This window comes from Bidens hawaiensis, unplaced genomic scaffold (assembly GCF_021521415.1).
Source record: "Bidens hawaiensis isolate Kalapana, Puna unplaced genomic scaffold, B.hawaiensis_p1.1 tig00001236_1, whole genome shotgun sequence".
NCBI lineage: Eukaryota > Viridiplantae > Streptophyta > Magnoliopsida > Asterales > Asteraceae > Bidens > Bidens hawaiensis.
The window spans coordinates 2937700-3009788 of record NW_027491070.1 but is presented as its reverse complement, the minus strand read 5'-3'; the positions used below and the strand labels follow the sequence as shown (position 1 = coordinate 3009788).

General features: G+C 34.4%; 5 protein-coding genes and 4 pseudogenes across 12 annotated transcripts in view; 8 read left to right on the top strand and 1 right to left on the bottom strand.

The window, feature by feature from the left end:
- Positions 1-3694, top strand: part of LOC143569209 (VIN3-like protein 1) — a 6398-nt gene extending 2704 nt beyond the window's left edge. For 3 of the 5 annotated variants that reach the window (XM_077055181.1, XM_077055187.1, XM_077055195.1), the window contains exons 4-7: positions 560-1178; positions 1512-1822; positions 1926-2390; positions 2754-3694. In XM_077055181.1, the coding sequence (XP_076911296.1) occupies positions 724-1178; positions 1512-1822; positions 1926-2390; positions 2754-3343 (1821 nt within the window). In that variant the 5' untranslated portion in view covers positions 560-723 and the 3' untranslated portion in view covers positions 3344-3694. The remainder of the gene's footprint in view (positions 1-559; positions 1179-1511; positions 1823-1925; positions 2391-2753) is intronic. The other 2 variants (XM_077055202.1, XM_077055198.1) reach the window with 2 other exon arrangements.
- A 1228-nt stretch (positions 3695-4922) lies between these two features.
- On the top strand, positions 4923-9249 carry LOC143567750 (3-hydroxyisobutyryl-CoA hydrolase-like protein 3, mitochondrial; annotated as a pseudogene). Its single transcript, XR_013141465.1, has 10 exons — positions 4923-5054; positions 6091-6192; positions 6332-6396; positions 7187-7321; positions 7415-7511; positions 7624-7753; positions 7862-8040; positions 8119-8245; positions 8328-8429; positions 9059-9249. The product of XR_013141465.1 is annotated as a 3-hydroxyisobutyryl-CoA hydrolase-like protein 3, mitochondrial (transcript).
- A 6304-nt stretch (positions 9250-15553) lies between these two features.
- On the top strand, positions 15554-20955 carry LOC143567740 (tRNA (guanine(37)-N(1))-methyltransferase 2-like; annotated as a pseudogene). Its single transcript, XR_013141463.1, has 10 exons — positions 15554-15677; positions 16805-16902; positions 17035-17139; positions 17240-17300; positions 17445-17520; positions 17867-18380; positions 18958-19116; positions 19205-19311; positions 19942-20016; positions 20808-20955. The product of XR_013141463.1 is annotated as a tRNA (guanine(37)-N(1))-methyltransferase 2-like (transcript).
- A 1894-nt stretch (positions 20956-22849) lies between these two features.
- On the top strand, positions 22850-24399 carry LOC143566599 (glucan endo-1,3-beta-glucosidase 8 pseudogene; annotated as a pseudogene).
- Positions 24400-25109: 710 nt separating this feature from the next.
- On the top strand, positions 25110-26569 carry LOC143566590 (syntaxin-32-like; annotated as a pseudogene).
- A 2975-nt stretch (positions 26570-29544) lies between these two features.
- LOC143569198 (uncharacterized) lies at positions 29545-33553 on the top strand. Its single transcript, XM_077055170.1, has 4 exons — positions 29545-29640; positions 29906-30357; positions 31852-32092; positions 32859-33553. The coding sequence occupies exons 2-4, from the start codon at positions 30034-30036 to the stop codon at positions 33242-33244; spliced, it is 951 nt and encodes a 316-aa protein (XP_076911285.1). The 5' UTR covers positions 29545-29640; positions 29906-30033; the 3' UTR covers positions 33245-33553.
- A 1963-nt stretch (positions 33554-35516) lies between these two features.
- Positions 35517-49647, top strand: LOC143569187 (dnaJ homolog subfamily C GRV2-like). The gene is made up of 22 exons (XM_077055161.1): positions 35517-36410; positions 36996-37229; positions 37306-37393; positions 37481-37689; positions 37798-37899; positions 37974-38036; positions 38489-40615; positions 40739-41101; positions 41628-41768; positions 41850-42242; positions 42893-43387; positions 43881-44104; positions 44310-44654; positions 44965-45256; positions 45550-45987; positions 46065-46410; positions 47151-47494; positions 47568-48023; positions 48498-48622; positions 48727-48850; positions 48930-48998; positions 49092-49647. The coding sequence occupies exons 1-22, from the start codon at positions 35904-35906 to the stop codon at positions 49290-49292; spliced, it is 7686 nt and encodes a 2561-aa protein (XP_076911276.1). The 5' UTR covers positions 35517-35903; the 3' UTR covers positions 49293-49647.
- Positions 49648-50182: 535 nt separating this feature from the next.
- On the bottom strand, positions 50183-54186 carry LOC143569170 (E3 ubiquitin-protein ligase At1g63170-like). 2 transcript variants are annotated; one of them, XM_077055147.1, is made up of 5 exons: positions 54131-54186; positions 52465-53115; positions 52244-52369; positions 51365-51659; positions 50183-50629 (listed from the first exon to the last, which is right to left on the bottom strand). In XM_077055147.1, exons 2-5 carry the CDS (start codon positions 53112-53114, stop codon positions 50438-50440), a joined length of 1263 nt encoding a protein of 420 aa, XP_076911262.1. In that variant the 5' UTR covers position 53115; positions 54131-54186; the 3' UTR covers positions 50183-50437. The 2 variants fall into 2 exon arrangements, with proteins under 2 accessions (XP_076911262.1, XP_076911267.1); XM_077055152.1 differs by lacking the exon at positions 54131-54186 and having other exon boundaries at positions 52465-53153.
- Positions 54187-56288: 2102 nt separating this feature from the next.
- LOC143566579 (palmitoyl-acyl carrier protein thioesterase, chloroplastic-like) lies at positions 56289-60683 on the top strand. Its single transcript, XM_077053246.1, has 7 exons — positions 56289-56700; positions 57315-57476; positions 58315-58418; positions 58798-58914; positions 59006-59177; positions 59817-59885; positions 60441-60683. Exons 1-7 carry the CDS (start codon positions 56533-56535, stop codon positions 60681-60683), a joined length of 1035 nt encoding a protein of 344 aa, XP_076909361.1. The 5' UTR covers positions 56289-56532.
- Positions 60684-72089: the final 11406 nt, after the last annotated feature.

The window sequence follows — 72089 nt, the reverse complement described above, 5'->3', positions numbered from 1 at the left end:
TGGATACTTTTATCTTTACTCCTTTAGTTATAAAGGATCTTAAACATTTCTTTGGCAAAAGAACGTATAAGATGCTTATGGGTAATTGCTAAGCTCAAATTTCCTTTTGAGTATGTTTTGCAAAAGTCAAAAATCTTTTAGCACTTTTATTTGGTAATTTTTTCTTCTTTTTCATGGCAGGTCTGTTTAACTGTTACACCTTTATATGTGTGTTGCTATGTATGAAGCCTTTTTTTCTAATCATTGAGATAGTTTAATGACGCTTCTTTTGAATGTCCTATAGGTTATCATGATAGTTCTCTTATAAGTTATAATTCACTACATGTTCTTATTGGATCGGTTATTGACCAAAAACTGATACATAGTTCTTGTCATGTGCATCATCAGTTTCTTTCTTTAATGATTTTCAGTTTCATTTATCCATTAAAAAAGTGAAGTTCGATACACATGATTAGACCCCACTTTATTTCTTTTTGAATTACTGGGTAATAGACTATAACTGATTTGGCTTTTCACCTTTTCTTATGTATTTCACTTTTTTTATTATTTTTATTATCAGGTGTTCAAAGTATATGTTCCAGTGTTCACAGCACCCCCAAGAAAAACAGTCACTCAGATGATGCATCAAGAACTTTCTGCCCACTTCAAGAGTTTGTGAGGTTGGGCACACCAAAAGATTGTGGCAAAGAGAGAAAAAATCAATCCGTCTTTTCAAAACATAAAATGGCCGAAACATCCATCAAATCGAGTAAAAAAATGTTAAAAAATCAAGATCCCAAAAAAGCAACTGTAAGCCCCAAGTCTCAGCTGTCCAGGAAACAGAACCGAAAAGGCGAAAACCCTGTTCGGATTTCGCTTACAGAATCAAATGGTGACACTAAGTTTTCGGATACTTGGATTTGCAAGAATTCTGCATGTAGAGCGGTTTTGTCTGTTGCTGACACCTTTTGCAAGAGATGTTCTTGTTGTATTTGCCACTTGTTTGATGATAATAAGGATCCCAGTCTATGGTTGGAATGCACCTCAGATTCTTCCAGTGGGGAATCGTGTGGTTTATCTTGCCATATTGAGTGTGCCCTCCAGCATAAAAAAGTTGGGGTGGTTAATTTTGGCCAGTTGATGCAGTTAGATGGGAGTTACTGCTGTGTTTCTTGTGGTAAAGTTTCAGGGATTCTCGGGTGAGTTTTTTTTTCTTTTGTTTCTACATACAGTTTACTAAAGGCGGGAAATGAAAACATACAATCTTATAAGGTGGGTCAAGTGGGATGGGCTGACCAAAAATTCTTTTAACACAACCCATTTGACGATGTTAGGGATTAAAGTCAATTCATTTATAAGTAAATGGGAGCAAATATGTCATCTTTAATATTTTCATTTTTTTTCCTTTCTAATTGCAATATAAAAAGAACATTCACTGGTTACAGTTCTCCAAGTTTTGTTCATGTTTCTGATCTATTAGATTTCTGTTATTTCTGAGTTTCTTTTCTTGTTCGGACTTCTAATTCTTGTAGGTACTGGAAGAAGCAGTTGGTTATTGCTAAGGATGCACGGCGTGTTGATAGTCTCTGCTACAGGATATATCTGAGTTTTAGACTTTTGGATGGGACATCACGGTTTCAAGAACTCCACGAAATTGTTAAAGAGGCAAAAAATAAGTTGGAAACTGAGGTGGGCCCACTGAGTGGAGGCTCGTCCAAAATGGCCCGTGGCATTGTAAGCAGACTTGCTGTTGCAAGTGAAGTTCAAGCACTTTGTACTACCGTGATTCAAAAAGCAGATGAATTCTCTGCTGCAATTTCTAGCACAAGCATGAAAGGCAAAGGTATATTTAATGGATTTATGTTCTGTTTACAATTTATTGTGAATGTTATCGAGTAATTTCTGTTCAAACTTTATATAGACTTGCCCTATTTTCTTTCTTGCAGAAGGTTCACTTCCAGCAGCATGCAAATTCATATTTGAAGAAGTAACAGCTACTTCTGTAGTACTTGTTTTAATAGAATTATCCACGGCATTATCCACCGATATTATTGGATTTAAATTATGGTACTCGAAAACAATGGAACCAACGCACACGCAAGATCCTGTTAATACATTCCCAAGATCTCAAAGAAGAATTCTGATATCCAATTTGCAGCCTTGCACTGAATACATGTTTAGGGTCGTATCCTACACTGAAACAGGTGATCTAGGACACTCAGAAGCCAAATGCTTCACTGGAAGTGTGGAAATCATTCATAAGAACCCTAATTCTGTCACGGTTCCTCATAATGAAGGAACCTCGGGTGCAAAAGATGTTGAATCTGACTCGGGGTTTAAGGTTCGTGAACTTGGAAAAATCCTACGATTTACCTGGGCTCAAGAACAAGGCTACTTGGATAGTATTTCAGGTAATATATATATATATATATATATATATATATATATTCTGGTTAATATTAAGGGATGAGTTTGTCATTAATCTTATTTTTTGTACGAGTTTTCGTATAAACATAAGGCAAATCACAGAATAAAAACAAACCTTTACAGATTTTTTTAAAATTTTAGTAACCGATTCCAGCCATCAAGCTGTGTTTTATAATTGATTGTAGCAAAGTATGACCTGTTCAATCTATAGCATGCAGTTTTTTTTTCAAAAAAATGTGATGTCACATCGTATATGTCGTTCTAGACTTCTAGTATATATAAATATAGCACTCGTCAAAAGTTTATGGTTAACCACTTAACTGAACCACAAGCATCCTTAATTTCAGATGCAGATCTAAGCGAGCTCAGTAAAGTGATCAAGCCCGAAACACCTAAATCAGAGGAACTGAGCCCAGATCTAAAACGACTCGACTTGAATGTTGCTACTGTACCAGATTTAAACGAAGAAATAGTCGCTCCAATTGATTCTTACAGGGAAGGAGTAAACGGTGAACACGATAACGGAAGCGGTGAATCCGAAAACTGGGCCCGCCATGTATCTAACGGTGAAGTGTCACGAAAGAGGCCGGCTAGCACAAATGAAGAGACAGTTGACTGTGATAGCACTCTGATTAACGGGTCATCCCTTGGGGCCCGCAAACATGGGTCCGGAAGTTTGGATGAAAACTTTGAATATTGTGTGAAAATCATCCGGTGGTTGGAGTGCCAAGGGTATATTAAGCAAGAGTTTAGATTAAAGCTGTTAACCTGGTTTAGTTTAAGGTCAACCGAACAGGAACGTAGAGTGGTCAACACATTTATTCAAACCCTGATTGATGATCCATGCAGCTTAGCTGGACAGCTGGTTCACGCGTTTGGTGACATCGTTAATATCAAAAGGCCTAGAAACGGATTTTGCAGTAAACTGTGGCATTGAACCTGGAGAAATTTACCGAAAACAGTGAGAAACAGTTAATATATTAATTCACATTCACTTATTTGTGACCTGTTAACCGAAACATATGCTGATAACTTATGCTTGTTTTTTATAGGCATCTTGTTAGGGGATACGGTTGCCGAACTTGTTTAGTCAGAAATCAGTGGGAAGTTGAGATCTATTTTCATATTTTCCGAATTTATCATCATTTTTCAATCTAAGTTAGTGATATTAATATTGTCTAGTTATGTAGAGATGATCTTATTTATGTATCATTGCCTTCTGCTAGTGTCACAGAAGCATTTATCAATGTACATTTTCATTTCCACTTAATGGATTGTTCTCTTAAAACCCAATATGTCTTGATCAATGATCATAGTTGCTTAAACGAATTTTTTGCTAAACGGACGTCCGGTTCGTTGGTGCCAAGGTGCTAAGAAAACCGGGATTGGGAAATTAGGGATCGGTGTCGGTTGGTAATGGAGCTCATCTCTAGTCATGATTGTGTTTTATCTTCGGCATAGTATGCTACTATGCTGGGTAACTGGTTTATATAACTAACATACATGACACTTGGTTTGATATTATCGTTATAATAAATTTTTTATTGTTAGTTTGAAAAAAATAAAGCCAAATATGACAAAAGTACTAAACAAGTGTTATTCGAATGTTGTAAGATACATCCTTTGAGAACATTTTCATTCACTTAACATATAATTAGGTGTTCCAATCGAATGACAAAAGTAAACATAATAACAAAAATTGGTTATTTAGCTTAGGGGCTGTCTGGTAGAGATGCACAAATAAACCGGATAACCGATTTTTAATCGATTTTGTAACTGGTTAGTAACCGGTCCAACCCTAACCGATCCTAACCGCCGGTTAGTAACCGGTTTATATATTTGAATTCAAAACCGATTATAAACCGGTTAACCGAACCGGTTAACTGATTTTTTTAATTATTATTTTATAAAAAACCGGTTATTAGCTGGTTAACCGGTCCGGCCTAACCGGTCAAAACCGCTTCTCCAGCTGGTCAAAACCGGTTACTAACCTAACTGAAAAACCGGTATAACCGGTTAATGCCCGCCAAAAAAAAACGGTTAGCAAAAAAACCGGTTATAGGTTAACCGATTTGTGCACCTCTATTGTCTGGTAGCCTTTTAATGATTATTAAAAGACTACCTTTTAATGTTCATAACCTCTTAATGGTTAAGAGATAATCTTTTAACCATTCCCTTAATTCGGAACTGTTTTAATGATTCTTAATTTTTTGACTCTTAGTTAACTCAACCAATTCAATAAAAAGTAATGGGAAAAAACATTAAAAAAAGAAAAGAAGCTATCTGGTTGATACCAGAAACCGAACTAAATTCTTATTCAATTTAAAACCTTGCTGAATTTTTCCGGTTAGTTATTCGTTTTTATAAAAAATAAAATCCCAAAACAACTAACCGGTCTGATGCTACATCTGATTCTTGTTTTAATATTATGTCTGGAGTTTAGTTAAATACAGTGTGTTATATTCATTTTATATTATATATTTTAATAGTGAGATTCGTTAATTACTCTCGTAGTCTACTGAATCAGATCAACCGTCTTCTCCAAGTCCACTCGCAACCATGGCTTCCGTAGACGAGTAACGTATTGCCAAACGGTGTGGCTGTTATCACTCTCAATCGTCCCAAAGCTCTCAACGCCATGAATCTAGGTCACCTCACACATATCCTATTATTATTATTATTAATAACATAATAATTTAATTTTCAATCAATATTCGTAACTAATAAATACTTCCACGATTCAACAATCACATACCACTGGTTATTAAGCTAGGTATACCTGTACGCACTGCAAGCATATAACTCCTGTTACTTGATTTTGTATCTTAGGTTATTATTACTAACTTATAAGAGCAGTATCAGTTAGTTTACATTCCAAGGATTCCTTTACGCGAAATTAGATTCCGACTCGAGCTGTCGTTTGTCTATATGTGCTACCTTTGCTTATTTGTGTTGCGTAGTACTGTAAACGAACCGAACGTTTGGGGAACTGTTTGTTTATTAAATGAACGGACGTTAATAAGGTGTTTCACTCGATTAACTAAATGAATGAAACGAACAAAGGCTGCTGTGTTCGTTAAATTGTGCACGTGAACGTTTGTTAATCTTTGTTCAAGGTTTTTAATATTTTTTAATGACTTTTCTAATCTTATTATATAGATGTAAGCAAAATTATTAACTATAAAACAAATAATGTATATATATACGAGTATTATCTGTGATGTGATTCATTTATATGTAAATAAATTAACATATGAATATGAATGTTAAAGAAAACACTAGCACAAACTTGGTAGCCGGACTGAACTGTTGACATTGATCATTTTCGGTTAGCCAAATAAATCAAATAAAGCATTGTTTGTGTTTATTTGTGCTCGTGAACCGTTCACGAACAAGTTTATTCCCTTAATGAATGAACACGAACGAGAAATTTTGTTATATTAGCCAGTCGTGAACCGCTTGCTTGTTCGATAAATGCATAACGGAAGAACGCGAACAAGGCTTTGTTCGGTTTGGTTCGTTTACAGCCCTACTTTTGCAGCATGATGAGTCACTCCCCTAGGGTTGGTCATTATTCTAGTTCTATTTGAATGAGTTTAGTCTGTTCATCTTCAATGATGGATTTGAAGTACCAACTGAGAGTGAAAATTGATTTTCCTTCATTTTTTTTTGGTGAATATGCAGATATGGATTTAAGGTACAAAAGTTTTCTTGATGAATGGGAAACGGATCCAAACGTCAAATGTGTTCTAGTTGAGGGAAGTTCATCACGTGCATTTTCAGCAGGTAAAATAAACCAGAGTTTATTGTATATAATAAACTGTCATGTTCATTTCTGTAGTCTGCTTACGCCTCATTGGCGTGAACAAGCGATATTAATATTTGGTTATGGAAAGTTTCTAGTTTAATATTTGTGTTCATGCAGGAATGGATATAAAGGGACTCGTTGCTGAAATCCAAAAGGACAAAGACACGTCTCTTGTGCAAAAGGTTTTTTTAATAATCTTCACTCTGTTACAATTTTCAAATGTCCTGTTGTAATAGCATTGACCGTTGGCTGCAATAATGTAGTTTGCAATGTGATGTGTTAAACCCAAGCTGAGAAATCTTGACATTGTTATCGGTTTTTTAAGGGTTAATCTTGATAAAGTTTTTAGAGGTTAAGTTGGAGTTGGTTTAATTTATTAATTAGGAATGAGTATTGGTTATTTTAATTAGTTTATTTGGTTTCCTAGCTTGAATCGAATGAGGAGTGTTGGTGAGCAAGTTAGAGTTTTAGTATAAATGGACGGTTTAGGGTTATTGTATTTTGTGTGGTTGAATTGTTTTGTTCTTTATTAACAAACAAGAAAAGAGACGTGACTCGTGAGGACTTCTTACAAAATCATGTTGTTGCTGCGTTTTTTATTAAGTTGTTTCCAACAGTTTTCATTGATAATCCTGTTCCAGTTCATTTGTGTTCAAATATGAAGAACATGTAAACATGCAGTAGTAAGCTTCTGCTAAGTACAATGGCAGCATTTTACATAATTAGTTTGAATCAATACTTGTTAATGTTAACTACATTTCATAGTGTAGTCCTTTTTATGAATTTCTATTGAATAATTTTCTCTTATTATTTTTTTTTCTAATTTGGACGCACTTTGAACTACATCATATCAATTTTCTCATGAAAAACCATCAATTTTGCTTTATCGTGTATATATATGACAGTATTATTTGCTATAGCTATGCTTTATGTATGTATATGTCGGGTAAGGACTAAATTTTGTTTGTACAGGTGTATGCTGCTGAATACTCACTTATTTGTAAAATATCTGACTACAAAAAGCCATACATAAGCTTCATGGATGGTGTGACGATGGGATTTGGTATTGGTCTATCTGGACATGGTCGTTACAGAGTTATAACGGAGGTAACATGCCTCCTTTAGAGCTGATAACAATCTAGTTGTGGAACATAATTTATTATTAGAAACAAAATTACTTACATTAATGATTTGTTTCAGAAAACTCTTCTTGGTATGCCAGAGAACGGAATTGGTTTATTCCCGGATGTTGGATTTGCTTACATAGCAGCACAAAGTCCAGGAGAAGGATCAGTTGGTATGTATGTGATAGTTCATATATATCTTATACACATGTATTATTTTGTGATGCAAATCGATATAATATGTTATATGTCATTCTTGTCTCATTATGTTTGTTGTGCACACAGGTGCTTATCTTGGAATAACTGGAAACAGGATTTCTACTCCAGCTGATGCACTTTATGCAGGCCTCGGGACCCACTTTGTTCCATCGGGAGATCTGGGCTCACTTAAGGAAGCACTTTTATCAGTTACATTGTATATCTCTTACCATCCTTGTGTGTGTGTGTGTATTTATTTATTTAAATGGAATTTATATCAGGAAGTGGCTGTGTTTCATGTACACGCATTGTTATCTTTATACAGTTCAGAGGATCCACATAGTGATCTCGAAGCAATATTGGCAAAATACAGTAGCAAACCCGATTCAGAGCCGCGATTGAAGTTACTCTTGCCTCATATAATCTCAACATTTGGTGCAAATAAATCTGTTAAAGAAATAGTGGAAGAACTTGAACAACATCAGCAAAGTGCTGATGCAACAGGTTAACTTATATGCTTAATAGAGTTTGTAACTCTTTTTTTTACATTTGTAACAAATAATAACATCTTATTATGAGCAGTTTCACAGTGGGCAACAGAGGCTCTTTCAGGGATTAAAAAGGTGCTCCGTTTTCTCTTGTTCTTACACAAAAGTATTTCTCTAAAGTTGCGTCTGCAATTGGACATAATGAAAACGAGTTATCCAAGGTGAGTTTCTGTATTTTTTTCGTTCATATATTTGGTGACTTTTTTGTAATAATAACATCGTTTGTTCTATGCTTGTGGTTAGTTAAACGGCGTTATGAAATCCGAATACCGAGTTGCATTAAGGGCTTCGCTTCGAAGTGATTTTGCTGAAGGGGTTAGGGCAGTATTGGTGGATAAGGATCAGGTTTGTTATTTCTCTCAATAAAAATAGTTTTCAAATTTACACAAATAACATGATGAAATAAATAATTCAAAATATTTCTAACTAGTTTATGTTATATGCATTATTTGTAACATTTTTAGGGAGAAATGAATACCTTAGGGCTTCTATTTTCCTTATTTTGGTCACACACCAGAATGGTATTTTCTTTACATATATATAGTATTATTATTATTATTAGTATTTTATATTACTGTTGAACTTTGATTTCCTTTGTATTGCTTTATACATATGTACTTTAGAGCTGAGGGTCTCTCTGGAAGCCACCTCTTTATCCCTTTGGATAGAGGTACGGTGTGCCTACATCCTACCCTCCCCAGACCCTACTTATAGCTTTGCTGTTGGTGGGACTTCAGTGGGTATGATTGATTGATTTGATTGCATTATTTGTAACATTTTAGTTTCAAGTCGTTTTGATAAATCGGTCTTAAACGTCTTGTGTTGGCTTATTACCTCATTGAATGATTAGTGAAACTTCTTTATTCATGTAGGCTGAACTCGGTTACACACGTTTAACACTTTAACTTTGTGTCGTGTTGATAAATCGTGTCATAAATTGGCTTTTATTTCTAATAATGTTGTAAACTTACCAGAATCCCAAGTGGGACCCACCAAGCTTAGAGGAAATTAAAACAAGCGACGTGGAAGCTCTTTTTGAACCATTGGGCTCGGAGACCGAAGAACTCTGTGTTTGAATCATCTAGTGATATTTGCAGGTTTACACTATCATTGTAACTTGTAAGTTTTAAGATATTTGTATGTCTGATAGAGTTATGTTATGCATGAATTATACAAGGGTTGACGTGCCAAATTTGATTCGTGTCGAATGCTCATCCTGAAATTCATGCTAAAAATAAGTCTATACTCGTAGTATACACATTTTAAAACCACTCGTTACATAACTAGGTCGGGTCAGGTTGGCGGGACACAAAACACTTCTATCCGCTTTTTTATGAACTTTATAACGCGTAGGTTGTTACATGTTTAACGCGTAGGTTGTTACATGTTTACAAAGGCAATAATAATGACTTATTGAGTGGCGGCTCTCCATGCGTTTTCATCCAAGCTTTGCCAATGATTAAAATACTTTTTTTTTGAAGTTTTCTAAGCAGAAGATTCTTTTTAGTAGTAGTTGGAGACTTGGATGCATCAAAATATACAAATACAAGACAAGTTAATAGTTTCATTAACTTCTAGAACCTTTGACGCAAGGTCTACCTTGTTGATTTTATTCAAGAGTCTAATAGCAAAAAAGAATTTTGCAATTGTGCTAATTTAGATGTCTTTTGTAATTATGGAAAACAAATGTTTTGATTTTAGATGTATTTGTAAAAACTAAGGGTGTTCAAAAATTAAACCAGGCTAAATTTTTGTTTTGGCCGAAGTTCACGGTTTGGAACTGGTCTTCAAAACCGAACCGGTTGATTTGAAACCTACAATTGTTAGAGCTTTCAAAATCTAACGATGCAATTCCGTGTAAAATAAATAAATAAATAAATTCCAACCCTAACTGTCACCAAATGCCCGAAACTAAACCATTTTGGCGGCTTTGGTCTATTCGGCCAACCATCCATTTAGTTTTTTCTGAAAGCTGTACTTACCATATTAGCATAATATTGTGTCAAAACCGGGTGGATCTTATTGTGAACATTTATAGTAAAAGCTATTTTGATTAGATGGTTGTACTAGAAAAGAAATATATTTGCAAAGGGGGTAACACCTAAACGGTGTGGTTTTGACGTAATCAATGCGGAAGGTATGAGGGCGATTCAGTATGACTGATGTGCGTTGATAGTTGTTTGGATCAGATAACCAATAAAAGAAGGCTAATTCTTATGACTGATTGTGAACAACTAAATAACATTCGTAAAGTTTGGATGAGAGATTGATGTCTCGTCACCTTAGCCGTTTACTTCAGCTCAACTGTAGATATATCTTAATATCACTTACAAACACAAATGATATATATACTCGAATCAACCATCCAATACTGTTAAAGCTAACGTTATGTTCAAGTAAGATGTAATCTATAGAATAAATTGTTATTGGATCTATTTCTTATATGTTTTATATTGTTGGACACATGTTACTAACCTTTTAAACACTTCTAGCTTCACTTAATAAAAATTTATATAAAGAAAGTTATCAACCACAATCAAACTAATAAATAAATAAAAACTTTTCTGGAAAGAGCATATGTAATGTTTATTTATTAGTGCATCACTAGTAGTTAATAACTAACAACAAATATTTAATATTAAATTTAGAATAACTGAAAGGCGGCTTACCAAAACATGAATACGTGCATGAGTTGATGACTAATGTTTTTTGGCAAAGTTCTAGAAGAAATGTATTATTATTGGGTGATTCAAAAACCATTAAAATCATGAAACATATTGGTCAAGATTTGGTTAAGGTTTAAATTTAGTATTTAAATGTATTCATAACTTACTATTTTGAGAATATGTACATGTATATATTTCATGATTCATGAATCAATCCTCTAAAAATATTTACAATTTTTTGGTTTCGGACATACTAATGTTCCGGATCCATCATGTTTTACGGTTGCGCTTACAACTTAAGTAACATGATGAAATAGATAGAAGATAAGAGCTTACACCGATGACCAAAAAACATCATAATGCATAAACACCAAACCTAGGAATGCGACATGGTAATAATGAATGAAAGAGTATGTCTTTTTTAAATGAAGAAAAACGTGTATTTATATGCATCTTTTTAAAAATAAAAAATTTAGCTACACCATTTTGAAAATAAAATATAATAAAATAGATCTAAATTGTCAAACTGAAGATAGACGACAAGAACTTACACCGACGATCAAAAAACATCGGAATGCGTAAACACCAACATCAAGAATGTGACATGATAATAATGAATGAAAGAGTACGTGTTATTTTAAATGAAGAAAAAAATGTTTCTATATGCACTTTTTTAAATATATAATATCTAGCAAACAAACCATTTTGAAAATAAAATGGGTTTAAACTGTCAAACTAATGATAGAAGATAAGAACTTACAACGATGATTAAAAAACAACATCGTAATGCATAAACACCAAACCCAATAATGTGACATGATAATAATAAATGAAAGAGCATGTGTTATTTTAAATAAAGAAAAAAATGTATTTATATGTATCTTTAAATTTTAAAGATATAACATCTAGCAAACCATTATGAAAATAAAATATAATAAAATGGGTTTAAATTGTCAAACTAAAAATAGAAGACAATAACTTACATCCATTGACACAAGGCCAAAAAACAATATTAGAATGCATAAACATCAAACCCAGTAATGTAACATGATAATATAAATGAAAGAGTATGTGTCATTTTAAATGAAGAAAAACGTGTATTTATATGCACATTTTAGAAAGTAGAATCATATATCTACGCATCAGAAAAAACTTTGTAACGATTTTCGGATATAAATATATATGGATGCAATAACGTCATACACTAACACTATTGTATTAGGCAAACATCTAAAATATTATGAGATTTTCATATACTAGAATCATATATATGTGACAAGGGCTATACGTATACAATGTCTTTTTCAAGTCAAATTATAAAAAAATAATACGAAAGTCAAATAAAGTGGGAGGACCATTAACGACCTAATTATCATACCTTACATTATATAAATATGACATTGTGAACCACTTTCTTAACTCATATTCTTGTGGTGTTACAACTTACAAGTTACAACTACTCCAGTTCTTCCCCATCTCCGATCACCCAAAAAATACACGAAATGAATACGTATTCGTACCTGATTAGATCATCGTCAGAATACCGTCGACAACTTCGTCGAAAATCCACTCCCCAGCGACGTTGTTTGACTCTAGCCAAGCATCAGAAGACTAGGTTTTACATACTCAGGCGTTGCATCACTATGCTTATGTGTTGGAATGATAAGTACGATTAACGTTAGAGGTGTTATTTTCGTGTTTTGTTGCATGCTTTTAGATGAGAGTTTTGGTCGATTTTTGAAAGAGTATATGGTTGTATTCAATTCTTCATTGGTGTATATAAGTATGATATGAAGAAATTAGATGAATTAGACTATTTGAGAATGATGTATAATGTTTTTCTATGTGCAATTTAGTGTTGATTCTCAAGATTATATTTCATGTATAAATTGCGATTATTGAAGTATATCATAGTTTATGAACTAGCTATGCAACTTGTATGGTTAAGTCTATTTGAACGTCTGTATTTAATCGGTTGGTTGTAGGTTGGACTTGTTGAACACTTGAACTGGCTAGTTGATGGTCGGGTTGGTTTCTATACTTCAAAGTTTGTTATATTATAAGTGTAATATAATAAATATATAACATTTTCATCTTATATATGTGCAAATTTTAAAAACACTCGTTTAAACGCTTGTATAGAAACATGTATAGATTTAGGAGGATGATTAGAGGGCGTGTTAGTTAGTTTGAAAATTAAAAACACTCGAGCAATTGGCTATGCTTACTACTAGTTGTTACTGTAAAGCAGTGAGTCCAAAAAAACTAACCGGTGTATAACTATATATCTACGAATTAAAAAAAATAAGTCGTGACCCTTCAATTAAAAGTTTTTTGTTCCACTATTGTGTTTTATCGTAAAATCAAGATTCTATGTATATATATAAGGGCGTTGTACGTCATGTTTTCATCAAACAAAACCATAAAATCATAATCTTAAAATTGATGTATAACTATTAATTAGCCATCTCTTTTGAATTTTGTAACCGCGCGTTGCGGCGCGCGTTTGTGTGTTTACAGGTAGTCAATATACGAAATGCAGCTACCTTTAATGGTACATGTTTGATCAGCCATAAACCAAAAATGTGTTGCCCAGTTGCACAAAACACATGTCTGTTTAGTTTTATTGTTTAAAAAATACTAAAGAGTAAGGTGAGAGTGGTGTTATAGATATTTATGTAAACAAAAAAAAAATCAAATATTTCACAGTTGACACTCCATCTTAAGAATTAAATTCTATTTATATAGTTCGAACACATAATAGAAGTTTAACAAAAGGTTTGCTAAAATAACCGTCTTATCAATAACATAAAAATGGATTTTAACTTGGTATAAATGTTGTAATACAAATTTCGTTATTCTTGGATTTGCTTACAACTATAAGTTGGCATTCTACCTAAAAAAGAAAAGTCCTGCTACAAAAGATGGCATCTATATGTAGATGCTATAGTTTGAATCTTGTTACCCTACTCAAAAGTTTCCAGCTAACTCTGGCGACGGAGATTCTGCCATATCCAACCCATCTTCCGCAATTCCTTCAAAAATCGACCATATCAGCTGTGTTGATGTGTGCTCCGCCCTGGAAATGAGCGGTTTTTGACTTCATGCTTGGTTAATCTGTTTAAATAGTATATACCCTTGAAAAAATGCACGTTTAAACATAATTCGAAGTGTAGCACAATTAATTGTTATATTCCAAGCTGCAAGACCCTCTTGCATCATACAAATGTTTCAAATAGATATATTATATGTGGCATTGACACACTCTATATATTAAACCACACATTCATACGTACCAACTGATATTATGCTCTCTACTGTAAAAAAAAAAACTGATATTACTAAACTGAGACTATCAAAAACATATTTTTGATCAAACTAACCCTGAAATAAAAGCATTGTATATGATGACTATAGACTGAATACACATAGATGGTGTCACAACTTGAGTAAAGAATAAGCAATGCCATGTATATAGAAAAGCCTTCATATAACATATTATAAAAGAACTAAATTACCCCCATACATTACCAAGATCATCATCATCTGAATCCGATTCTTCAAGTTTGTTCACTACAACCAAGTGTTCATTATATCACTTCCATACTAACTTTGAAAAAAATGATTTTAACAGATAATCATAAAAAAGGTAAGTATAAAAAAAATAAGAAGGTAAGTAATCCTAAAATGTATTTGTGTTAAGTGGTGTGACTTCTTGTACCAATATATATAATTTTTGTATCAACTTGTAAATTCTCTTTGCCTATGTGTCACTTGCCACTGGTACTATTTTAGGCTTTTAGCCATTGTGAACCGTCCAAAAAGCTACACATAAAAATATGTATATATTACAAATATTTGTTTATTTGTTGGTTTAACTTTTTTTATTTATCATAATATTAGGGGATGTTACAAATTGAGTTTATATTAATTCCAACTATCGAATTTTGGTCACTGCCGGTCTTAACTAACGGATTGGTTCCTGATGGTCTTAACTTTTAACGTATTTGTTCATAACGGTCCGCGACTAACAGAATCTAAACGTCGTTAGTTGCAGGTCGTCGGAAAAACGTTTTTGGCCGAAAAACTAGCATTTTTTCCTAGAAAACACACCTGAATACCGCCACCACCACCAATTGACTCACCACCAACCAACCACCACCACTTGAGCACCACCACCTGATTCCGACGATGTTTCTAGGGTTCCGACGACCTCAATAATTGGGGTTTTTACTAGAAAAATATTCCTAAAGGTCTGATACAAAGTTACAAAGATGTTTGAGACGAAAATGTTGAGTTTTTCTAGAAAAAAATGTGAGTTTTCCAGAAAAAAAACGTTTTCCTGACGACCTGCAACTAACGGCGTTAGGATTCTGTTAGCCGCAGACCGTTGGGAACAAATACGTTAAAATTTGAGGCCGTCAGAAACTAATTCGTTAATTGGAATCGACAACGACCAAAATATAATAGTTGAGATCAATAATAATCAATATACCTTTTATTAATAATCTACCAAATGTTATTATCAGTTGACCATAAGGCCCAACTTCTCAGGCCCATTATGTAAAAACTAATTCTCGGCCCGTTTAAGCAACCCGTTACCCGCCCAAATGAATCAATGTATTTGATTTCACATCTGAAAACCCTAAACCTTCATAACCTGCAAATCCGGTAAATGTTTCGATTACTAATTTGATTACATTAATATTATATATTAATATTAATATATTATTAATTGAAGTCCAATTCACTTGTTTATGTAACGAATTGAAATTTTGTATAATAGGAGTAATTACAGAAGCTGTTATTGGTGGATACTGAAGGACTGTGCAATGTTGGATAAAAGCAAGTTTGACGTGCAATTGAAGCTATTAGCGCTTAGAATCCCAAGAGAGTTATGCAAGGCTGCAACTAAATTGCTTAATGGGTATGAATCAAATTTTAATAAAGTTTCGTGCTTTTGTTCAATGTTAAATTTACCATCATTTAAGTCATGAGTTTTAGTAGAGACATTAGTAGAGGTGTAATAAAAAGCTCGAATAGAGCCGAGATTAAACGAGCTCGAGGCTGTTTATTAAATGAGCTCGAGTTTTACTTATAGAGCTTGGTCCGGCTCTCGAGCCTAAAATTACCCTATTTATAATACAAGCTCGAGTTCAAGCTCAAGCTTTACTTATGAAGCTGGCATGCGAGCCTTATATAAGCTTGTTTAATAAACAAGCTTGAGCTTTACTTATTGAGCTTGAGCCGGCTCACGAGCCTAATGAGTATGAATAAAGTTTTGTGCTTTTGTTGAATGTTAACTTAGGCATTAGTAGGGGTGTAACCGAGCCAAGTCGCTCGCAAGCTACTCGAGATTGGCTTGTAAATAGCTCGGATTGAGCTGAGATTAAACGAGCTCGAGCTTGAGTGTCAAAATAAGTTTGTTTAATAAATGAGCTCAAGGTTTACTTATCGAGCTCGATCCGGCTTGTGAGCCTAAAATAAGCATGTTTATAAAACAAGCTCGATCTGACTTGTGACCCTTAAATAAGATTGGTTAATAAACAAGCTCGAGCTTTACTTATCGAGCTTGAGACGGCTTGTGAGCCTAAAATAAGCTTGTTTGTTAAACAAGCTCGAGATGGGTTGGGAGCCTATAAGCTTGTTTAATAAACGAGTTCGAGCTCTCTATAAGTTAAACAAGCCAAGCTTGAGCTAGTCGAGCGTGAACTTGAGTTGGCTCATATACACCCCTAGACATTAGGGAGTTTCTGTTTACCACATGAACTTTAGTTGTTCCATATAATTTTGCAGAACTCACAGGACCAAGTCTGTTACAATCTTTTTTAATTATATGTTTTCTTGTTATTGATTATGTATGAAAAAGTTAACGCCTTAAATTAATAAGTATATCACGCTGAGGAAGTTAAGTTATTTTTGGGTGGTGATGTGGTTTTATAGAAGTGTCAATCAGCTCTCATAAATCATAAACGCTATGCAATATTTGTGATTTTTGGTTTTTTTAGACTTTGACATCAAATGATCAAAGTTTTTTTTTTGTTATGGTTTTAGACACATGCTTGACAGACCGCGAATCAAGCCCATCACTGAAGACCCAACGAGCGAAAAAACTCGTTATGTGATATTATCTGAAAAGGTACAAAATCCTGGTAAGAATCATTTGTCATTCAACCTTCTTGTCTGAGTGTTTCCGTTGTTTAAAGTTTAAACATTTTATAACCTACTTAAATGTTTTCTTCTTATTTTAAAAATAACGTTATAATCATTACTTTGTGGAGCAGACCTCTCAGATATTCCTACTCAGAAACTCAATGAGTTAGAGAAGTTATGCAAGATCGAAACAGTTCCTTACACAGTGACACTTGGATATTCATATTGGAGTGCAGGTGAATTTGATTTTTAACCTGTTTTTTATTCGGTTTCTAGTTTCTTGCACAAAATATATATTTAATTGTATACTTTTAAGCGACTGTTATTTTTGTACAGACCAAGTGCTTAAGTAGGTTCTGTCTCCTGGACTCGAGGTGCCATCATCTTTTGAAACCATAGTTAAGTATTTTGTACGCATTAAATAATTTGGGAATTTGTATATAGTCTTATTATTAATGGAATTCAAGATCGCACAAAGTGGATTTTAATAAAATTGTTTTTTTTCCATTCTGTATTAAACTCTGACCTCAATTTATTTTTCAGGTCACATTGCTCATTTGAATATAACTGATGAACTTTTTCCGTACAAGGATGTAATTGCAAAAGTCATATATGATGTATGTGTCAAACTTCCACTTAAATCCATTAAACATGTTTTGTGTGTTAACAAACTGTTGAAAAGTACTTTTTATTAGTGTTCTAATGCATCACACGTGGAAATAAAGATATTCAGTTTATTGACAAAATGGGCAAGTTGGTCAAAACGGGCCAGGTTGACCAGAACTCTTTTTAGTCTTAAGTTTTTGTTGTGACAAAATACTATTACAATCTTTTAGCAAAATAGTATAGGAGGCTTTATGCATTAAAATTTAAAATACAGTTTTTGCGGATTTTGACTGTTGACCTGTTAGAGATAAAATCTAATTGTCATATTTTCTAATCATTTTGAACTTTTTTTATCAGAAAAATCATCCCAGAATCCAGACGGTTGTCAATAAAGTTGGTTCAATAGCATACGAGTTTCGTGTGCCGAAATTTGAAATATTGGCGGGAAAACCGGATATGGCTACTGAGGTGAAGCAATATGGTGCAACCTTTAAGCTGGATTACGGGTTGGTCTATTGGAATTCAAGACTGGAGCATGAACACATAAGGCTGGTCAACAAGTTTGACCAAGGAGATGTTATATGTGACATGTTTGCAGGGATTGGTCCTTTTGCTATTCCAGCTGCACAAAAAGGATGCTTAGTGTATGCTAATGATTTGAATCCCGACAGTGTTCGTTATCTGAAAATTAATGCAGATGTTAATAAAGTTAACAGTAATATCCGTACTTATAATATGGATGCAAGAGCTTTCATGTCTAAGTTAATGACGGTGTCCGATGGTGAGTCAGAAGTTGATTCGAGTTTAGCGTCTTCAGGGAATTGTAATATTCAAGAACATGTGAAAGTAAGCAATGAAGAAAAGAATTCTGGTATGTTTTTTTTGAACCTTTAATATTGTCTATATGGTTAATAATACCTTTGTGGAACATATTCTACCATTAGTTCTTAGTTTTCATTTTTAAATAAAGAATATTAACATTTTTAGTTTGTAACATATATTCTTAACACTATTAATTTGTAAGATATATTTTTAGCACAATAAAGTAAAAATTTTATAGATCTTTTAATATACAAGTATAAATATCAATAAAAGTTCTACTATGTTTTTATTTTTACGTTTTGGTGTATTTTTATATTTTAAATTAAACTAATAGTATAAAGCATTCATAAAAAAATGAATATGCAAGAAAAAAAGTTCTCATATGGATTTAAAACTAAAAATCTGAAAATAGTGAAATAAGTATATTTGAGGTGGAATATGAATATCACCATCTACTACTTCAAAATTAATAAACATATATAGATTATATATTTTAGCTTGTTATGAAATAATGTTATTGGACCTTTTGCTGAAAGAATCACATATTTTAAATTTCTTCCCAAGTTCAGTTATAACGGAAATATGAATTACATGTTAAATTTTTTACATTTTAATCTTTCTGACAGAAAATGGAAGTTTAAAATCTGTTGACGGTCATGTGGCTGTGAAGACAAAAGGAAGCAAAAATAAAAGAATAAAAACTTCTGTGCCGTTTACCAACAAATCTTGGGAACATGTTGATCACGTGGTTATGAATCTACCTGCTTCTGCTTTACAGTTTCTTGGTAAATTTTTGCCATGTTTTATAGTTTATATCGCGATTGATATGAATTATAAATAAAATTTGAAGTCATCTATTTATATTTATTGTAGATGTTTTTAGAGGCCTTATACAGTGGAATTATTGGAAAGGGTCTTTACCATGGATACATTGCTATTGCTTCATCCGATCAACCGAGACACAAGATTCAGTGGTTTCGGTAAGTGCTTTGTACTTCACCAAAACACACACACACACACACAAATAACAATGATAATTTTATAATACTAATAAGGGGTATTGGATTTTAATAATCCGAACTAAAGTCTATTGGCTGATAATAATCCTAATTGAGTTTATCGCCAGTGGTGGTCCCAAATTTAAAAAAATCGGCTCTCAGTTGATAAAACTTAACGGCGTTAACTTTTTTTTTGAAATTCAAACTGATATTTTAGAACTTTTGATCGGAAGGAGGATACGAGTTGATTGATGTAAAACTTAGCTCGAAACGATGCTCCAAACGGCTTAATTTTTGTTAATTGGAAGTTCAAGCATTTGATTTGAAGCACTAATCAAGCCGTTTGGAGCATCGTTTTGAGCTAAGTTTTACCTCAATCGACTCGTATCTTCCTTCCGACCAAAAGCCCTAAAAATCAGTTTAAAATTCGGTAAAAAGTTAACGCTGTTAACCTTTTTTTTTAACGGGGGACCAGTTTTATTAAATTTGGGATCTCCAATGGCGATAAACTCAGTTGGGATTATTATTGGCCAATCGCCTATAGTTAGGATTATTAAAATCCAATACCCCTATTAATAATAATATTGATAATAATAAGAATCTTCTCTGCAGGAGGCAGAATCACTCTTGAATGCTAAGATACACGAACCGGTATTTCATCGAGTTAGAGATGTTGCTCCAAACAAGGTAAAATTTTGATAGAAAGTATTTTAAACTGATTTATTATTCTTAATAAGATTCATACATCAGAAATTTAGGAGGGTCAAATAACCAATGTTGGATAATAAGTTATTATTTGTTGTCAAACTAATAAATGTTCAAATAAAATCATGTTATTGGGTATAAACGAGCCAAGCCCGAGCTCGTGCTAAGCTCGTTAACTTAAGTTCGGCTCATTTTGAGCTCTAAAGCTCGAGCTTGGCCTCGGCTTGTTTATTATTTAATTATTTATATATATTAACTATAGTTTTTAAATATACCATAATATATATTATTTAGTTATTTTATTATATTTATACATAATAATAATTGCTAGGTAAATATATATTTAATATATAAGTTAAAAGTTATATAAATAATACGCTCATGCTTGTTTATTAATCGAGCTTATTATCCTTTATTCTTAAACCTAATTCGAGACTTTTACTTCCACTTAGAGGACCTTTTTCGTAACGTATGACCTTTTCCACATAAACGTCTTTTTAGTCATTCTATTTACAAGTAATTATCCTTTTCAAAATCATAACTCTCCAAAAAAAACTTCAATCACTAATTACTAGTAAAAGACCAAACTACCCTCATATGCGGTGCACATGGCTGGAGTTAAAGTACAAATTAACGCCCGTTAGTCGAAAGGACGAAATCTGATACAAAATGTAAACATAAAAGGATGTATCTTTAGTTTAAACCATAACTGAAATTTGCTTTATACATAAATGACAAAATATGTAATTTACTCTTGTTAATTCGTCTTGCAGGCAATGTATTGCTTAAGCTTTCGGTTACCCGAAGAATCATGCATCAATGAAGTAGCATGAAAAAAAAAACATTAAATCAACAAAATTCATTGCTAGGTAGTATAATTGTATGTTTCTTGATCTTAATATTGTAACATGTTACATTATTATTATTTACATGTTACTTTAAAGTTTAAACTTTAAAGAAAAGTTTTTCCCTCTATTCGTCAAGTGGCTTAATGACATCTTCCTTAACTCGCTAACTAACGCGTATTTTAGGATATCCGTTTCGAATAAACAAAAACTATAATATAATATGATATAATATAAAGAAGTTGATTATGAAGATCAACATAAGTAAAGAGAAGATGCAATCATGATCTTTATAGACAAATCATATCTTCTTGACTGGAATTGCATCAGGAGTATATACATACATACATCTTTATGCTTTTGGTTTAAAATAAATATATTATTATTAAATTAATAAAAAAAAGTTGAAAGAAAGAAAGCAAATGTGAAAATGTAACACGTAGATTCTGGCTGGAAAGGATAATTAAAACATGTTTAAGGGTGTTGGTTAATCTTTTTTTTCTTTTTTTCCTGAAAAAAGTATGACTTAGCTTTTATGACTCTCAACCATCACTTCATAACTTTGTTAAGTTAACCCTTTTGGGTAGCACACAGGACCCATAGGTGTAGTAGTCTAGTGTACAATATTTTTTATATGAAAGATACTTATTTTCTAAATCTTTAAAGCTGCATGTTTGCTTTTATTTCAATTGGTGGTTTGAGAAAATCATTAGAATAATGTGTTTTTTACATCAAACTAACATTTCTATATGTGTATTGCGGTGGAGCGGGTTAAATGCATTATATGTTCGAAAACTACCGTACGTTGATGCGGGTACATGACATCTAAAAGGTTTATTGTGAAAGTATAAAACTTTTGTGATCCAAGTTGAAAGGCCAAAAATTTTGTGCAATATTTTAGTGGAATTACTCTACTTTTATTTTATATTTACGTATCATCTTAAATTCTTTGGAATTAACGAGTGTACTCAAATATCTTTTAACTTTTACTTTATACATGTTTTTTTTTCCTACAATCTTTTTTATATTTTTTAGAATGACTTTTAAAATCTCACACTTTTTGGTTAGTATCTTCTTATATATATAGTTTTATATAGATTTGTACAATTAAATCGTAGTTATTTTAAAAATTTTTACTTGTAATATTTAAGATTAAAATCAATATAAAGTTTAATCAAACGTCCCGTATTGTAAACAAGCCGAGCCTAAACCAAGCCCGCTTGTTTGCTTACCCATTGTTTCACCTGTCTTGTCGTTTAAAGTGAGCCATGTCCTGACTTGACTTGACTTGACTCGACTCGTTAACCCTCCCACAACTTGTCAACTAGATGACTCACTTTTGAAAAAAAATTCAAGTCATTAAAAGATCAAATGAAAAGGTTAAATAGTTTTGCGATAGATAGACTCTTGTAACCATGACACCTTTTCTATTTGCTTACTTGAACAGAATTTCTTTCTAAAAAAAAGGAACTTTAAAAAGCGTTCTGAGTGAGTTATTTCAACTCCACACTTTCTTTCCTTTGAATCAAAATTAAAACATTCAGTTCAATTATTTTGAGCAAACAAGTAATTAGTTTATCTAATTAGTTATCGGAATTTCGGAAACCCAAGGACTCAATCGTATGGATATGTAAAATACAGGATTTCCAATCCTAGCAGGAAAATGAGGGAAACGGATACTCAATTTAAAGTGAGTAAACATAATTCCATACTCGATCTCATAGATACATATAGAATTCTAACTTTATATGGGAAACTTCACCGAAAGAAAACCATTTTGGTGACGAAAAAGTATATATAAAAAAATATAATAAAAAAGACTAATAATAAAGTACACTTATCCATATGGAATGTGACAGCCCACGCACAATTGCATGGCATTGCATATTGCATTGTTCTTATATTCTTATATAACCTAAAGTAATAACATATTCACACAACTTAATCTTTCACTATATTTCCCATCAAAAATGTTTACAAATCTATGCAAATTTTTCATAACAATAATCTTTGCTATAACAAGCGCGTTTATACCGATTATCGACTGTTCAGACTCAGACTCGAGTCTAGGTGTGGGGGTCAACTGGGGCACTATGACTAGTCACCAGTTACCCCCAGAGAAGATGGTGAACATGATGAAAGTAAACAAGTTCAATAAGTTGAAGTTGTTCGAACCCGATAAAACGATCATGGAAGCGTTAATCGGGTCCGGGATTGAGGTGATGGTGGGTATCCCTAATTATATGTTGTTTGATATGAGTCAAGACCCAAGTTATGCTGATAATTGGGTTGATGCTAATATTACTAGTTATGTGTATCCCGGCGGTGTCGATATTAGGTACGTCGCGGTAGGAAACGAGCCGTTTCTTAAAGCGTATAACGCGACGTACCAGAATATCGCGTTACCTGCTTTGAAAAATGTGCAAAATGCCATTCACCGGGCGGGCTTTGTGTCCCAGATCAAAGCCACTGTCCCGTTGAATGCGGATATTTATGAGTCACCAGAGTGGGACCCTGTCCCATCAGCTGGTGACTTTCGTCCGGATATTAAAGATGCCACGATTGAAATCGTTCGGTTTCTTTATTCGAACGATGCGCCTTTCACGGTTAATATTTACCCGTTTTTAAGTTTATACGGAAACCCGTATTTTCCTGTGGATTTCGCGTTCTTTGACGGGTCGAATAAACCCGTCAAAGACGGGAATTATTTCTACACCAATGTGTTTGATGCGAATTACGACACATTGGTGGCTTCTTTAACAAAAGCGGGTTACCCGGATATTAAAATAATCGTGGGCGAGATCGGGTGGCCCACGGACGGTGACATACACGCGAACGTAAAAAACGCGAAACGTTTTAACCAAGGTATGATCAACCACGTGGCGGGCTCAAAAGGTACCCCTGTTCAACTCGGGCCGTTGGAAATTTACCTTTTTAGCCTTTTTGATGAGAACAAAAAGAGTGTGGCCCCGGGCCCATTCGAGACCCATTGGGGTATTTTCGGGTACGATGGTAAGCCGAAATACGAGTTGGATATAACGGGTGCGAAAAAAGATAAGCACTTGGCCCCGGTTATTGGGGTGCGGTATATGGCCCGAAAGTGGTGTGTGTTGAACCCGCGGGTTAAAGAGCTAGACCGCCTAGACGGGTTAGCTAAGGAGATTGACTATGCGTGTAGTTTATCGGATTGTACATCGTTAGGCTACGGGTCGACATGTAACCATTTAACTTTGGGGGGTAACGCGTCGTTTGCGTTTAATATGTATTATCAACTTCAGGGTCAGAGTGACTCGGCTTGTGAGTTTAACGGGTTGGGGACGGTCACTAGGGATGACCCGTCGGTTGGAGAGTGTCGGTTTCCGGTTATGATTGCGTATGGCGATCCGAAGGTGGCGGTGCATTGGAAGGTTTTGAAGGTTTTGGTTGGTGTTATTGAAGGTTGCATTGTGTTCTTGCTTCTTGTTTCGTAGCATATACTTTTTTTTGTTACATCATAGTTTTGTTTTTAGTTGATGTTTTAGATTGTAATATAACAGATTCAACTCATATTTGAAACATATACTATGTAACATTTAGGTAAGAATATAAATTTTATTTATTGTTATAATAATATGTAGAAATATTTTACAAGAAAAAAAATTCTTGAAATCTCATTTTATAGTTGGAAATAAAAGAAACTTGCTAATTTAAGCAATGTGAGACAAGTAAGACATTTTATAAAAGTTAACCTTTTTATTTGAAGTTTTGAAAATGTTATGAAGACTAAAGTTTATATAAAGTTATATAATTGTCTGAGAATGATATATGATGGCTACAAGAATGGTAACTTATCTTGCATCTTTTGTGATATATGTGGAAATATTTATATATATATTTATATTTATTATTTTTAAGCTTATAATAATTTAATTGGGCTAAAAAATATCTATTTTAAAGCTTTTTTTTTCTGTTTACTTCAAGTTATTAATCACAATATAGATTTCTTATTTTTTTTATTATTAAATATTTACATGTTTATTTTTAAAACTTATGCTACTAAGTTTTAATAGTCAACGCTTGCATTTCAAAAGAAAAAAAAACATATTGTAATAGTCAACGGTTGTGTATAATTATTATAATCTGGATCTATTGTGGTTTTGATTCAATTCAATGCACAGTCAAACATCATAAGGTTATAACATATACTAACTAATATTAGATTCGATTCGGCTTGAACTCGCTTATTTTAAGATGAATCTGCAAGGCTCGAGGTATAGAGATCGCACTGCCGAGTTTACTAGCATAGCTGAGAGGCTAAGAAAATGTCCACCACCGCTAAATAGATCGCGATCAATGGTTTCTAGCATAGTTGAGAAGATGCTAAGAAAATCTCTGTCATTGCGATCAAAGGCTGCATTGCAGACGGAATTCAACAAAAGAGCTTCGAAAATTGCATTTGGAATAAATCGGACGTCGCAGAAGCTAGCCAAACTTGCAAAATGTGAGTTCATAAAGTAACATTTTAGTATGCATTGTTGATTAATAATATTCTTGTGATAGTTGTTTAGCAGAATAAGTGGCAAGATATTTGCAGTGGATCATGCAACTATGCAAGTGTTGGAAATTAAATACATATGTTCTACTATAATCATCTAAGTGTCATATATGAATGCACAAACTTTACTTGACTTTAAAATCTCAGGGCCGGCCCAGACGACCAGACCCCACACAGGGCTCGGCCGGCGTGTAGCCCACGGTCTCGGTAAGTGTCGAATTTTTTTTGATACATTTTTAACTTTAATTGTGAACTGGGCTAAAAATGGTTGATAAGAAACAAATAAAGGTAAGGGCCCATTTATATTAAAACAGGTCCATTAAACATTAAACAATCTAATAACATGTTATTCGGTCCGAGCCTAGTAATGAAGTAAATCAATAATGGACTTGTAGACAACCTAACTACGTGGCCGGGGCCTAGCAATTAAGGTTTATCAGTATTACAATTTTCGTTGATATTTTGGGAAAAAAGTTTATGTAAAGACCATTTTTTATTAATAGTCTTTGGGCACTTGAAATCTCGGAAACGGCCCTGCATAGTCTTTCTTCAAAAGATTCTGTTAACCGGTTTGCACACCAACGTCCCGTAGCTAACAAATCAACTTCTAGTGCTTCAACTTCACAACCTCTTTCGGTTAATAATAACTCATCAAATTCATCTCTATTATTTCCCAGGTAAATTCAGATAACTTTGGATTTATTTAGTATGACCCTTTGACTTTGTTGTTGACTTTAAGCAGGCAAATGAAGAATCTCAACCTTTATTACAACCACAACAAAGTCAAAGTCAACAGCTGCAACAGATGGTTCCGCTACTAGATAGTTGCATGCAGAGCCGAGCAGAGGCTCTTCACAAAGTTGAGTGAACCATTCACGAATTGGGCTCCACTATTACGCAGTTGGCAACCATAGTTTCTCAGCAAGGAGAACTAGCAATTAGGTTAGTGTCATGTTATAATTAAACCTTGACTTTGACTTTGAACAACTTAATTGGGTTGCCAGGATTGATGAGAACATGGAAGATACTCTAGCAAATGTACAAGGTGCACAATGGCAACTAATGAGGTATCTCAATTGTATATCATCCAATAGGTGGCTTATCATAAAAATAATTTTTTGTATTCCTTATGACTGTCTTGTTTTTCATAGTCTGATTAATAATTCATATGGATTTTAATGATCAAGCACATAGTTGCAAATCCATTGTTGATGTCACATGCGTCTATTATTGGTCATACCTTTCTTTGTCTTTAACTTCATATTCATAATCTTTTGTTGTTAAAATTTGAATGTGTTAACTTGATTTTCTTAACGTGCGTATAGTTACCCAAAACTTGTATCGTATTCATATATAGGTCGTATCACGTACATTTCATATAGCTGAAACGTATTTAAAATGCCACGCCATTTTGAAATTTATGTCAGATATTAAATTACTATTTTCAGTTATCGTTAAATAGTATCTTTCTTTCTTATTTTATGCTATGCAGTATAAACAATATACATACTTTTTATTTAATGACTTTATATTAAAGATGGGTATGTGATGGGTTTTTTCATCTAGAAAAGAAAAACCTTAAGCGCCCAAGAAACCCCCAAAGGCCCAAACGTCCAAGTCGCTCGAGTTCGAAGTACAGTCCCCAACCCTCACTTGACAACACAAAAATATATAATAACGGCCCATTTTAAGGAAAAAATAATAAAACTTGTATTTTGAGAAAATATGCAATTTTATGGGTTTAGCGACGGGTTAAAGTGTATAAAGAGAATCAACGTAATCACACAAAGTTACGCTTTCATTTTAAATATCAAAACGTATGCAATGTGTCAATAATTAAAGAAAAATACAACATATGAAAGAGAGAAGAAAACAAGAAATTAAAATATGACATTATAAACATAATATAAAACCATGTAAGGTGAAATTTATTGGGGAGGCTAGGAACAAGATGGGTTCAAACTCGGGTAGCGCAAAGAAAAAAACCTAAAAATAACTTTGATGAATTGCTCATCTATTCTTTGACGGCTTGTACATTATTACGCACAACTTTAACTTTTACATTATCACACACAACTTCACCGTGTACATTATCACGTACAACTTCAATTTGTACATTATCACGCATAGCTTCGTTTTGAACGAAACTTAAACCGAAATATAGATAAAAATAAACACATCACAACCATATATTCAAAGTTTTAAAAACTTCATATAAGTAAAAAACAGGGGGGGGGGGGGTACGAGTGAGACGTTTTTTGCAAAGTTGTTAGACATAAAATATTTAAAAAGAAGTATTTAAAAGTATAGGGTTTAAATGACAAGTCTAGTTAACTATGCGGGACATGTAACTCGGTAACTTCATTAAAAATCATTGTGTTGCTTAAAAATATCAGGCTTATATGTCTTGCATATTGAAGTTAACCTTTATAAATTATAAATGTACATGCTAAATTGATGCAATATTTTTAGACTAATAAAATTATTTAATTACGACAAAAATTTATATCATGTGTGAGTGTGACATTATCGATTTCACTTTGTATAACAAAAAAAACACATAATAGGAGAGAGTATTTGTTTCAAAAAAGCAAACACCCATTATAATTATAAGTTTATAACTAAGAATCATAAAACTGTATCAAATCCCAATCAAAATCTCCATAAATAAAGGTGATTATTTAGTTCATGTTTGATGTTATGATTTACAACATAGAGTAGCTATTTGTTTCCATTTTTGTTATGGGGTAATGTTGTTTTTGTTGTTTAGATTTATGCTGGATACACGCACGCTACATTTCGATTATACCTTTCATGTACACACATTCCATGTTTGGAATCAAATGTCTCTCTATAAGCATCATGTTTACATCTCACCCTCCTGATCATACCCTATTAATAGCTTTGTTATGTAACATACTAATTTATATGTTATATTTTAGTATAATTATTGGGAATTACCCGAATCTCATAAACACATATTGCACGTGTTTATTTTATACAATACTAGCTATGATTATCATTTACACACTATACATATGTTTACATGATTTATTACAATTATCTACCTAAGAGTCGTTAGTAACATGCCTCTTACCACTTAAACATATGTCGGTAACCCTTTAATTAGATCATCTTCAATGGTGGCCTCACAAACATCCGCTCTCTCCATCATGCCGACTCACAACTCGTCCTATCCTACTCATGTCTCCTTTTATTTCAAGAATTCAGGTGAATTCCTCTTCTCCCCCGTCACACTCCTCATCGATGTTCCCTTAGTTCCCGACACTTCCTCTTTTCTCTACATCAACACCGCATCTTTTTCTATCATTCCCACAAGCTCATAAATGCAAACAAATTCCATCCATTATAGACGCTCTTAAGGCAAGATGAGTGGTCACTCAAGGTACCCCAATCCCTACTCAAGTACTATACCTGTTTTATGTTTACGAAATACGCTCCTCTTGCCCTCCGATTGGGCCACTTGGCGACCCCTTAGTGGTCACTTTAATTTTTTTTTATTGTTTATGTTTTTGTTTTTTCGTTCCGGTAACATAACGAAAATAACGTAGCTCAATTGAATGCGAATTTGGTTTTTTCTTTTAGTTCCAGTATCGTAACAAACATGAAGTTTGCTAACGGAATTCACGTAGACTCACTGTGTTTTGTTTTAGTTCCAGGGCGGTAACGAAACAACCAAATGTCAAATTTATTTTTTATTTAGTTCTAATTACAGTAACAAACGCGACAGAGACCAACCGTATTTGAGTAGACTCGCCACCTCAACACCCGATATTGACAACGCTCAGGTTTTACCAATGCCCGAGTTTTACTAATCATTGTCGCCCCATTAGTCAACCTTAATTTTTTATACTTTTTTGTTTTAGTTCCGATATATAATTCACGTAATCAAAACCAAAGAAATTCGCGTCGACTTGTCGTCTTAATAACCGAGACCGTCAATGCTTGGGTTTTACCGATACTAACGTGCCAGGCGACACACTAGCATAGTATAAAAAGATATTTATGTTCCGTAATCATCATCATGATAATAATAACATTGATCTAATAAAAATGGACGGTCCAGATTATTAACTCCAAAACATAAAAAAACTACAAAAAGCTTCATCTTAATATACACTCTGTCACAGAACAGAGCCACCACCTGATCGTCATCGGAACCCTAATTAACCGTCAAATTCCGATCTCCGTCATCTTCTACCGTTAGTAAGTCTCTTCCTCACACATATCTCAATCAATCATCAATTCCGTTTCATTTTCACCAATCCGTTACCGTCAGTTTTCATCAATTTCGTTCAATTTCACACCCAACGGTTTCCGATCCATAATTCATCCCGTCAGAGTTTCATTAGTCGTTTAAAATCAACAAATCTTTTATCATTTCATTGATTATTATTATTATTATTATTATTATTGTTATTATCCATTGCATCTGTTGTTGCATAACCTAATTACTCGTTTCGGAATTTAGGTTTTGTTCGTAGGTGTAGGTGTGTATTCGTTGTTATTATACACACACACACAGATTTTATCATAACAAAACCCTAGGTTATTGTAAACACTGCTGGTGGAGGTCTGGTGTGAAGGTTGGGATTGAAAATGGTTGGAGGTGGAATGCGAAAGGATGATCCGATAGCGATTAACAGTACGAATGTGTTTGCTGCACTTGGGAGCTTGAAGAAGAAGAAGAAGTCGGAGAGTTCGTCGAAGAAGGGGAAGAAGAAGGAGGTGGAGAAGGAGAGTAAGGTGGAGAAGGAGGAGCAAGTGTTTTGGGCTCCTGCGCCGTTAACGGTGAAGTCGTGGGCGGATGTTGATGATGAGGATGATGATGATTATTATGCGACGACGGCTCCGCCCCCAATTTGGGGTGCGGGAGCGGGAATGCAGCAGGAGAAAGTGAAAGGAAATGAGACTCCGGTTGAGGTGAGACTTTAGAGATTTTTAGTTTTATGATATTATTTGCTAATATGGTTTTCTATGAGTAAGCAGTTATGATCTATTACTATGATAATCGGTTGTGGGTCGGGATATGGTGTTTAGATCTTGAAAATGTAATAAGTTTTTGCTAATTTCTGATTATTCTAGCTTTAGCAAGTGATATATAGGACATAACTCATTTATCATTAGTTAGATAATCATAATCAGAAATAGGTTACTCAAAGAATGATTATGGCAGATTTAGTTCACAATAGTCATGCAATAACTCTCAAAATTGTTCATGAAAGAGTGGTTTAAATGTTCTTTTTTTTGCTTATGCTACAATAAAGTATGAAAACGTAATGTGCAATTCCTATCATTATTATTTATCGTGTAAGAAGATTTTTAAGATATGTGAGATTACTTGCAATGTATAGTTTTATTATTTGTTAGTTTTAGGGCACAAAAACAGTCTTTGTTTTCTGAGCTACCACAATATTTTTTTTTTCCGTTTTTCGCACGCGTTATATTTAGTTTCTAATTCAAGTATTCCTTATTAGCGGATATTTGCATTGCTTTGTACTTTTGTAGTTTACATAACTTCCAAGTTAAATGGTCTTTTGTTGTTATCATTTATTTCGTAGTATTTACATAAATAATCTTTATGTATTGTTTGATTTATGATATTATCTTTTTTGCTAAATCTGTAAATCAATGAGCAGGATTATAATTAAAAGTTGCACTAGTTTTTCAGATTTTAGGTTTTACCAAATATGCTGTTCTTTTATTGTCCGAAGGTTATTATAACTACTGTATTGGGGTACATGTAGCCACTGAAAACAACGTTCCATTTTTTTCCGGTTCATAAAGCATTTTCTAAAACTATCATGAGAAATTGTACTCTGTGTTACATCACAAGTGCATAAAGTTGTATATATTTCATATCAATTTTGGTAAAGTTTTAAATCACTGGCTTTTATGGAATTTTTTTCATCTTTACAAAAGTACATGTTGGTCCACAAGCTTTACAACTTTTACATGTTTTTTGAAGTTAGTTTTTTTTCTTTTTCGTTGGAAAATGCCACAAGTTTCTCAGCAGTCTTATGAATTACAAATAGGGTTGTGCAATTTGAAATAGAAAGATTAGAAAGGAAAGTGAAGAATCCGATTTTTTGTTAGTCACTAATCTTATTCACAGGAAATTAGTAAGGTTTCCAATTTGTAGATGTAGATTGGAATTGATATTGGTTTCTGTTAACAGCGATTTACATACAGTTGTTCACTTCTCATTAGTGGAATAATGTTTTTATTGGATAGTTATATGATTTGCTAAAAAACGAAACGAGTCTATATAACGGCTAACAAATTTAAACTTTTTTGGTTTGGAAATAAAAAAGATAATCTTTGAAGTTTGTTCTGATATACAAGATCTTATGTTCAACAGATACTGTGCAAATAAATTTTCTTTTGTTGAGGTTTTGTTTATTATTTTCCTTTCAGGAAAGTGAAAGTGAAGATGAAGGTCTTGATGAAATTGATGATGATAATGATGAAGAGCATGACCATGAACCCGAAAAGGAAACAGTTATTGAAAAGCCCACTGAAAAAGAGGCTGTTGTGCCTAAAGACAATGACAGGCAGCTGTCAAAGAAGGAACTTAAGAAGAAAGAACTTGCTGAACTTGAAGCAGTGCTTGCAGAATTAGGGTTAGCTGAAAACAGTGGCCAAGAAGATTCTCGTGGTAAAGAATTTTTCATATATAATTTTAAAAATTGATTACAAGGAAACTTAATTATCCTCAACGTTACATTTTATCACCGATTTTAGCCACCAAGTTTCATTCATTACTCATTGTAGATTTGGCAAACGTCTGCAGATCACTTTTTCGCTGACTTTAAACATTCTCATGTCATTCTAGTGTATGTATGTCAAGTGACCCACGTGACATGTGATTCTGTTGTTAATAATTTTATTAAATATAAGTTGGAAGAAATTAGTTTGCTTCACACTTCTAACTTATTAATTTTCTCCACAAGCATTATTTTTCGTATTTTATTCGTCACTCTAGTGTGCGCAAGTAGATGCCATGTGGAACATGTTACACGTGATTTGGTGTTTAATAATTGTTTTTAAATACAAATCAGAAGAAAATAATTTGTTTCGCATTTTGTAATTTACTCATTGGTTTTTTTCCACAAGCGTTCTTTTTTCATATTTGGCATGCTGACATGGCATAACCAGTGCCACAACAGCAATATATATAGGTAAATAGGTTGCTGACATAGGTAATACATTGTAAGTTGATCAGTATCTATATATTGCGGTTTGCCTAAAATTGAAACCTAAACTAATAGCGATTTCAAGTTTGAAAAGTTAAGTTTAAAAAAGACTCTAATAACCATTTATTCTTAAAAAATCTATTGAGAATACAATTTTTTTAATCTAGTTTTCCGTTACTTTACTTTATACGCAAGTTATCTCCATATCTTCATGCATTTTTTTCTCAGGTGGTACCCAAGAGAAGACTGAAAACAAAAATGGAGAGGCCGATAAGAAAGACAAAACCGTGTCAGGCGGCGAGAGCAAGACTGCCAAAAAGAAAAAGAAGAAAGACAAGTCTTCGAAGGATACCAAAGAACAACAGGTCTTGAATGGGCCTGATATCGGGAATTCAGCATCTGAAGCTGCCGGATCAGAGAAGGCTGAAGGGTTATCCGGAATTGATGTGAAAGAGAAGTTGAAGAAGGTGGCTGCTGCTAAAAAGAAGAAGGGTAACAAAGAAGTGGATGCTGCGGCCAGAGCTGCCGCCAGTGAAGCTGCGGCAAGGAGTGCCAGGTTGGTGGCTGCTAAGAAGAAGGAGAAGAGTCACTACAACCAGCAGCCGGTGCGGTAAGGTAAGTATGCATGGATGGCCCGCGTGCTTGTCTGTCGAGTGAACAATAAACTACCGAATCTTTGTTTTTTATTTTGAGATGCTGTTTTTTGCATAGCAATATTTGAAGTTTTACTTTAAAGATTACTAGAAACTTAGAGGTTTTCGCGTACTTTATTTGGTAGTTTGAACTTTAAACATTTCTCCATCTGTAGAGAGTAAAAGTTAAACCTTTTATGATGTTGTTAAGTCTTGTTTTTTGGTTCATGATTTTGTGGTGATGATGGGGTTGTTAATGATGGCTGTTAGTGGTTGATTGGTTGATAGAATCACTCTTAATACCAGTCATTTACTCATTTTTACACCATAACTTTTTACTTTTATAAGTTTTGGACTTATGGTCATAATAAAGTTTAATGGCAAACATGAAGCTTCAAATTTTAAGCTTGAAATTTTCGTTTGAATTATATGTAATACATATGTTTAACTGATAGGCGAGTTAAACAATAAAGAAAAGGAGATTTGACACTTGAAATTATGCAGTTAATCTCACTAATTGCGAACCTATTGGTACTCTTGAAAGCTTAAAAGCTACCTATGCTTCTCATTAATTGCGAAGCTATTGGTAGTCTTGAAAGCTTAAAAGGTACCTATGCTTATGATTCGGCTATAATTATTGGTTGAGGCTTAAAAGCTTAAACTATTTTTAGGGGCTTTTTCATAATTCGGCTCGTAAAAGTAAAAATATGATTTGTGAATACAAAGAGAAATAAAGCGATGCATAATAGTAAATGATACGATCTGAATATAACTTATCTATTTATTTGGTATATTTTTATGTAACATTTTGTTAGATTTGTTAGTTTTGTTTAAATTTCAAATGGGTATCGGATGATATCAACACTGGTGATGTCTATCTGTTAGCTACTATTTTTTTATGTAATTTTTTGTTAAGATCAATCATAATTAAGTTTGTTTTCTCTTCTCTTCGTATGTTGTTGGGAGATTTGGTTTGTCTCGAATAAAACCGTATTATTATTTATGTACGACAAATGTGTCCTTGTAGGTTAATGAAAAAAATATCTATATACAACCGTTCACGTTAATGGTGTTTAATATCTAACTCATCTAAACTAGCAATGTACTTGTTGAGTTGGTTAGGTCACTATAGTTAGTAGGAGATATAGTCAATACACCGTATGTAAATGTACAAATTTACTTGTATTGGCACGCTAACGTCTAATACCCCCAGAGTCCCAACTAGCAATGCTTTTATACTTTAGTATATGTCACTATAGCGGAATAAATTCATATGTATGATTGTCACTAGCAACCAACCGATAACTGAAACTGTTATTATGCGTCTAGTGTTTCAACTTGTCCACCACCCTTGTTCCAGCTATTTACTGATTTAGGATAGTCTTAGTGTGGAAAATAACTAAATACCTTACCTTATTTAATTCGACTTCCGGGTCTATAATCTCTTCTAAACATAACTAATCTACTTCTAATTTTGACAATAAAATTATTTTTTCGTATTTTCCTACAATAGTAAAATTTGTTAGTTTTTAACTCTTATTTTGTTAAATTAAAAAAATAGCGTGTTACGTGATCAACGCTGTATGTGTTGTCTATTTGCATTGTACAAATACCTATACCTATCTAGTCACTATATACAAAAGGTATATACGGAGCAACAATTTTTGGTGCCGCAAGCTTCATATTGGTCCATTTGCGGCACCCGGTCGACTTAGTTTTAATTTTTTTTTCAAATCAAATTCGTGATGACACACCACCGTAACGCTCAAGTTTTACCAACGCCCATGTGTTACTGATGTAACGAACACAACCTATACCAATTGAATTCGCGTTAACTCGTCGTTGCAACGCTCATGTTTTACCATAATGCTCGAGTTTTACCGACGACGCTAAGGATTACCAACCAAATTAACGTCGTTTTAAATATTTTAACCTCTTTGTATGTTTACATATGTTAATAATTTAACGAAATTATTTCTTTTAATTCTGATACCGTAAGTGGTCACTCACGAGGGAGGCATATCGAGGAATAGCTCAGTCACAGGCAAACACAATACTCGCACACGACTGTCAATCCACCACACCAACACCAGCAGCAGCAGCAACTAATTGTCTTCATTTCCCCCAATTCTCTCTCTCATCCGATCAAACCCTAAATCCTTATATTATTATTATTCACCAATTCCAATCCGTCATCATCATCATCATCATATCAATCCCTCAACTGATCCACTATCTTCACTAATTCATCAATCATCAATCAATCAATTACACACGTTATTCTTCCGATCGAGTTACTGTTTACTTCCTCAACACAATTCCGATTCATCCTTCAGTAATCACCGTTTTCATCTCCATTTTAATATCCTCTAGGGTTAGTTCGTACTCAAACTAGTTACAGTAGTTATTATCAGTCAATCATCACCGATTTCCAATGGATTCATTCAGTTTTATACTAATTCATTGATATATTAAGTTTTAACTGCTCCTAGACTTTCATTTATGCTCCCTAGGGTTTAAACTGGGTGCTAATCACTCTCGCCACAGACCGTCGGCCACTCCGGCTGCCGCCGGAACCGGAATATGGTCATTTCTTAGACCTAACCCTCCCAAACCTTACTCTCTTCAATACCTACCTCAAATGGACTTCGTTTTCCGTCACACGTCCGATCACAACCACACGCATAATCACCATCCGCCACCGGAGACGTCGACTAGCCCGACGTCTCCTGCCACGCAAGTTACGCAACCGAATTTACATTTACAACCGGTGGAAGAGCCGGAGTATCTCGCGAGGTATTTAGTTGTTAAGCACTCGTGGCGCGGGCGGTACAAGCGGATACTGTGTATTTCGAATAGTGCGATTACGACGTTGGACCCTGCGACGTTGTCGGTCACGAATTCGTATGATGTTGGTAGTGATTTCGAAGGGGCGTTGCCGATACTAGGGAAGGATGAGAGTGTGTTGGAGTTTAATGTGAATGTGAGGACGGATGGGCGTGGGAAGTTTAAGGGGACGAAGTTGTCGTCTAGGTATAGAGCGAGTATATTGACGGAGTTGCATAGGATAAGGTGGAGTAGAATTGGTACTGTTGCGGAGTTTCAGGTGCTTCATCTCCGGAGAAAGAATGTTGAGTGGGTCCCTTTTGTAAGTTTTACTTGATGATTCTTGAATACTTGGTTATTATTTGGTGAAATGTATTACTTGTGCTAATTATAGTAATGTTCTTGCTAGTACACGGTGATTCTAAATTCATTTGTAGATAATTATTTGTTACGGACTTACAGTATTAATCTCATATTAAAGCATAACTACTAGACAGACAGTTAAGACAGTGTGCATTATGTTTTGAATCTCCCTTTACTTGCTACTTATATGTATTGTAAAGATAATTTGAGATGAATGCATATACCTCGAACACATGTAGCAAACTACAGTTATAAACAAGTTCAAATTCTGCATATTTTTTATATTGTTATTGAGTTCAAGAAATGAAGTTACATTTAAGAGAAACATGTTTTATTGCCAATTAGACGCTAATGATTTGAACTACCAAAAGACCTTCTGGTGATACTGGTTTTACCATCCTGCAACATATAACTTGAAAAAGTTTAATTAAACAAAAAAAATGAACAGCATAGGATATATAATTTTCTATATAAGGTTAACAATTCAGCATGTGTTCATATTGTTAGAACTATTCTTGATGGTTGCATTCATTTGCATCAACAGAAACTGAAAGTGACATATGTTGGAGTTGAACTTGTTGATCTAAAATCTGGGGATTTAAGGTGGTGTTTGGATTTTAGAGACATGAGTTCCCCTGCTATTATTCTTCTTTCGGATGCTTTTGGGAGGAAAAATAACGAGCCTGGAGGTTTTGTTCTCTGTCCACTTTATGGAAGAAAATCTAAAGCTTTTCAAGCTGCTCCAGGCGCTTCAAATGCTGCCATTGTAGCAAATTTGGTACAGATTTTCACATCTGTATTTTCTAGTTACTGTTCTTGGATTGTCAAGTTGACCCTTTTTTAATGTTGACCAGACAAAAACCGCAAAGTCAACAGTTGGGGTATCACTATCAGTTGAAAGTTCCCAAACTCTCACTGTACACGACTATCTACAAAGAAGGGGTACGTTAATGAACTTTACACTGTTTGTATACAGTTTTGTGTATGGTAGTGTATATTCAATTTAATTTGTTTTTGTGTAAACTGCAGCTAAAGATGGTGTAGGAGCAGAAGAAACTCCTTGTGGCGGTTGGTCTGTGATGAGATTAAGAACAGCTGCTCATGGGACACTTGGTGCACCAGGATTTGGTTTGATAGTTGGACCAAAAGGTGGACTTGGAGAACAAGGTGATGCTGTACCTCGCCAACTTATTCTAACAAAGATCTCACTTGTTGAGAGACGCCCAGAGAACTATGAGGTAAGCTGGTGTTTTATGATTTTTTTACAAACCTTACATATTGTTTGTATCAATGATACTTTTTACACATGTTAATTTATAAATTTTGTGATATGCTGAATGTTGCAGGCTGTTATAGTCCGTCCTTTATCTGCAGTAAGTGCACTTGTTCGATTTGCTGAGGAACCACAGATGTTTGCCATTGAATTCAATGACGGATGTCCAGTTCATGTAAGCATTTTCATTCAAGAATCGTGTTATCTTTTGCAAGATCTTTTTTCAGATATATATATTTTTTGTTTCAGGTATATTCTAGTACATCTAGAGATGGGTTACTTGCAGCAGTTCGGGATATGATACAAACAGAGGTATGACTTTGTGTCATTGTAATGTTTTTAAACAAGTACCAAAGTTGTTAACCACCTTACTATATTTTAATCTGTCCCAAAATATTTGTCCACTTCTAAATCAATAGGTATAGTTTGATTAAGTTTGCAATATTACCCCTGATTAAAGTTACTATCACAATATTCAAAGAAGATATCTAATACTTTGTCAAAGGGTGAAACTGTCATTGTGTTAAATATAGGTTGTAATACTCATGTTCCCTTTTAAATGTGTGTTTTTGTCTACTACATCCTTTGAAATTTGTAATAATCAGATAAAATTGACCAAAGTGAAATTTTTTTGTGTGAAAAAGTGCGACTTAATAGGTGCAATAATCAGTTAAAAAACATACCAAGTTAACACGAAAAGGTAGAATCACGTTTTTCTTTTTTTGATTATTTAAACATGCTTTTATGTGGAATACTTTATACAGGGCCAATGTTCAGTGCCTGTGCTGCCCAGGCTTACTCTACCAGGTCATCCAATCGATCCGCCATGTGGCAGAGCACACTTGCAACTTCAACAAGTCCCTGGTGCACTACAACGCTCTACAGCCGACATGGAAACAGCCACCATGCATTTAAAACACTTGGCTGCAGCTGCCAAAGACGCGGTGGCAGAAGGCGGTTCAATACCCGGATCACGTGCTAAACTTTGGCGCAGAATACGAGAATTTAACGCATGTATTCCATATGTTGGAGTACCTCCCAATATTGAAGTTCCTGAAGTAACATTAATGGCGTTAATCACAATGCTTCCAGCTGTTCCAAATCTCCCACCAGATTCTCCACCACTGCCGCCACCTTCTCCTAAAGCAGCTGCCACTGTTACAGGGTTTATCGCCTGTTTAAGAAGATTGTTAGCATCAAGAACTGCCACCTCACACGTGATGTCATTTCCCGCAGCTGTTGGGAGGATTATGGGTTTGTTAAGAAATGGTTCCGAGGGTGTGGCAGCTGAAGCAATGGAACTTATTGCGGTTCTTATTGGAGGTGGGCCAGGTGATAACAACTTATTAACAGACTCAAAAGGTGATTACCATGCTACAATCATGCACACGAAATCAGTATTATTTGCTCATCAGGGTAATCTTGTAATTTTGGTAAACCGATTGAAATCGATGTCTGTTTCGCCATTATTATCCATGACGATTGTGGAAGTTTTGGAGGCAATGATATGCGACCCACATGGTGAAACCACACAATATACTGTGTTTGTCGAGCTGTTACGCCTGGTGGCGGGGTTGAGGCGGAGGTTATTTGCGCTGTTCGGACACCCTGCTGAAAGTGTGAGGGAAACTGTGGCGGTTATTATGCGGACAATCGCGGAAGAAGATGCTATTGCAGCAGAGTCCATGCGGGATGCTGCTTTACGTGACGGTGCGTTATTAAGACATTTATTGAGTGCTCTTTTTCTTCCTGCTGGTGAAAGACGGGAAGTTAGTCGCCAGCTTGTTGGGCTTTGGGCCGATTCATATGAACCCGCTCTTGATTTACTATCGAGAGTATTGCCACCTGGGCTGGTGGCTTATTTACACACACGTTCAGAGGATGTTATTGAAGATAATCCTAATCAAGAAGGATCATTTATGAGTAGTAGAAGAAGGCGTTTACTTCAACAACGAAGGAGTCACACAATGAAGGGTGTAACTTTACCTCCTAACTATGATGTCGGCGATCAATCTGCTCAACCCATTCAGCCCGCTCAACCGTCAGCAGTATACACAGGTGAGAATTTGTCAAGTGAACTGCCGGTTGATTATTCTGCTGGGGTAGCTTCACCTCCTGCACCGTCTGTGGGTGATAACGGGTTGATTGAACCGGATGCTACAAATGCTATTGATTTTGATGGGACTTTGAGCACTGAAGTTATTGCACCGGCTCAGGTTGTTATAGAGAATACACCGGTTGGGTCTGGGAGATTGCTGTTAAACTGGCCCGAATTTTGGCGGGCTTTTAGTCTTGATCATAACCGTGCTGATCTGATTTGGAATGAACGGACCCGACAGGAATTGAGAGGTGCGTTACAGGCAGAGGTTCATAAACTTGATGTTGAAAAAGAGCGAACTGAAGATATCGTTCCCGGAAGTCAACCAACTGGTCAAGAAAGTCTCCCTCAAATATCTTGGAATTACACTGAGTTTTCAGTCAGGTACCCGAGCTTATCTAAAGAAGTATGTGTGGGTCAATATTATCTACGGTTGCTGCTTGAGAGTGGGACCAATGGGAGGGCGGAAAAGTTTCCTTTGCGGGACCCGGTTGCTTTTTTCCGGGCTCTCTATCATCGATTTTTGTGTGATGCGGATATGGGTCTTACGGTTGATGGTGCGGTTCCTGATGAAATGGGGAATTCTGATGATTGGTGTGATATGGGAAGGCTAGATGGGTTTGGTGGTGGTGCTGGGTTTTCAGTTAGAGAGCTTTGTGCTAGAGCCATGGCTATTGTGTATGAGCAACATCATAATATTATAGGCCCATTTGAAGGTACGGCCCACATTACAGTTCTTTTGGATAGAACTGATGATAGAGCATTGAGGCATCGTTTGCTGTTGCTTCTCAAGGTGATTTTACTTCTTTACCCCTGTAACAACCTTGTCCTCAGAAAACAAAAGAATGAAGGATATCTTTTTGCTGTTCTATCAAAGTTGATGAGCTTACTAAAGCAAAGTTTAATCTCTTTTCAGGTTTTAATGAAGGTGCTATCGAATGTGGAGGCTTGTGTTTTGGTTGGAGGGTGTGTTCTTTCAGTTGATTTACTGACAACTGTTCATGAAGTTACAGAAAGAACAGTTATTCCTTTGCAATCTAATTTGATAGCTGCTTCCGCTTTCATGGAACCATTGAAGGAATGGTTATATATTGACAAGGATGGAGCACAAGCGGGCCCGGTGGAGAAAGATGCTATCAGAAGATTTTGGTCAAAGAAAAGTATTGACTGGACTACAAAGTGTTGGTCTTCTGGAATGTCTGACTGGAAAAGGTTGCGTGATATCCGTGAACTTCGTTGGGCTCTGGCAGGCAGGGTTCCTGTCCTCACTTCTCCCCAGGTACATTATATGCTAAATAAATTTAAGACAATTGTAAAGTCTAAGGAGATTATACATCATTTTGAGGTGTTAATTATGAGACAGTACATTGTCTACGGCGATATAAATGGAGTCAAACGCTAATCATCAAATGACTGTGATTGTAAAATTTATAAATTCTATGATTTTTATACTTTAAAATTAACTCTAACTACAAAGACACTCAGTTGAATAGTTGTCCTTGATGAGTGTGATAAAGTAACATATCAAATTTTTAAGAAACTTAAAAAAGAGGTTGTATATGTTTAAAGAATTAAAAACAATTTGGCATATTTGTTTTCGCACAAAGTAAATGTCAAAGTTGATTTGGTTTTAAAGGGAGCTAGCATTTAACTTAATAAATGATCAAAATGGTTTATTCTTGCTTTTTTAACCTGCAGTTATGATTTTGTATCAATATCTCTTTTTATATTTTAACTTTGTTGATTGTATCTGATGTTTTCCTTTTAATAGTTTTTATTTTGAAATGGTCATTTATTTGTTCCAGGTAGGTGAGGCAGCATTGTCCATATTACACAGTATGGTATCTGCACATTCAGATATAGATGATGCAGGAGAAATTGTTACCCCGACACCTAGAGTCAAACGGATCTTATCAAGTCCACGTTGTCTTCCCCATATTGCACAGGTGCTCTCTTTAGCTCATTTTTTTGTGTTATTTCTTCAAATGAATGTAAACAGGTATATGATATCTTTTACTGTAATATAGGCTATTCTTTCTGGAGAACCAGCTATTGTGGAGGTTTCTGCTGCTTTAATTAAGGCTGTTGTTACCAGAAACCCAAAAGCAATGATAAGACTGTATAGTAGTGGTGTATTTTATTTTGCTTTAGCATACCCTGGATCAAACCTCCTTACAATTGCTCAACTGTTTGCTGCCACTCACGTCCATCAAGCTTTTCATGGCGGTGAAGAGGCAGCAGTTTCTTCATCTTTGCCTTTAGCAAAACGGAGTGTGCTTGGTGGGCTTTTACCCGAGTCTTTACTTTATGTTCTGGAACGTAGTGGTCCCACTGCATTTGCTGCAGCCATGGTTTCTGATTCTGACACTCCTGAGATTATATGGACCCACAAAATGCGTGCAGACAATCTTATTCATCAGGTACCTTTAAACTTACTATTATCTGATATTGAATTCTTTGAATCAGATAATTAGTTGTAGTAAAACATTAGGTATAAAGTAGTGTTTTGATGTGCTTATGCAGTTATGCGGTTTGAAGCTGTGAAAATAAGATATTTTAGATGTTTGAATGTCTTAACAGTTTTGTTTCTCAAGAAAATAATAATTTTACTTCTGACATATGCTTAGTCGCACATCTTTAGGGGCTATCTGGATGTTTGTTTTAAAGTGATTATATGATAATGAATAATCAAAATTTGGTAATTGGTTGTAATTAAGTATGTGGTGGAAAAAAGTGTGTTTATGTGCTTATGCTTCCAGGTTGTAATAATCAGATTACAAGATGTTTTAATGTTGCACAAATTTGGGTTAAGAATTTAATAGGTGAATTTGAAAATATTATAGAAAGATGGTTTTGTGAAAGGGGAATCCAATTGGCTTAAAAAGGGATAAATAAACAGAGCTGTTTTATTGTTATGTTTTTTGTGGCTTATATGAAACTTACAGTCATAGAACTATAGAAGTATTCATATATCCAATCATTATAAAACTCATTATTACGAGTTCTAGTTGCATTAACCTAATAGTCAGTCCCAAAAACATCCTAACACCTATTATCATTTTACATCCAGGTTTTGCAGCATCTTGGTGATTTTCCCCAAAAATTATCCCAACACTGTCATTGTTTATATGATTATGCTCCTATGCCACCTGTCACATATCCTGCACTTCGAGATGAAATGTGGTGCCACCGATATTACCTTAGGAACTTATGTGATGAAATCCAGTTTCCCAATTGGCCAATTGTTGAACATGTTGAGTTCTTACAATCTTTGCTTGTAATGTGGCGTGAGGAATTAACACGAAAACCTATGGATCTTTCTGAAGAAGAAGCTTGTAAAATATTACAGATTTCCTTGAGTGATATTACAAAAGATGACGCTAATAATAATCATTCCAATGGGAATTCAGAGGATAATTATAGCTTATCAAAACGAATCGAGAATATCGATGAAGAAAAACTTAAAAGACAGTATAGAAAACTTGCAATGAAATATCATCCAGACAAAAATCCTCAAGGGAGGGAGAAATTTCTTGCAGTTCAGAAAGCATATGAACGTTTACAGGTAAAATACTTGGTTTCTGATTCAGTGGTTTTGCAGTCAATATGCATTTACAATAGGAAAAAGAAAGTAAATAATGGACAAAAGTTCTAGTGGGTCAGCCCAACCCGGTACATTTTACTTATGAATGGGTCAACTCAGGTTATGCTTTTATCTCGTTAAAGTCAAAATGGTTTGAAAGTCATCTGAAGTATACAACCTCATAATTATTAATCCAAACATTGGACTGTTGTGGAAAATGATTTAGTGTTTGTAATCACACATGACTACTTTTTTGTAAAAGGTAAAACATATAGACAGTTCTACCCGGCGCTTATCAACTCGTAAAAAAACCCACGTGTTTTAACCTATGACCCAACCTGCCCGTTTTCCATCTCCAGAAGAAACTCTAAGCACCTTGTGTTCGCGGAGTTAGCATATTGTTATATGTATTTGTTATGGTTCTTTTATAATTTACACCAATTAACTGGAAGTATGTCGATACGATTCTGTACAGGCGATAATGCAAGGTTTGCAAGGCCCACAACCATGGAGGTTACTGCTTTTGCTAAAGGGACAGTGCATTTTATACAGACGTTATGGAGATGTCCTTGAGCCATTCAAATATGCTGGATATCCAATGTTATTAAATGCCGTGACAGTTGATAATGATGACACCAATTTCTTATCCTCTGAACGGGCACCTTTACTTGTTGCAGCCTCAGAGCTCATGTGGCTAACGTAAGTCCCATAAATGCATTACAAAATCTCTTTATTTATATTTATTTTTTAAAAAATGTATGTGAAGGCCACCCAAGTATACTACTTCTTTCATTAAAGCCGCTTATATATTGAATGTGAATATAATGAAAATGTTTAACACATATATTTTTCCCGTGATTTTCGTTCTGTTTTTTTTGTTAATGAAGTTGTTTTGTGGTTGTAGATGTGTATCATCTTCATTAAATGGTGAAGAACTTGTAAGGGATGGTGGCATAAAGCTTCTTGCAACACTTCTCTCACGGTGCATGTGTGTGGTTCAACCGACAACTCACGGAAATGAGCCATCAACCATTATTGTGACTAACGTGATGCGGACCTTTTCTAGCCTGAGCCAGTTTGAGAGTGCTAGAACCGAGGTGCTTGAGATACCTGGGCTAGTTGAGGACATTGTGCACTGTACTGAACTTGAGCTCGCACCAGCAGCCGTTGATGCAGCCCTTCAAACTATTGCTCATCTTTGTGTCTCTTCTGAGCTACAAAATGCTTTGTTGAAGGCAGGGGTGCTATGGTAAGTCTAGAGTAGTTAAGTCCATTATATGCTGAGGTGGCACTTGATGGTTTTACTCAACACCTTTTGTTCAAAATCCTTATCATCATATATATAATTCGTATCAAACATGAAAGCAAAGTTTGTATGATTTTAATAATAATCTGGTTTTCTATTAAAACAGTTTGGTAGGTTTTGTGTTTTATGCATTAAAAGTTCTCTTTGGGTGACTTTCAACGTGTTCAAGCTTTCTTTTTTACTTCATTATTTTTCCTTTAAAATATCATATTGTCTAATATATTAATTGAGTTACTTCTGTGTCTGTGTTTAGGTATCTGTTACCACTGTTACTTGAATATGATTCAACAGCAGAAGTTCCTGATACCCCAGAGGCACACGGGGTTGGTGCTAGTGTGCAAACTGCTAAAAATTTGCATGCGGTACGAGCTGCTCATGCATTATCAAGAATTAGTGGCGTAGCCCATGAAAGCCCAACACCTTATAACCAAGATGCAGCTGATGCTCTCAAAGCTCTTTTAACTCCTAAACTTGCCAGCATGCTTAAAGACGAGTCACCGAAAGACCTTTTGATAAAATTAAACTCGAATTTGGAGCTTCCTGAGGTAAACTCACTTGTTTGTTTTAATTTGCTGAAAAGCTAAACATACTTTTTATGAGGTGATAACATGTTATAGGTTATTATATGTTAAATTTGTTCTTTTAAAAGCAATTGAGGGTGTATTGTCATTCAACTTGTTTTGGATGAAATTAGTACAAACACCATGTTATGTGTGACTTTATTGAAAAAGTTGAATGATTCGGTGGCTAAAATCCAATAAACTAGTGATAATAACCCTAATTGTAACTAACATCATTTTCTATTTTCATGGTGTAAATAATATGGTGATTGTGACAGATTATTTGGAACTCTTCAACCCGGGCAGAGCTCTTGAAATTTGTTGACCAGAAACGTGCAACCTTAGCACCTGATGGTTCACATAGCTTGAACGATTCACATGCCTTTTTATATGAAGCTTTATCAAAAGAGATCCTGATTGGCAATGTGTATTTAAGGGTTTATAATGATCAGCCCAACTTTGAAGTCAGTGAACCAGAAACTTTTTGTGTTGCCCTTGTGGAATACATATCAAGCATTGTACGCAATCAATTTACTAATACTCAGATCAGTAGCTCAAATCATGACACATCAGAGCTTGAACGCAGTCATGTTGATGCTCAATCATATAATGAAGAGAAAGGTGTAGATGATGCTGTAACATCTGATGGGAACTTAACAGATAAGGAAGAAATGGGTGCGGTTGGGTATCTTCAACTTGGGTTGACTTCTCTTCAGGTTTGACTTCTCTTCTACTTGGGGTTGGTCAACAAGTCAAAACAGTTATTTAATTGCATTCTTTTGTTGCCTTGCAGAACTTGCTAACAAGTGACCCTAATTTGGCATCTGTATTTTCATCAAAAGAAAAGTTATTGCCTCTTTTTGAATGCTTTTCTGTTCCGGTATCTTCTGGAAGCGACATTCCTCAACTATGTTTGAGTGTGCTGTCACGTTTAACAACACATGCTCCTTGTTTGGAGGCTATGGTAGCAGATGGATCTAGTGTTCTTCTTTTACTACAAATGCTTCATTCTGCCCCCAACTGTCGGGAAGGTGTTCTTCATGTTCTTTATGCCTTAGCAGCCACACCAGAACTTGCATGGGCTGCCGCCAAACATGGCGGTGTTGTCTACATTCTTGAACTTCTTCTCCCGCTACATGGTATTTTTTCTTCCTGTTCATTATTATTATTACAATAATAATATGATTTCTTGATAAAACTATTCAGGAGGTTGTATGCATAATGCATTATAGATACACTTTTGAAGTTTTGACTTAATTGTCCAATTTGTTCCCTTTCTGTTTTCATTAAGGGTAAATGCCATAAAAAACCAACATACTTTCTGTTTTTTCTCACAAAAGGTAACAATTTTTTTGCACATTAAAGTCTACATGTTAAATTTGAACAACATTGTGAAACGTCTAGGATAAAAAAAGATAGAAGCCGCACACACAAAAAAAGCATGTAAGCTAAACAACCGGATATATCAGTTCCAAAGTGTTTTAAAAAAGTTTCACACTTTCACAGTTCTGTTCAAATTTTACATGTAGAACTGTAGAAGCACTTTTAACATGCAAAAAGGTGTTGGGGGACTTCTTTGAAAAAAATAGAAAGTCTGCTGGTTTTATTATTATATTTACCCTTTCAATAGTTATATTTCAGACCCATTTGGGATAACGGATCGAAATGTGTTCATGCGAGTACGGGAAGTATTCAGACCCATTTAGTTGGCCTGACTCAAATGCTGTCTGATTCTTTATAGAACTTTAGTGCATCGAATATAATAATGTGAAATTTGAATAAAACGATTTAGAAGGTTGTATTACACTCGGGGGTTAATTTTTGACCCATTATGTTTTCCACTATTTTTTTCTGACTGGCTTTTGATCCCCTATGGCAGAGGAAGTCCCACGGCCTCAAAGAGCAGCAGCGGCCTCTTTATTAGGGAAGCTTGTGGCCCAATCAATGCACGGGCCCAGGGTGGTTATTACACTTGCAAGATTCCTGCCAGATGGATTGGTATCTATTATTAGGGACGGGCCTGGTGAGGCTGTTGTAAGTGTCCTTGAACAAACAACAGAAACACCGGAACTTGTATGGACACCAGCAATGGCTGCATCTTTAGCTGCACAAGTTGCAACAATGGCTTCAGACGTTTACCAGGAGCAGATGAAAGGCAGAGTGTTTGATTGGGATGTACCAGAACAAGCCTCTAGCCAACCGGAAATGAGAGACGAGCCTCAGGTATTTCCTTTTTAACGGGTCAATTCAGGTTTTGTTTTATATTTCTTAACAGGTTACGAATGCTTATCAACAGGTTGGTGGAATCTATGTGAGATTATTCTTGAAAGATCCGAAATTCCCACTTAGAAATCCAAAGAGATTTCTAGAAGGATTGCTAGATCAGTATCTTTCATCAATCGCAGCTGCACATCACGACCCTCAAGGATCGGATCCTGAGCTCCCACTGCTATTATCTGCTGCATTGGTATCTTTGTTGCGGGTCCACCCTGCACTTGCAGATCATGTTGGATTTTTAGGTTATGTTCCCAAATTATTGTCTGCGGTAGCCTTTGAGGCGAGGCGTGAGACAATGTCATCAGAAGATTCTAGAATACCGGAGGGAACAGTCGAAGATGAGGATGATCCTTCACAGGTGTCACAGACGCCTCAAGAACGTGTGCGGCTTAGCTGCTTACGGGTACTACATCAATTGGCGGCTAGCACGACGTGTGCAGAAGCCATGGCAGCAACTAGTGTTGGGACAACTCAGGTACTTGCTTATGTTCCTGTCTAGATGTGGACTTATTCATGCAAAAAAAAGGGACATATTTGTTAAACATAAAGTCAATGAAGACTTTTCCGTTAAGTTTAAGGACTTAATCATCCAAATCATTGAGCTTTGTTTAGTTGAGGGATTTGATTAGGTAAATCATAAAGTCAGCAGGGACTTAATGCGCAATTTCAGCTAATATCTTTTTTTTGTTGACATTTGCTCTTTAATTATTATTTTCAAAAACAAAACAATAATATTCTAATTATTTGAATTAAATACTTAGGAAGTTGTATTCGGCCTGCTTGACCTGTTCCCTTTTTAGTTAATTTTTTCATTTGATATGAAAAACAACCGATTATTTATTAGACAACATATTTCAAAAGCTCATCAATCTGTTGTAATTGTGCTCAATTAGTCAATTTAAACTTATATGTGTTGTTTTTAATCTTTTTCTTTCGCTCTGTCTTTCAGGTGGTTCCACTATTAATGAAGGCAATTGGATGGCAAGGTGGAAGCATATTAGCACTTGAGACGTTAAAGCGTGTGGTGGTTGCTGGAAACAGAGCAAGGGATGCACTTGTTGCACAAGGTCTTAGGTGAGACATACAAATTTTTTTTTTTAAATAATTATAAATATTAAATTAACAAATTGAAAACGTAAAACAATACATGAGTTTTTCTAATGGTTTGTTTATGATAGGGTTGGGCTTATTGAAGTACTGCTTGGGCTTCTTGATTGGAGAGCAGGAGGGAGGAACGGGCTTCGCTCTCAAATGAAGTGGAATGAATCCGAAGCATCCATCGGTCGCGTGCTTTCAGTAGAGGTTAGCTGAAAACAATAATAATATTTAGTCACAAACATGGTGGTTTATATATCAGTTAATTTTTCTTTTGTTAATCTAGGTTTTGCATGCATTTGCTATGGAAGGGGCCCACTGTACTAAAGTTCGTGACATACTAGATTCCTCTGATGTAAGTCGCCATCTAAGATCGTACTTATGATACAGTTATCGTACAATTTTCTTTATGGATTCCATGTGATTTATGAAAACTACTTTTTGGCAGGTTTGGGCGGCTTATAAAGACCAAAAACATGATCTTTTCCTTCCTTCAAATGCTCAAATAGCGAGTGCTGGAATTGCTGGACTGATTGAAAGTTCTTCACCTACAAGAATCACTTATTCGTTAACCGCCCCACCCCCACCGCCACAGCCAAATTCATCAAAATCGCCTTCTGCTGTCTCGTATGATTTGAATGGGTCATAAATGAGTTGATTTTACTACTACACATAAAACAACGGTTTCGGTCTACAAATGAGTTCACTAATAACAAATGGGTCGTGTGGTTTTCCTTGTATAGCATACTGTACAGGTTTTCCGTCTTTTGGTCTTGTGCGATCGAGAATGGGAGATGGATCTTTACTTTGAGATTAAAGTGATGATAATGGTGGTTGGTTTATGTAAAGAATCTTTAGATGATGTGTCACTTATTTTTGCATAGATAGTTTTTGAGGTGACTCGACTTTGGTTTTTCTCTGTGTATTAAGTTGCTTTGTCATGTTTGTTGGTTTTATTGGCATGCTTACTTGGTACATGATGCATTATAAGCAAAAGAGTTATAAGTTTAATTTTTCATAGAGCTAGCGAAGTGACAAACTATTCTGACATAACTGTTGTCTTTCGGGCCGTATGACATGAAGAAATTGTCATATGGGTCGTATGAATCATAAAACCTATGATGTTTTTGTCGGATAAAAGATTGATCGATGTGACTAACAAAGTCATATGGCCTATATTGACTATTGTCCTATGTAATTCACTACATATGATGTGATAGTTTCAAGTGTGTGGAGTTAATTTAATATCTTATGGCGTGTTTAACATACCTTTGATATGACATGAACGTTAGCGTATATTATGAGGGTGGTCTTTGTATGGTAGGATCCTTAATTTTAACGAGGGTGGTCTTTGTATGGTAGGATCCTTAATTTTAACTCGTTTACTTATTAGCCGTATGATATCTGAAGCTGTCGTATATGCAAGCTTCGTGCATTTACCCTGTACAGGTAGTCGGTTTTCCAAGTTGGATTATTATAAAAAGAGCATAGTTTTTTTAACTGTGTACCATCAGAAGCACGCAAACACACTGCGCATTAGCGCAGGTACATTGTTTAAGTTGTAGTTATGTTTTGCTAAAGAAAAGAAATCTTGTATATTATGTATAACGTATAGGAAAACTGTATGTTTATTAGACAAACACTATATTAACAACACATTTGATTCGGTTCGATTTCATTCTTCTATACAACCCATAACTTCTCAAATGATAAACAAAAGGCGACGAAAATCATAATCAAGTCGACAGAATCCTCATCAATAAGACTTTGATTCTGTAACCTACTGATAATGTTTCATGCTTGTTGCGAACTTGAGTCTTGTGTGGATGAATTGTCATTACTACCCTTAATTTCAAACTTGCATAACGGACACGATGCATTGATCTTCAACCACTTATCTACACATTCTATATGAAAGAAATGATTGCATGGAAGCTCTCTTAACAGATCATTATCTGCATATTTTGCCAAACATATGCAACAAACCTGCAACATTTTAACCATCCCTATGTTAGAATAGACACACAATTCCATGTTTTTTATTTGATCAAAAACAGGTTCATTTCAAAATAATGAGTTGGTCCGACCTGCAATTGCAAACAAGCCGAGCCCCAGCTCATCTAGGCTTGAGCTCGGTTCGTTTAAAGTTCCAGCTCAGCTCGTAAGTAGTTTTTCAGGATTGAGCTTGGCACGGGCTTGACTCACTTGTTATTTATTACCTTTTTTACTTATATTTATACTTATTTTTTTATATATTTTAATAAACTTTCATATATAACATAGTATATATTATTTACTTAATTTTATCATAGTTTCCATACATTAATAATATATCAAGCCTGTGAATAAACTTTCATAGTTTTTAAATATATCAAAAAAAAAGTATATAAATAATAGGCCCGTGAACCGGATCTAGCTCGACAAGTAAAGCTTGGGCTCGGGCTTGTAAACAACATTTCTTAGTCTCGAGTTCGTTTAAGCTCGGCTTGGTTTGAGCTGCTCAGGAGCTGCTTGGCTCGTTTGCACCCCTCTGGAAGAAAATTATCCATTTTTATGAATTTACAAAATGACTAATTAGTTGGATTTAATTACAAAAATTATTTATGACAATATAATGGGTTCTATTAATACATGAAGAAACAAGCGTCTAAACAAACTTGTTAAGAACATGGTACTGATAAAAGTGTTGAGCAATAATTTAGGTTATGATTTGGAACTTACCGCATCTTCCCCAGAGATGGCACGCTCTTTTTCCGTCCCTGGTGCTAGAATCCCGCCTTCATCAACTACCGAATCATTATCTTTAGTCGTCTCGTAATTTCCATTTTTCTTTAACTTAAACTTGTGTGTTGGCAAAGCATTTATAGAATCTTCACTCGCGCCTCTCATTTGATTCATATCCTCATGAACACCGAGAATTGAAATGATACAAGGCAGACAACAACATATCATTCCACATAAAATGAAAGGCATTGCATAGCCAATACAGCTGAAGGTAAGGAATACAATACAGAGCCTGTAACAATACGGAAATTTTTTATTAGGTAAAGAGTGTGTGTGTGTGTGTGTGCACAATGGGTAGGGGCGAGGTTAACGGGCCAATACGAGTTTGCACTTTGCACCGAAAGTACTTTTTATAACTTGAACTGGCAAGGAAACACTTTTTTTTTTGTTTTTTCTTGAAATTTATGAATAACTAATATGTTATATATAATTACAATATTAAACCTGACTTTATATGTTTTAAAAATATGTCTTTTTATCATGATCAAGTCAACTAATATGCGGTTTTAACAAGATTAAGTCCCTAGACTATATATATTCTATGAAGGACCTATTTATTGTATTTTTATAAGTTTAGAAAGTTCATCATGGAAAAATGAAGTCCAGGGACTTATGCGTGAAATCAGCAAAAGTCCACGGATTATTTTGACATTCCCCTATATAAAAATCTAAATTTTGTTTTAGTGAAAAGATTTAGAAGGCTTTACGCTTCTAAATATAACTCGTATTGACGCATTTGCATATATATTAACATTGCTACCTCTAGGCAAAAGGACATGAAATATTTTTTCAGATAATGCAACATATTAGTGACACCTGTATAAATTAGGTGCCTCGGCAGCTGATGAATGACCTCCAAATATCCAAACATTACCAACCACAAACCATACAGCAGAAAAGCAATCCAAAGCCATTTTAAAATGATCCACAAGCATTGTAAGCCTGCTACCAAGAACACATACAATCAAGTCATTAATCACATTTATTGCAAATTAGAATGATAAATGTGTCAGATAAACAGATCATTAACTAATTACCTAGCATTTGAGCCCACGTTTAAACCATTCCAAGTGTCGGGTGGCGTAGCAGGCCGGTTTTCCTCTTCTGAAGATCGAGCAAATGAGATTGTTATGTAAGAATTTGGTTCGGGTTGACGGTTAGTACCCTCTGAAGGTGGCTGTCGGGTCTGATTTGACCCGCTTTCAGAAGTTTGATTTCTATGAAGATACCGCCAGTACAAAAATGGAAGACTTGCAACACAACCAGCAGCATACCCCACAATCCAAGCAAACAAAGGCGTTTGCGGGTTTTCATTTCTTGAAATATATAAAACAACAACTGATGCAATAATCTGTCCCAAAGTGAACCCTAACTCGATTGAAATCCATAACAATGTGTCGAACGGGCTCCACCTACGTCGTCCCAGCCCGTCACCTCTCCTTCCAAGTGAACTTGACCCGCTCGATGAAGCCCGAACCAACTGAGAAGCTGAAGCACGCGGGCTACGAGCCAGCCCATTAAGAGAACTGTTGTATCCATTTGATGATGACGATGTGTCATCATTATCATCTCCAGTCTCCAAATCAATCACATGCTCGTTTTCACGGTGTTCCCGAGTTTCCACAAGCAACGGGTAACTATCAGTCGCTTGGTCTATATTATTTTGTTCTTCAGTTGTTACATCCATCCTAATTTTCAAACGATTAAAAAACTGATCACAATTGGTGCTATCAATATTCAGTTTTTCTTAGGATCACTGTGCATCATAAATTCATAATATACAGATTCCTGCAATATGCAAGCTAGATATTAATCAATCTATGATACATTAATTTCATAAATATCATATTTACTGGTTTTATTTCAACATATGAGCAAAGACCCCTAATCAGTAAATAATAATACCTACATTTAGCAAGATTAACACAAAAATATGATAACTTGAAGAACATAATATATATATATATATACATATATATATATATAAATATATGTGGATAGGAACATGAGAGAACTAGAGGACTCCATACTACATATGTATAAATACATTGGGTCCGGTTAACATACAAAGTGAAAAAAATTATATGAAGTGAAGACGCGGTGGCAATTTGGTAATTACACGCATAGGGTAATTACGCTAAACCAAAAAATTCAACTAGCGTAATATTATTACGCTAGTCATATACTGCATTGTAGCGTAATTACGAAACTGCCACCACGTTTTCGCCCTTGGCAGGTTGCAATAACTTTGTATTTGATCCATCACACACACATATATTTAGCCCTAATTTCTTCCAAACGACAGAAGCAACTTAAATTCAGCTGAACAAACTCTAGGGCTCCAAATTCATTCAAATAATAATAATCAATTACTAAAACTCAACTGAATTAGCAAACTGACATCAAATTCATTCAATTCTGTAACCGATCGTAAATTTATTATTATTATTATTATTATTATTATTATTATTATTATTATTATTATTATTATTATTATTATTATTATTATTATTATTATTATTATTATTATTATTATTATTATTATTATTATTATGTACCGATTGCCGTATTAAAATGAAATCAAAAATTGAAATTGAAATTAAACAATTGAATGATCGAATTACAAACAACCGATACGAAATTGAGCACATACAATCTAGGGTTAAGATTTAATAATTAATAATAATAATAATAAAAACGTACCAGTGATTTTACGTTGGAATTAAAGGAGGATTATTTGTTGTTTATAAATAATATTATGATGACGTTAAAGAAAGAAAGAAAGGAAGGTTAAATACGTTTGTTTAATTATTAAACTTTCCGTCCGTAAAACAAAACAAAATATTATATTCTAAGAACCGGTTATACGGCTCGTATGACTTCTGAAACAACACCTGATAGGCTCGTATGAAGTTTTATTTTTATATTCATACGCGACGGTATAAATATCTCGTATGTTGAAATAGGGCTGTTCACGAGTCGAGCCCGCGTCGAGCCAGGGTGGTTTCGAGCTCAGGCTTGAAATTAAACGAGGCATCTCAGCTAAGGCTCTAGCTTGATTTTGAAGCTAAACGAGATTTAAATCGAGCCAACGAGCCGAGCCATGATCGAGCCGAGCCTAGGTCGAGCCAAGCTTGATTACAAAAATGAGCCAACTCAACTCAGAATGTTTCAAATCAAGTTTTTTTAGCTAGTTTTATTCGAGCTTTTATCGAGCGAGCCCGAGCTTCGAGCCTCGAGCTTTTTGAACAGTCCTATGTTGAAATACTTATCACTTTGTGTTTGCCATAATATATAGGCCTTATGAGGTTATACTGTTCATATGAATTTTAAGACTGGTCGTATAAGATTGTACGAATCGTGTAACTTCACGTATCAAACCTTATTTTATTCTGTAAGGGCTCGTATAAACCTTGTCAACATATAAAGAAGCATGTCTTGATTAAGTACTTATATTGGCTATTGTATTGTTTTGAATGTTCTCGAATACGGAATATCAGTCATCATCACCATTATCATTACAACAACAATATTTATATTTTTGTGTGACTGTCATATTATACTAACCTTATGAGGTTATTCGATTCATATGAATTTTGCAGATTGGCTGTATGAAGTTATATAAGTAGTTTGATGCTTGACAACACTATCACATTGGTCAATTCCAACAAAATTATATGGGTCATATAAGACTCTCGCATAAAACCTTATATTATTTTTATGCGTGCATGTATAGACCTTGTCAACATATCATACGCGGTCGTATTGCCTTATATAGGCATATGATATGTTAAGAATGCTATGCGGCTCGTTTAATATATCAGATGCGATAACGATAAAAAGTAAAAAAAAAAAATGTAATAAAAAAAATATAGTAAACATGTATACATATTCCTTTTGTTTTTGTTGTAGACTGGTAGCACACTCTACCAAACATTGAATTTATTAAAATTGTTTTTGCCTAATAATAATAAAGATATATAAAAACAACTACTTACCAGTAGTTGGATAAAGCATGGAAAATAAATTAATAGTTTAATTAATATATTCTATATGCTACATAACAAATTTAAATGACGTTTAGAAAAAAATATAAACCTTGTTTAGTTTATCTTTTAAAGATGCTTAGTAGAATACATAATTAATAAACCTTACGATAAATATTAAACTATTGAGAATTTTAAATGCAAAGATTTTAAACCTTAATCATCACTCTTATGTCATTCGTGTATTAGTTGAGGACTTGCAACTAGTTTTCTAACATGTAGTGTTTCATTTAGTTAATTTAAGTGATAGCCATGAGTCTATAAGTAGCTATTGCCCAACCTATGTGATTCAATTTTGAAAATAAGACAAAATAATTGATATATAAAACTGACCCAAAATAATCGACCCAAATTGATAGCTAAGGGTCATTTAATAACTGTAAACTATTGCTCGTGTCTATTTCGGTTATGCCTTGTTCCAAAACTGAACCGCGTAAAATCCTAACCAATCCACACCAAAACCTAACTGGATCTGGGAAAGAATCACAACTAACTTGTTTTAATGTTTGTTACAGGATTTATGGCGATAAATATAAACAATTTCTTGTGTTTTTTCCCTTGCCAAACATTAAACACCTACCATTCTTCATACCAGATGCCATGCCCGGGCCGTATGGGATGGGGAGGCAGGGATGTCGGCCGTCTTAGGTCTGATCATCCCAGAGGCCTGAAAATAAAATAAAAAATTATATATGTATTTATATTTAAAAAAATTGTATTAGGTCCAATTAAAGATTTTGTTTAAACAATACCTAATAAGTCAGGCCCTAAATTTAAATCATATACAATACTCGATTCGTTCATATATATGAGTTATCGAATTTATATTTTACTTAAGGCCCGAATTTATGCCCGCCTTCATCCCAAAATTTTTTAACGATTCTCGTAGATGACCTTGCTTGATAGAAAGTTGGTATTTTTTAAAACCTCAATTGTGACACGCCTTCTTTCCCAAATAGGAGTGCCAACTATCTACACCATAATAAATAGAGACATCCAAGATGACTTGAAGCCTATATATATATTGGAAGAAAATCCATATTTGAGGATTCGTTTGCTATGGCTACTGGTGCTTCATACTTCACGATTTTGCCCTCAGACCATCGTGTACCCATCATGGTATCTGGTAAGTTCGGTGGCAAGCCAACGATTCTAGACATGTATGAAAATAAACGAAAATTGGCATCTTCTTGGCGTTTGAGATTTCAAACCAACGTTCATGCGAAGGTAATGCTACTAGAAATTTTAGTTATTTTTTTTAACGACAAAAGCTACTTATAGTAATGGATCGCAAAAATGGTGACTGGTCTGCGACCCGTGTTAGTTAGCATCGAAAAATAATTAGTTGGAAATCGATCGCCAATTTAGTAAAAATATTTTAATTAAAAATTATAATCCAACCAGCCGCGATAATTACAAGAAAAAAACTAGAAATTAAAAAGTAAACTTATTTAAACTAAACACCCAAGAAAAATTAGAAAAAAGAAGTAAACTTGTATAAACTAAACACACAAATAATTAGAAATACCAAAGGGTATTTAGCCCAATGATATCAGATGATGTAATAGGCGCTCCATCTCGTTGGAGGTCAAAGGTTCAATTCTTGTAGCAGACAGGTTGGGTGAATTTAGACCTAGAATATTAGCTATAAGATATATAAAGTAAACAGAACGCGAACCAATAGCAAGTTTTGTAAATTGCAAACTTGGTAACATTAGTTGTTAGAAAAAAAAATTTTAACTAGTCACAAATTTTGTAAAACAATATATTGATATCTATATACATTTATCAGAATATTATTCATTATACTTCATTTATAAGTTCATGATTTATGGATGCAGTGGATGATGGATGATCAGAATATTAACCATACCAATTTTGAACAATTTGGTTTAGGAAGCAAGGTTGATAGTTCTTTATTTCATCAAACTTTCGATATTAGGTCATATGAAATTGGAGTAGATGGAAAAGCTTCAATAGAAACTATAATGAACCATTTGCAGGTATGATAACTTTTCTAATGGAAAATTTTAGTAGTCGGTAGTTATGTATCATGGTCGTTTCCGAGAATTTTTAAAAAAAATTAGGCCAAAGGCGAAAAGATAAAGGGTTTTTGTTGGGTTTAAACTTTAAACAATTAAATTTTTAAATGGGCTTAGTTGGTTATGATTTGGGTTGTGCAATTTTTTTATATAAAAATAGGCTTAAATGAGTCGAGTAATTGGGTTCAAACATTAAAATTTCAATTTTCTCATAAAAAAATATATATATTTTAAAAAAAAATCAGGCATGTTGATGATTGGGCCGGGGATCGTCGACCACCCTGCCCTCCTTTAAAGTCGGCATTGTTATGTATCACCATAAATCGAAGGACTTCTGGTGACGAAAAAAGTTGTCGAGATACCAATCATCAGGTAATCCGTCAGTGAAAAACTATGGGTGGGAAATTTTAACAATGGATTATTGACGGATATTTTACGTTAGATTTTAGATTGTGTTAAAAAAGTTACGACGGATATGCGGTAACAAATTTGCGCTAACGTCATGCATAGTTTAGAATCACTTAAATATGTACAAAAAGAGATTAGACAATAAATGCTACAATTTCATCAAACTCCGTGGATGAAAACCAGTTTTCTTGTAGTGAATGTGGTTATTAATGTTGAAACAAGTAAAGTTTGTTTTTTCGTCCCAGTGGTTTGACCATTTTAACCATTTCATCATAATCGGTTAAGCCACGTGAATGAAAAACGAACTTTAACTCTAGTGAAGTTATTGGGTTGTTAATTTGTTATGATTATTCATGGCCACACATAGATCTTCATTTGATTCGGTTTACAGGAAGCAATCGTTAGTTCTGGAAAATTAATCGGCTTTGATTCATCGTCTAATGTAACTTGGGTGGTAACACGGATGCAAGTAGAAGTAGATCGTTATCCGACTTGGTAAGGCTAATCTTACTCCCTTGTAAATAAACTACAACAAATCTTTCAGTTCTACTCATGTGTGCACCTTAAAACATGTCTCTTAACATTTTAATCTTGATTTTAGGATTTTACGGTTTTTCTAAACGAAATAAATACAAGAAAACATAATCAGATTCAATATCCCATATTTAGCAGGTTAGGGTTTGCAATTCAGAAAGGGGTGGCGGCGCAGCTTATTGCCCGCCTACCTGCTATGTTGATGTAATATCTATGTTTTTTTTAATGAAGAAAAAAAAATATCCCATATTTACAGAAGAGATAATTACAACTAAATAAACTTTCGATAAAAAATTTATCCCTGTCCAAATTTATCTATTGAACCTCAAATCAATGATAGGGGTGATGTCGTTCAAGCCATTGAACCTCGTTTAACTATTTCCGGGAAGCATGGCTTGCGTTGTGAATGGTTGTTTTGTGATAGCAAAACAAGTGAGATATTGGTAAGAGCATCGAGGTAAAAAAACTTTTTTAACACTAAGAAATTGAAAGACATGCAAAAAACAACGAGGGATTGATTATTTTAATGAAGATGAAATGTTTTGCAGTAATATGGTAATGATGAATACATCGACAAGAAGGTTATCGAAATTTTCAGATGAGATTCGAGCAAGACTAGATCCATTCGTTGTTGATAGCCCTCCGGTTATTGTCAAGGATACAAGAATACTGCCAAAACTAGACGAGACCACTGCTGGTCACGTTTGTAGTGGACTAATGGTGAGTAGTGTTTCTTCTAGACTTCTAGGGGCGTTTACTGTTTGGTTTAGCCGGTCTTGACAAAATTTTTGGGCTGAACAAGTGACTATAGCTTTTTGAGAAACTTAATCTAATCGATTGAGTTCACTGCGGCCAAACCGGTTCCATTTGGTCAATTTATTCTAGCATGAAATTGTATATATGGCCAGTTAATATATTATTGAACATTTTACCTTTTAAATGTAGGATTAACAAAAAAAACTTTAGATGAAAATGGTTAAACTAAAAACACATGAGTATTATTATTATTATTATTAAAATACTTAAATAGTTAAATGTTAAATAATTGTATATTCATGTATGTGAATTTTTTTTTCTTTTATAATTGAAATCATATAAACTAAAAAAATATTATTATTCTTTTACCATAGCCTGGGTTATTTACTATGGTCTGTTTAAAGCCATAAAACTGGTTGTGAATCCTAATTTATCAAATGGTAAACCGAGTGCGAAACATCTAATCATACGGTTATATCGATTTCGACGGTTCGACAGGTTTCAAGGGTTTTTAAACATCCCTATTTTCATCAATCCGTTAGATTGACTGGATTATCTATAGGTTTCTTGTTTCGGACATAACTTTTTATGTGTATTGCATAGCCAAGATGGAGCGACTTGGATCTTAACGAACATGTTAGTAACGTGAAGTATGTTGGTTGGATTATCGAGGTATGTAATCAATCGGCTTATCTTAACGTATAAGCTCGTTATATGACGGACTTTCACGTTTTAGTGACAAATTATTCATCCACGGGACAAAATAAATAGTAAGTAAACTGTGGTTTTCGTCCTTGTAGTTTGTTCAGATTGTCATTTAAGTCTAAAACTTTGAAATTTGCTAATTTTGTCCCCAAGGTTAATTTATATTGCATTGTTCGTGCTTTTTGTTCACATATTTTGGACTAAAATATCATATTTTAACAAACCACATGGACGAAAATCGCAATGAAAACAAAACCTTATGGTATGGACGAAAATCGTAACGTAATTAAAACCTTAGGAACGAAATTAGCAAAATTTAAACTTCTGGACTAAAATAACAAATTCGAACAAATGGATAACTGTCAGAGAAGATAGTTAATCCAAGTACTATATTTTTTTTCTATGAGGAGATTTAAACATTCAATTTTTTTCTCTGATTAAACGGATTTTAATATCGGTGAAAGTCCTTTGATTTGTAGTTTCATGGTCGATTGATTATTATAGTTCATTTTTGTCTTACAGAGTGTCCCAGAGTCAATTGTGAAAAACTATGAGCTTGCTAGCATGACGTTGGAATATCATCGAGAGTGTGGGAAAGAGTGTATATTGCAGTCGCTTACGTCTGTGCTGAGAAATGATAATGACCATGTTGAATGCTACCATATGCTTCGACTCGAGGATGGTGGTGGCGTGATCATGAAAGGATGGACGAGGTGGCGCCCAAAACGAGTTAGGAGTCATCTTGGTTATTCAACTGTGAAATAATCATCAAATCGTGCTTTTGCTCAAGGAATACCTTGTAGTAATTTGTACATGTATGCATACTATTTTTAAGACAAAACTTGTCTACCTATTTGTTGGTTTGTAATGGTTCATGAAATAACCGGTTCATGCCGTTTTGTTTGGTGAAGGTGAAAACATGTGTGTACGTAGTGTTAGTAAGCGCATCCTCGACTCAATTGTAACCTGAGTTGAAAATTTAAGCTTGAGCTTGGATCGTGAAAAGCTTAAGTATTTGTAGTATTCATAATGAATATTATCTAGCTACTTTTTTGGTAATAAACCACATATTTGGAGTGGCATGTGTGTATAAAAGATAACAAAAGTAATCAAATTTGTAAAGACATTTATCTCTCTTAAACTCTTAAAATTAATGTAAAAACACAATTCCATTTTCAAATGCATTATATACAATGTTTGTGTAAGTGTGTGTAATTGCAGTACAACAAAACGAACAACCGTAATAAATATTAAGTGCTTTTAAAAGTATAGCATAATTATTATAACGTTAGTTGTATATTGAGTTGTAGCGTAATTACAATATTCACATAATTAATAATATCAGTATTCCACCACGTCACTTTTTCCTTCACTTCCCATGCACATTTGGTATGAGTTTCTATTTGCACATTAACCCACACTATACATATAAATTAAGTTTTTATTAAAAAGAGTAGTTCATTTTTCAAAAATTTTACAGAAAGAACTAGCGGTTAATATATAGGACGGAAAGTGTGACAACATACAAACTTTATAACGTCTAGTGTTCTTATTGAAGTTAAAAGGACGTAATTTGTAATTCACCCTAAGCTATATATTGTAGTTTGCATTAAACCACAAGCAAATATAATATTAACATTTGTTTTAAACTTCGTTAGAAGTTTACTTTCCTTCATATGCAAGTATTCTTATCTTGAATTAATTATGGTTGTGACAGAGATAGGTATTCATTTAATCGAATAATGAAATTTCAAGTTAAATCAAATCAAATAATCCGAATAATAATGTTTTTTCAGTATGTGTATTCAGTTAAAAGTTGAACTATTCGATTTGTATTCGTAATATATGCCCAATTCGAAATTCGATTCGATTCGTATTTGAAATTCGAATTTGAATAAATTTAAATAAATTCGATCTAATTCAAGTTCACCAATGCAAAAAAATTTCTGAAAACCCATAATCAAAATTGCAAAATACACATAAATTTAAAATAACTAGAATATCACATCATAATAAATTTAAAGCTTAATTACAAATAGTCTCAAAATCAAAATATTCATCACGGGAAGTCAATAACACCCATAAATTATGGGCTAAGAAACAATAGTATGATCTACTGAGTTTAATTAATTTATAATGGAGATTTATTATTTATGGATTTGAAAAAAGATAGTTATATATATGCATGTATGTATATATAATTTGAATTCAAATTTCAGATCGAATCGAATAAAAATCATAAATTCGCATTCGATTCGCATTCGAGTTATATACTTGAATACAAATCGAATTCGAATTTTTAAAACCGTATTCGAGTTTTAATAATCGAATTTCGAATGTTTCGAACTAAAATCAAAATCTAAACACGTGACAAACACAACAATATTTCTCATCCAATACATTCTGGATAACGAATCAAACTAATTTTTTTAATAGGAACTGTATAATTTCATTAATTTGCTCATCCAAAAAAGTTATACAGATAGCTAGGTCCAGTTATTGCCTAACCTGTAATGCGGTTTAATTAATAAAAGAAGGTGGCATTTATTTTTTGGGCATGGATTTGACTAATTACCAAAAATAAATAAATAAATAAATAAATAAATAAATAAAATAAAACCATGGTATTTTTCTTTGTAAAAAAAACTAAGTGGTCTTTTTTGATCAAATGCGTTGTCCAAATCACTATGAATATGCAAGACAAATAATGAACTTCAGTGCCGCAATGACCTTATTTGTCTACTTGACGGCAACATTAACATAATTCTACATTGAAGGACAAACACATATTGTTTTTAATTAAAAACCCACATTACTATCTACGTAATTTACATAAACATGAAGAATTATAGAAAATAAATATATCATGAACCGTCATATCTATATGTTGAATGAGTGACAACAAAAAAAGGTTTGATAATTTTAATGAAATGATGGAAATAATTACTATTTTAATTTGTTTGAAAAAAGAATTAAGAGATCTTTTCGATCGCCCTCAATGCAATATCCCGGTGGTTAAGGTGGGTGCCTCACGACCAAAAGATTAAGGATTTAAATTATACAAAATACATGTTATGATGTATTTATCCTAGAAAATCTAGTAATTGATGTTAAAAAAAATCTTTTATGATCAATTCCGTTATCCCTCAGTCATCTGAAACCAAAACGGAGGCGTTAAGACTTAAGAGACCCCTCTTGGCCTATGCCAAAAGTTCAACACGCTCTTTAACCCTGTGAGTAGTATTAAAGTCTAACTATAATAAGCAATGACGATAAATGCAAGAACGAATCAAATGTTAGCTATCCACACCACAATAAGTAGAGTTTCCCGTGACACCCTGAAAGTATGTATTTGAGAATTGCACTAGATCACCAAGGCTAATATGGCTACCGGTGCTTCATACATTCCCATTTCATCCTCATACCATGGCTTAGGTGTCATGATATTCGGTAAACTTGGAGGCATATCAACAATTCTAGACGTGCATAATAACAAAAGAAAATACGCTTCTTCATGTTCTTGGCGTTGGAGAATTCAAACCAACGCAAACGTTCCAGCGAAGGTAAATGCTACTCACTATAGAAATATTTAGAAGTTAAAAGAGTTTGTTATATGACACTAAAAGTAGTATATTTATATACATATATCATATCATATCATAACATATCATATACTTTAATATATTATGTCTAGTTTCATAATTTTATAATGCAGTGGAAGATGCATAATCACAATATTAGTCATCCAACTTTGGATCATGATGGTTTAGGGTGCAAGGTTGATGATGGCTCTTTATTTGATCTAACTTTCACAGTTAGATCCTATGAAATTGGGGCAGATGGATAACCTTCAATAGAAACACTAATGAACCATTTTCAGGTATGATAATTTGCTAAACCAAAATTTTTGTACTACAGAATAAAGGACTTTCGAGAAAAAATCCTCGGTAATATGTAGGTGAAACTCCATCGGAAAATTTGGGCGTGGGTAATATGTTTACTAATGGCCAACGAATTATCGACATATTACATACTGTGTCAAAGAAAATTGTGATAGATTTTCTGTTACAAATCGATCGCAAACTCCTATGGAATTTTTTTAGTTGTATCTATTTAAAAAGATATTTGAAATCACACAATATATGAATATAAAAATCAAATTAAACTTACTCACTATAGCAATGAAAACCAAAAAGATACAGTCCAGGGCCGGCTGGATAGTATATGGAGCCCAAGACAAAGCTTGAGGCCTCCACTTATTTTTGGCCCCCATTTTTTCAAAAAAATAATTATGTATTACTTACGTTCTTTGTTTTGAATGTCTACTTCATCTTTTATGTTAAATACATAATGAATTAATTATATTAGTATTCTATCTAAGGTTAAGAAAAGTAATTTTTGTGTAAGTTTATTTATACACAAAATTAATAATAATAATAATAATAACCAAAAAAAAATAAAATTTAACTCCGTCAACTATAAGCTTTTTAGTTTATTATTGTCGGTTCCAAGCCCGGGTAAAGGAGGAGGGTTTATATCAAATCATTTTGAAAAAAGCCCCCAACAATTTAGTAAGCTTTAGGTATCAAAAACGTTGAGCCAGCCCTGATACAATATTATAATAAACCAAAAATGTATTGAAGCATGTTCGGTTAATTGGTTGGGTCCAAGCCCGCGACGCCATACCTACACGCTGTGGCAAGTGCGAACCTAAAGATAAAAACCATAAAATATAATGTGTTCGTTAATTAATTGCTTAGATAAACCTATGAGTTAACTATATATATATATATATATATATATATATATATATATAAATAATTTGATGCGTAAGAAGAAAGGGAGACCGGAAAAACAAATAAAGTGGACCAATAAAAATCAACTATTGTTCAAGTGGGTTTCCATTAACAATATATATAACAATCTCTATTTTTATTAGAAAAACCTTTATTATTCTCACAACATCCTACATTCATAAACCGTCATATTAGCTTCACGTTTCAAACTTTTTTAAAAACCTTTATTTTTCTCACAACAACAAACATGCACAAACCCCACTAAAAATATTATATGGGTATGTGTGTATGTGAAAAAATGGCCACATCATCCACTTGTTTCTAAGAAAGACAAACTCCATCTCCACAAAAAGGAGATTTGTGACTAAAAAGTTTACCTCTTGCCACATGGATTCAAACTTTGGGCTTTATAGCTCATTGTAATTGCTCTAACTATTAGATTGTTATCGTCCATTTATTGGGTTTACAGGAAGCGCTCGCTAAGGTTGGAAAACAAATAGGAGAATTAGGTGACGGCTCGGATTCCTCTTCAAAAATCTAACTTGGGTGGTAACAAGGATTCAAGTTGAAGTAGATCGTTATCCAACTAGGTAAGAGACTAATGTAAAATAGTTGTAGAATTATCGTTGTAGTTAACTAGTTTTTGTAACCAAGGAAGTGTTTATTACGGAACTGGCGTTAACAAGAGAACCTTAATAAGTGCATAAACAGTTGCACTTTTTTTTATTGCTTTAACTATGACACATAAGACAATTATGTAACTACTTACCTGTGTCTCTTTTTCTAAACCTCGTCATATCCGTTAAGCACTACATACACGTGCATTATGCAGTTGTCATGTTTTTGTACTTGTTCAAGCGAGCAAATTACAAGATCCGTGTATTCACTTCTTATTTCAATCTTATTACTTAAATTTTGTTGTATTTTGGCATGTTTGAATCAATTACAGGAGTGACGTTGTTCGGATCATCAAACCTTGTTTAACTATTTCTGGGAAACATAGTTTGCGCTGGGATATGTTGATTTGTGATTGCGAAACAAGTGAGGTATTGGTAAGAGCTACAAGGTAAGAAAAAAAAACATTCGAATATGAATTAGAAGAATAAGATAAAATGTGATCAATTATTTTTAAGAAAATGAAACAATGTGTAGTAATACGGCGGTGATTAATAGATCGACAAAAAGGTTGTCGAAAATTTCTGATGAGACTCGAGCTAAATTGGATGAATTCGTTGTTGAAAAACCTCGTGTCATTGTCAAGGATACAAGAATATTGCCGAAACTAGATGAGACCATTGCTGATCATGTTTGTAGTGGTTTAATGGTGAGTAGGTTTTTTCATGTGGCAAAACTCCACGTTTCGACGGTTTTGACAAAAATTTTGGCTCGAACTGGTAAGGGTGGTTTTTGGAGAGCGTAAACCACATCGGCCGGGCAGTCGAACTGGCAGTTGGACCGTTTTTTATGAAGGAAATGATGCAACTATTATGTCTTCCAATTTAACAGTGGCGAAGCTTGGACGTGAACGTCGGGGGGGGGGGGGGGCGAACTCAAAATGTATATAAAAATTCATAAACGAGGGGGGGCGGGCTTAAATTTTTGGTCGAAAACAGGCAAATTTACACTACGCATAAAATATTTCAGACAAAAAACGGCTAAATTTACACTAACGCGCGGAAAAACAGGGGGCTCATTATACTTCGCCTCTGCTTCCAAAGTTAGTAAAATGGTGGACTTATAAAAGAATATAACGTTTTGCATTATAAATAGTAAAAGTTTATGAAAAAATAGTGATTTTTTAAGAGAATGAAATTGATTAAACTATTAATATATAAATATTATAACTAAAATGTAAGGTCCCGTTGCCGGTAGCCCTACTTTCGTGTTGGATTTACTCATAAACGCAGTTCTAAATATCAGAGTTATTTAAAACATTCGCGGAATATAAAAGCTTTCATAAAACATTTCATAACAAAACACGTCTTGTCTTAAAACATCATTTTGTCTTTCAAAATAAACGAAACATTAAACTTAAACGCCTTGAGTCTTCCGATGCCAGCCTCTTATTCAGTGCCACGTGTCTTCTCAAGCGAGCTGCCTCATCCTACTCACCTGCGTGCATACTAAAAGTCAGCTACGCTGAGTGAGTTCTAGTTAATCATACACTATACAATACACATAAACTTATATTCTTTCATTCATACTTACATACTTTCATACTTTCTTTTGTATTAACTTAATTTCATATCTTACGTTATAAAGAGCATTACGCCCTACCTTCCTCGAGTATTATTAGGGCTCGGTACCTTCCTTCCTCGAGTATTATTAGGGCTCGGTACCCTCCTTCCTCGAGTATTATTAGGGCTCGGTACCCTCTTTCCTCGAGTATTATTAGGGCTCGGTCCCTCTTTCCTCGAATATTAGTAGGGCTCGGTTCCCTAATTCTCGAATATTAGTAGGGTTCGATTCCCTCTTCGTTACCATACAACCATCATTTCCTTCTTTTATTAACTTTATCACATTCATACACATAAGCATACATATCATACTTACTTTATACTTAGCGTTACAGCATGGCAGTACGTGCATTATCCGAAGATCGTTCACGTACCATCAAGCAATCATTCATACATATCACATCATTCACATAAGGCATACACTTATCTCTTAGGATAAGCGTATTAACAAACATATCGAGTATGCACACAGCCCCGAAAACATAACACATAAATGGGGCTAGAAACTCACCTGAACACGGTTACGTTCACCGTTAATCGTAATCCCTTTCTTCAGTTGTACACGGCTGACTGTATAACAAGTATACATATCAATTAACTATCACTACTCATATCATCTTTCTAGTCTTAATTACTACCCACAACGAACGGGTGTCTGGGGGCAGCGCCCCTGGCAGCGGGGTCTAGGGGCGGCAGCCCCTAGCAGGGTCCAAGGGGCAGAGCCCCTGGCTGGGGTCGAGCTGCCAGGTCAGTTTGGAAAAATTTTATTTACATTAACTGTCTTAACACATTTTTCATTAGGTTTTTAATTTATTTTCTAATCGAACTTGACTTTAGGCGAAGTTAAACCTTAGGCGAACTTAGCTTTAGGCGAAGTAACCTTAGGCGAACTTAGCTTTAGGCGAAGTTGTCATCAGGCGAACTTAGCTTTAGGCGAAGTTAACCTTAGGCGAACTTAGCTTTAGGCGAAGTTGTCATCAGGCGAACTTAGCTTTAGGCGAAGTTAACCGTAGGCGAACTTAGCTTTAGGCGAAGTTAACCTTAGGCGAACTTAGCTTTAGGCGAAGTTGTCATCAGGCGAACTTAGCTTTAGGCGAAGTTGTCATCAGGAGAACTTAGCTTTGCAGGCGAAGTTCATCAGGCGAACTTAGCTTGCAGGCGAAGTTGTCCAGCTGCGGTACTGTTCGTTCTTAAATCACTTAATCATCTTCGTTTCTTAACCAAATAACTCGATTTAGGTATCCACGGAATCGTCTGACCAGCGCCTACAAACCCCAACCATCAAATCGACCTAACATCGATGTTTAAAGGGTGCGATTTAGGCATATAGGTTACGGATTCTTTTATCAATCGATTAACCCATCAAATCATAACCATTTTCAGTAAGTTTAGCTTTGTTGGATTCGTTTTTACCATACAAACACAGATCTATCATTTCTATACTAATCCAAACCTAAACGAACAAGTTCTCGATATAAACGTACCGTAAATGAGTCAAACTACGAACACGAGCTGGTCTTGCTGCTTTGGTTCGTGAAGACGATCTAGCACCAACAAGCTCGGGTCCTCGTCTTTGGATCTTGGTTCGGGTCGTGTGTGTTTTGGAGTGTGTTAGAGAATAAGATGGAAATGAATGATGGTTTAGGGTTTAAGGGATATTTATATCCCTTAAAGCCCATGGACCTAAGGCCCATTCTCATTTAACCCATCTCAATTAATCTAAGTCCATGATCCGTTCTTTACTCGACATTAATTAATTAATAACGCGAAATCACTAAACGTAACTTTCTTTATTCACATTATAAATTTTAGGATGTTACATAAAAATATCTATATCACTATATGTATAAATGTTGGATTTCTAAACGTAAATAATACATATATTTTTTTATTAAATTTATATAAACTAAAAATAATTTTACGCAAATTCTTTTGATATCCTGGCTGGTTCGGTTTACCCACCCGACGTGAAACCTGACTATTTAAACTGTAAAACGAATCATGCAAGTTGAAAATCCTAACCCTGCCAAACCATCCGATTTAGCTAGGTTTGGACGGTTCGATCAGTTTCAATAATATCATTAGTAGCCCTAGTTTTATCAACTTGTTAGCTCGGGCGGGCTATCTATAGGTTTCTTGTTTCTCACGTAATCTTTTTCATGTCGTGCATATGCATACATGTTTAGCCAAGATGGAGCAATTTGGATCTTAAAAAACATGTTAATGTGAAGTATATTGGTTGGATCCTCGAGGTAAGCCACCTTTTTTAACTTATAATTAAGGTTAGGCAATGTGATTCCATATCTAAATAAAAGATTTTTAGTGACAAAATAATTATTAGCGGGAAAATTATTAACAAAATCTAAAGAAGATGTCTAAACATTAATTTGTAGTTTTGTTATGGATTGATTAGAACAGTTGATTGTTATTGTAGAGTGTCCCAGAGTCACTCTTGAAAAACTATGAGCTTGCTAGCATGACATTGACATATCTTAAAGAGTGCGAAAAAGACCATATTTGCAGTCACTTCTACGTTTAGGACTGACAACGCTGGTTCTAATCATGTTGAATGCCACCATATGCTTCGACTTGAGGAAGATGGCAGTGTTGTCGTGAAAGGATGGACGAGGTGGCGTCCGAGATCCAAAAAAGTTAGGACTTAGGATTCATCATGGTTCTTGCAATTGTGAAACAATCACCAAGATGTCTCTTTGTTCAAGGGACACCTTGTAATAATGTGTACTTAACTATGTTTTATATAAAAACACATATGTTTATAATTTATTGATTTGTAACAATGCTTTATGTAATAACAACATGCTCTTTGGGGAAGTTTAATAAAATTGTAATAATACACTACTAAGTATAGGGCTTTCAACACTATACAAGTAATCTTTCGGTGGTACTAGACGATAATTTTCGTTAATGGTATTTTTAGGGACGAAAAGTGTATGGATCGAGCAAACAATAATTTCTAAAATAATTACTTTGGGTCCGAAATGAAATTAACTCCGCAATGGCAGATATGTACACAAAAAAAAACTTCATTGGACTAAAAATGGTTAGATTGGTTAAGCCACGTGAACGAAAAACGAACTTTAACTCTACTGAAATTATTGGATTGTTATGGTTATTCATGGCCACACATGAATCTTCATTCGATTTGGTTTACAAGAAGCAATTGTTAGTTCTGGAAAATTAATCGGCTTTGATTCATCGTCTATTAATCTAACTTGGGTGGTGGCATGATCATGAAAGGATGGACGTGGTGGCGCCCAAAATACCAAACAACTTAGGAGTCATCTTGGTTCTTCAAATATGAAACAATCAGCATATTGTACTTCTGCTTAAGAAATACCTTGTAGTAATTTGTACATTTATGCATGCTATTTATTGGTTTGTAGCAATGGTTCATGAAATAACCGGCATATGCCATATTTTCGGAAGAAAGAAAACATTTGTATATGTAATGTTGGTAAGCTTAGGATCACGACTCAACTGTAAACCGAGTTGGCTTGGCTCGGTTTGAAACGAAGTTGAAAATTTGACCTTGAGTTCGGATCAAAAAAGGTTCAAGCCAACTTGTGAAAATATTGGTATATAAAAGGTGAAAATATAATATGTTATCATTCGCATAATAGAAGAGTTATAAACAAGAGAATTCATACGTTATATGTATTATACATACACACACGATGCGATAAGGAACATAACACACTTAGTAGGCACTAGGGAAGTATCATAAAATTTTATAGATTTAATTAAAATATATAAAATAAAGCAAATATGAAAACATAATAAATAAGAACGATTTTGAAATTTTAGTTAAACATAAAATATATTGTTTACATAATCAGATTCCTAAAGGAATTTCGTTGTTAATGAAATTATCTACGAAACTGAAGTTGTAGTGTTGTGTGCTCACATTGAACGTTAAACATTGGTCACGTCAGCCCCTTAATGCCTCAAATACCACGACGAGCTTGTTAGGGAGGGTGAGAGAGGGAGGGGGGGGGGGATTTTTCTTATTCCTCTATTCGTTAACACATTAACGCCCATGAATGTCGAATTAAGTGGGGTCCACCTCTAATGCAACAATCAAACCTTTTTTTTTTCACTTTTTCTTTTTTTTATTTAACTTCTAGTTAGTTCACAACACATAATTCTAGGGTTGGTTAGCTGATGGATTCTTGCTTACATGACGTTGACGTTAAGCTTTAACTTAAGTTCTCTCTAGTTAGCCCACAACACATAACCTGACTAACTTATAATATTTATAATAAATATAATTCAACTGCTTTATTTTATATTTAATAATATAATTGAAACGTGTGTGTAAAAGATAATTAAGGTAATCAAATTAATAGAAGAGAGTTTTGCCTCTCTTAAAAATTAATGTAAAAAAGACAATCTCATTATCCTCAAATGTGTGTATTTGTAACAGTACAACAAAATGAACTAACGTAATAAAATTTATTTAGCCGCATTTTGAGTTCTAACGTATTTATAAAAATGCCACCGCGTGACTCTTTCCATCACTTCTCATGCTTCGTTCGTGGGATAAGAACTACTTATACATGAACTCACCTTATATATATAATCCAGTGAAATCTGATTTTATTTTAAGTTTTAAAATTTTATTAGAAAGGGTGATTTAGTTCTTTAATTTATTAAATTCAACCGTAGAAGTTAACAACAGTTGCTTTAAGCTATTATAATATTAACATTTGGTTCAAACTTCGTTGGAAGTTTAGTTTCCAGTTTTCCACAACAATATTTCTCACCCAATAATCCAATAAGTTTCTATAATAGGCAGTGTGTAATATTTTATTAATTTTCTATAAATGGGTAGTGTGTAAACTTTGATTAATTTGGTCATCCATAAAAGTTACACCAATAAGCTATGTCTAGTTATTGCCTAAGTGCCTAACCTATAATGCCGTTTAATTAATAAAAAGAAGATCACATTTATTTATTTTTTTTCCGATCGATGACTTTCACAGTTAAGTTATCTCACTGTCGCAAACACGCCGCGCCCCGCCACCCCACTCAGGCCAACAATGTTGACATGATCGAGATCCACGCTGGCATCCGAGTTTGGCTTGGCTCGGTAAAACCCAGTTGGCTCACCCCACCCA

Coding starts and splice junctions, on each gene's coding strand:
- LOC143569170 (XM_077055147.1), bottom strand. CDS start 53,114: ATGGATGTAACAACTGAAGAACAAAATAATATAGACCAAGCGACTGAT. Junction 51,660..52,243: donor GAGGCACCTAATTTATACAG/GTGTCACTAATA, acceptor GTATTGTTACAG/GCTCTGTATTGTATTCCTTA. Junction 50,630..51,364: donor CCATCTCTGGGGAAGATGCG/GTAAGTTCCAAA, acceptor AAAATGTTGCAG/GTTTGTTGCATATGTTTGGC.
- LOC143566579 (XM_077053246.1), top strand. CDS start 56,533: ATGGCTACTGGTGCTTCATACTTCACGATTTTGCCCTCAGACCATCGT. Junction 57,477..58,314: donor CTATAATGAACCATTTGCAG/GTATGATAACTT, acceptor TTCGGTTTACAG/GAAGCAATCGTTAGTTCTGG. Junction 58,419..58,797: donor GTAGATCGTTATCCGACTTG/GTAAGGCTAATC, acceptor AATCAATGATAG/GGGTGATGTCGTTCAAGCCA.
- LOC143569198 (XM_077055170.1), top strand. CDS start 30,034: ATGGTTGGAGGTGGAATGCGAAAGGATGATCCGATAGCGATTAACAGT. Junction 30,358..31,851: donor GAAATGAGACTCCGGTTGAG/GTGAGACTTTAG, acceptor TTTTCCTTTCAG/GAAAGTGAAAGTGAAGATGA. Junction 32,093..32,858: donor TGGCCAAGAAGATTCTCGTG/GTAAAGAATTTT, acceptor TTTTTTTCTCAG/GTGGTACCCAAGAGAAGACT.
- LOC143569187 (XM_077055161.1), top strand. CDS start 35,904: ATGGACTTCGTTTTCCGTCACACGTCCGATCACAACCACACGCATAAT. Junction 41,102..41,627: donor CTGTCCTCACTTCTCCCCAG/GTACATTATATG, acceptor TATTTGTTCCAG/GTAGGTGAGGCAGCATTGTC. Junction 48,999..49,091: donor ACATACTAGATTCCTCTGAT/GTAAGTCGCCAT, acceptor ACTTTTTGGCAG/GTTTGGGCGGCTTATAAAGA.